The sequence below is a fragment of the Leiobunum rupestre genome, chromosome 1 (assembly GCF_980474605.1).
Source record: "Leiobunum rupestre chromosome 1, qqLeiRupe1.1.hap1, whole genome shotgun sequence".
NCBI lineage: Eukaryota > Metazoa > Arthropoda > Arachnida > Opiliones > Sclerosomatidae > Leiobunum > Leiobunum rupestre.
This window is the reverse complement of record NC_143384.1, coordinates 12736698-12808786: the sequence shown is the minus strand read 5'-3', so window position 1 is coordinate 12808786 and position 72089 is coordinate 12736698. Positions and strand designations below refer to the sequence as shown.

At 35.8% G+C, this 72089-nt stretch overlaps 5 protein-coding genes and 1 long non-coding RNA gene across 6 annotated transcripts; 5 read left to right on the top strand and 1 right to left on the bottom strand.

The window, feature by feature from the left end:
* Positions 1 to 13189: 13189 nt before the first annotated feature.
* Positions 13190 to 27430, top strand: LOC149961116 (cubilin-like). Its single transcript, XM_090157818.1, has 9 exons — positions 13190 to 13208; positions 13712 to 13921; positions 17542 to 17724; positions 18371 to 18552; positions 20868 to 21014; positions 22372 to 22574; positions 23801 to 24006; positions 27133 to 27342; positions 27426 to 27430. The coding sequence occupies exons 1-9, from the start codon at positions 13190 to 13192 to the stop codon at positions 27428 to 27430; spliced, it is 1365 nt and encodes a 454-aa protein (XP_090013944.1).
* A 1682-nt stretch (positions 27431 to 29112) lies between these two features.
* Positions 29113 to 30447, top strand: LOC149961115 (zinc finger MYM-type protein 1-like). The gene has a single exon (XM_090157760.1). The coding sequence runs from the start codon at positions 29113 to 29115 to the stop codon at positions 30445 to 30447; it is 1335 nt and encodes a 444-aa protein (XP_090013886.1).
* Positions 30448 to 30887: 440 nt separating this feature from the next.
* LOC149961114 (uncharacterized) lies at positions 30888 to 31610 on the top strand. Its single transcript, XM_090157701.1, has one exon. The coding sequence runs from the start codon at positions 30888 to 30890 to the stop codon at positions 31608 to 31610; it is 723 nt and encodes a 240-aa protein (XP_090013827.1).
* An 8956-nt stretch (positions 31611 to 40566) lies between these two features.
* Positions 40567 to 43087, top strand: LOC149961113 (CUB domain-containing protein 2-like). Its single transcript, XM_090157630.1, has 5 exons — positions 40567 to 40666; positions 41161 to 41267; positions 41412 to 41822; positions 42372 to 42543; positions 43050 to 43087. The coding sequence occupies exons 1-5, from the start codon at positions 40567 to 40569 to the stop codon at positions 43085 to 43087; spliced, it is 828 nt and encodes a 275-aa protein (XP_090013756.1).
* Positions 43088 to 45170: 2083 nt separating this feature from the next.
* On the top strand, positions 45171 to 58716 carry LOC149961111 (cubilin-like). Its single transcript, XM_090167690.1, has 10 exons — positions 45171 to 45277; positions 46436 to 46665; positions 46783 to 46948; positions 47756 to 47961; positions 49197 to 49353; positions 49429 to 49604; positions 50472 to 50649; positions 51554 to 51798; positions 54823 to 54937; positions 58619 to 58716. Exons 1-10 carry the CDS (start codon positions 45205 to 45207, stop codon positions 58711 to 58713), a joined length of 1641 nt encoding a protein of 546 aa, XP_090023816.1. The 5' UTR covers positions 45171 to 45204; the 3' UTR covers positions 58714 to 58716.
* On the bottom strand, positions 57613 to 58035 carry LOC149961112 (uncharacterized). Its single transcript, XR_016479792.1, has 3 exons — positions 58000 to 58035; positions 57778 to 57858; positions 57613 to 57704 (listed from the first exon to the last, which is right to left on the bottom strand). It is a non-coding gene; the product is annotated as an uncharacterized LOC149961112 (long non-coding RNA).
* Positions 58717 to 72089: the final 13373 nt, after the last annotated feature.

The window sequence follows — 72089 nt, the reverse complement described above, 5'->3', positions numbered from 1 at the left end:
GTCGGAGAAGATTTTGGAAATGAAGTATTTGAAAATGCCAAAGATACTCTTGCGATGTCAAATGAAAACTTGTGGTGCGTCGATTTTGCTCAATCTAAGCGCATGTCCGCTAGTGATTTCTTGCGAAACGAACATACTGAAACGATATCAAAATCAAGGTTGGAAACACGATGGGCAAATAATGTTTTAGTAGAAAATACTATAAATTGCTTAATTAAACGGTTTCAACTAAAGAATCATGTTCTTTTTATTCACGCTGATGCGTTCTCTAGATTATACGTGGCAATGAAATACTATAAGAAGCTTGACACTATTATTAACAAATATGGGTATTGTTACAACGTGCTTAAAGATGGCGATGTGACAAATAAAGATATTTTGGCAGTTTTAATGTCCGATGATTGTGAGTTTTCTAAGCAAACACACAGGTCTGGATCACACTGGCTCTAATTTTAAAGGAAATAAAATGACCCAGTGACTGCGGACCCTTCGTGATTTACTACATGCTGTCCATACTTAAAGCCAAGCGCACAGAACTACCAAAAGATTCCATTAGTGGGAGAAAATGGATTTTGTACGTTTTCTCACACCTCTCCGATGAAAAAATACAAACTATACCCCAAGTTCTTTGTTATAAAAACAAAGAAACTAGAAAAAAAGGAAAGTATTGAAAAGTGTAATTATTGGCTTGCTGAAGCGAGTAAACTAAATTTAGATTGTCGAAATAAAAAAAATGAAGATGAAACAAACAAGTTGTTGGAACAATACTCGTATAAATGGAGAAATACCCTTCTAGTCTCAATTAGAAAATAAAACTGGATTTGTAACCCCTATCTAACCATCTTCGGTTTTGTGACATTTTCGTGTGTTGTGCCCAAAAATTTCCTTTCAATATATATATTAAAATAAATTTCAAATTCATTTAATAATTACGTTCTTAAGTTTCAATTTAGATAATTATTAAATATTTACACACATCATATAACCTTGGAAAATAATTGGCATTCTGAAAACCTACAAAAAAAAACAATTTTGCTCACTTCCCCCGTAAGGTAGCTATCTCTCATAGCCCAGTGAGTAAAATCCAATTTCCCATTAAAATGATATTTCAATTTTAAAATCCAGTGACAAAAATTCGATTTTGCTCACTTCCCCCGCAAGTTAGCTATCTCTCATAGCCCAGTGAGTAAAATCCAATTTCCCATTAAAATGATATTTCAATTTTAAAATCCAGTGACAAAAATTCGATTTTGCTCACTTCCCCCGCAAGTTAGCTATCTCTCATAGCCCAGTGAGTAAAATCCAATTTCCCATTAAAATGATATTTCAATTTTAAAATCCAGTGACAAAAATTCGATTTTGCTCACTTCCCCCGCAAGTTAGCTATCTCTCATAGCCCAGTGAGTAAAATCCAATTTCCCATTAAAATGATATATCAACTTTAAACTCGAGTGAGAACAATTCAATTTTGCTCACTTCCCCCGTAAGGTAGCTATCTCTCATAGCCCAGTGAGTAAAATCCAATTTCCCATTAAAATGATATTTCAATTTTAAAATCCAGTGACAAAAATTCGATTTTGCTCACTTCCCCCGTAAGGTAGCTATCTCTCATAGCCCAGTGAGTAAAATCCAATTTCCCATTAAAATGATATTTCAATTTTAAAATCCAGTGACAAAAATTCGATTTTGCTCACTTCCCCCGTAAGGTAGCTATCTCTCATAGCCCAGTGAGTGAAGTTCAATTTTCCATGATACACCACCTTTAAAATTCAGTGAGAAAAATTGAATTTTGCTCACTGAAATTCCTTTGCCCCCTCTCGACGCACTTGTTTATTACTATATGAGCGAGCAAAGTGAGAAAAGTGAGCAAGTGAGAAAATTAGGATCACCCGCATTATCTACCATATATTTGCGTTATCTACCATATATTCGCGTTCCCTATCATATATTTGCCTTCCCTAGTACCCTATATTTGCATTATCTACCATTTATTTAGGTTCTCTACTATATATTTGCTACTGACCACGCTGAATTACTGAATTTATCTGATTTATTGAGGCAGATAAATTTGATCTACAACTCAAAGTTCTAATACCAATATTTTCAGCTATTTCGATTTGGAGGACAGTGACAATTGCAACGGAGACTACTTGGAGATACACGAACGAGACTCTTCTGGAAAATCACTCGGCAGATATTGCGGAACCAATGCCCCTACCAATATCAGTGCTGCCAACGTCATTTGGCTCAAGTTCCGTTCTGACGATTCGGGATCTGCGGGTGGCTTTCGAGCCAATTTCATTCTAAGTAATTTCATTTATTTTCTACTTCTACCTATAACATGACTTTTGTATTCGGTGCCTGTCTATAAAATTTCATAAAAAGTGTCTTTGTGACTAAAATTTAATTTTTTTTTAAATTTACAAAATTTGTCTCAATTGATAATGAATAATTTGGTTTTAGAAAAGGGATTGATGTATTTTTATGTGAACTCGACTAGTCATATGAGGATCTCTGAATGACACACCGTAAAAACTAATTTTCAAAAAAATAAAATTAAAATTGAGACGTATTTGTAGATAGCTCCAAAAAACCTTAACCTAGAGCACCTTATTTACATGGGCTTCTAAGTTAGGAAAAAAATCCCTTCGTGTTTTATAAACGGTTTTTTAATTTATTGAGAATGAAGCCTATTAAATTTTGAAGAAAGAATTGTGTTTGTGTCATTTGAAGGACACGGAATGGACTTGGTTGGAAACACGGGTGAAGTAGCCTCACCGACTTACCCTTTGAGGACATTGAACGGAGGCGTCTACAAATGGACCATCACGGTGGATCCTCTGCTCTATGTTTCAGTGACGTTTTTAGTGTTCGAAATTAACGACGGTCCCGGAACAGGAGAAAACTGCAAATTTTTCTTGGAGGTAATCCACTTTAATTTTTAACAGTAAAAAAGTGCTATACCACGATTTTAATATGGCTTCTGCAATCGACTAGCGATAGTGGCGCCACCAGGTTAAACAGAAATGCTTTTAATGAAAACCTTAAAACTGAAATTTTCCGCTCCAGATTAACTATCGGAAGTTAAGCTTATTGATAATTGGAAAATCGTATGCATACCCTACATTTTCGAAACGCTGACAAGACTTAATCATATTCTTAACCAACAACTATTTTCTTTTTTATTAATATCTTTGCTGAAAAATATTCTGACTTTGGCTTAAGCAGCACGAAGAACTGTGAGAGACTAACTGCGCCTTACTTTATTTGAAAATGAAATTAATTAAATTCTTGTTTTACACATTTTGTGGTACCGTGTAGCGCCACCGTTGCAAATCCACAGCCATATTTGATGGGTGGGATAAGTCTATTCTTCAGCTGATATTAGATGAAAGGTTACGGTGGTAAGTCCGAATAAGTCAATTTAATTTAAAACTAAATTTAGCAACTAGAAGAGTACTTTAATTGGAGATTTGAAAAAAAACTTCCAATTGACACAAACATTTGTAATAATAAATATTAGGATCCTGGTTTCTCTACGAAACGTTTGAAATAACCATGAAATCATATGAAATGGTTTCCTGTATCTATATGGAAATGCGACATGTTTGAAAAAAAAACCTGTGGCCATTTTAAAACATTGCATCATATACACGTAGATTGAATCTGTCAATCTCAACAAAGTCTTGTAAGAGTAGACTCTTAGCTTGGTTGCAGGCTCTTTCAAACGCTTTTCCCGTGTAGGCCGTGCCTTGATCTGTGATGATGCGTTTTGGTGCTCCAAAAATTTCAATTAATTCGTCCAAAAATTGTTTCGTAGGATTCATGCCAGCATTTCTGACAGGTTTCATGATCGTGAACTTCGTAAACGCGTCAATCGCTACAATTAAAAACGTGTTTCCTTTTACGCTGCGTACAAACGGTCCGAGGTGGTCGAGATGGAGCGTGTGAAAAGGTATACCGATCTTATCGATCGAGTGTAGCACGCCTGGTCGTTTACTGGAAGGCCGTTTGTGATATAGACATTCGAGGCAAGACGAAATGTATCGACGAACGTAACGTTTTAGAGCGGGAAACCAAAAGTTATCCCTAATCTTAGCACACGTTTTGTCTATACCAAAGTGACCAATGTCATCGTGACTGCTTTTCACTACTCGCCAACGAACGCTATCCGGTACTACCCAAAGAACTTTTGCCACTTGATTATCGTCGGCGAATTGAACTTTCTTAAAAAGCTTTCCGTCTCGTAGTTCATACTTTTTTTATTCGGTTTACCTGGTTTCATTTATTGTTCCTTAATCAGTTTGATCTTAGGATCCACGTTCTGAGCTGCGACGAGGAGATCTTCGCGCGTGACTTCCACATGAAAAATTTTGAGACCTTCCGTCGCGTCAGTTTCTTCTTTTTCGTACCAAGGCGCTCTGTTTAAGTCATCTACGTGTGCCATTTGTTTACCTGGACGATGCGTCACCGAGAACGTGAATTCTTGCAATCGTAGCCACCAACGGGCGATTCGTGGGACGAGGTGTTTCTTCGAGAGCGTACAACGCACAGAGTCACAATCTGTTACAACGGTGAATTCGATTCCAATTAAAGAAACTCTGAATTTTTCAAGACTCCAGACGACAGCTAAAGTTTCCAGTTCGCTGGACTGATAGCGTGCTTCTTCGTTGGTGGTTTTTCTGCTAGCATAGCAAATCGGATGCCACCATCCATTCCAAGCTCGTTGCGGAAGAATCGAAGCCAATCCAATTGAACTAGCGTCAGTATGTACTTCAGTCTCGGCGTTCACGTCGTACAACCCGAGTATGGGCTTCTCTGTAAGCTTTTGTTTAAGGTAGTTGAATGCGCCCTCTTGTTCAGAGCTCCAACTCCACTCGACGTCCTTCCGTAATAGCGTAGTGAGAGCCCTGAGAGGCTCCGCTTCCTAAGCGAATCCCTTAACAAAACGTCGAAAGTAGCTGGCGAGACCGAGAAAACGTCGTAGATCCTGGACATTTTTCGGTGTCGGAAAGTTTTTGACGCAATCAACTTTCCGCGATCCTGGTCTTATGCCATGCCGGTTAATTTCAAATCCGAGATAGTCGATGTCACTCATTAAAAAATCTTCAAGTTAAGAGTTAGTTTCGCATTTCGTAAAACATCCGAAACTTGACGCAGGTTGTCGAGTCCTTCGTTGTCGTCAACTGACGGAATAAATATGTCATCCATATAGGTCAGAGCTATGGAGTATCTCAATGATCCTGGAATACTCCGCACGCGTTGCAGAGGCGAAACGGCATTGTTATAAAGTGATAATGCCCGTCCGGGGTCACAAAAGTCGTTTTATCCTTAGAGTCTTCGTGAAGCGGAATTTGATAATAGCCTGACATCATATCTAAACTGGTAAACAGCTTGTTTCCGCTTAATTGCTCGAGCTGACTTTCTATCAACGGCAAAGGATAGGCATTTTTCTTAGTGATTTTGTTGAGAGCGCGGTAATCTACGCATAGACGCTCTTCTCCATTTTTCTATTTAACGATTATTATGGGGCTCGAATACGATGAATCGGATTCTTCTATAATTCCCGCTTTTAGAAGTTCACAAATCTGCTTTCGGACCCTGCCTCTCTCCGCGAAAGACAATCGATAGGGTCGGTAAGAAATGGGCTTGTTTGACGAAAGTTCTATTTCCATTTCCGCTTGATCTGTTCTACCGAGTTCCATCAAATCGTTGGAAAAACAATCCCGATAGGAGTTTAAAAGTTCGTGTCCGGACCAGTAGTGACGTCTTCCATGGGAAGTGGACTGCGCGCGGTAGGTTCCGAGTGCAACACTTCGACAGCTGACTCAGTTTCCTTGACACAAACTTGTCCTCGTGCGAACTTCTGACCTGCCTCTAAAATGCGGTCCTTATCAGACACGTTGATAACTGGTAGAGACGTTAATCCATCCTCAGCGACTGAACAGACTGTACGGGGTAAACCATATTCGTTTCCCGGTTTCAATCTCATACTAGTTTCTATATATATTTCCTGCGCGTAAGTTTTCGGTTCTAGCGTAATGAAGTCGAAAAATCCAATGTAATTCGGCGGAATAACAGTTGCTTACTAGCCCATAGATTCACTACTGGTTCTGGTAAGGTTGGAATGTCCAGGTTAAGTAGGTAAGCGTCGCCTTCTCGTTCGTCTGGGCGTTCCTCGAAAATACGTTAGTTGTTCTTTCGTTTAACAACTACGACATGAGATTGTTCAGTAAAAGGATGTCCAATTAGTATAGGAATATCTTGAGCTGAATCTGGCACCACGTGGACGTTAACTTCGTCAGTTGCCTGATCCACTCTTAGCTCAACCGCAGTGTTCAGCGATTTTTTTATCTAGGTACAAGATACAGATAGTAGATACATTTATCCTTTTATTTGAGTAAAAGTATCTAACAGTATATACATTTTTTATTTGAATATACATTTTCGCAGATGCCTATTGAAGTATCTTAAAGTAGATCCTTGTTTTATTTAGATACATATTTATAATAGTGACATCTACTATATCTGTTATTTTAGTTACCATACATAGTAAAATAATCTTAAAGTGTATACTAATGTATTTAAATTAACTGCTGTGCCTTCTAGTAATGCCGAAATAATTAAGTTACGAGATAAAATAAAACGCTGCGCTGCCTGACATGTAGCTCAGCGTGTCAGAATGCTCTTTTTGAAATATTAGGTAATTTACGAGTGCCTGACGACTAACTTATCTCGTAAACAAACTAATTTTCATTGGTCGTTCTTACATAACTGTGTTTTAAACCTAAACTGCAATTATATTACATGCCCGTTTTATTAAGTATGTATAATATACTAGTCTTTTGCAGTGGCGCACACCGATTCATTTCTGGAGGGGGCCCAAGGAGATAAAATATTTTTTGACTGCTTTAAAGGTAATCATAAGCAAAAAAAAACGTGTTATGAGAGATCGGTCCTCATTTTATTATTCGTCCTGGAGGGGGCCCGGGCTCCCTGCTCCCCCCTCGGGTAATTTCAATAAGTGTTTTTAAATAAAGAATACTAACCAAAAATATACTAAAAATATCTACTGCGTCTGTAGTAATGACCCAAGGGTAGCACGGTGGTGTTCAAAGAAAAGTATTCCGTCAGGCGCGACAAAATGTTTTCCACCAAAAGGTGCTGGCAGCCTAGGCACGGAAGGTCACAGCTAGTTCAAAATAGTTGCATTGAGCTAGAAAAAGTAAGTTGTGCACGTAGCGCAAATTTAAGCATACTACTGAGCGGCGATTTAAAGTTATTAATGGGACAGATATACATATCATACATAAATAAGGACAAACATTGCGAAATATATTATATATTTCTCAATTTTTGTCCTACTGTATGTATGTATGTATGTCCCATAAATAACTTTTAACCGCCGCTAGGTAGAATGCTGAAATTTGTGCCACATGCACGGTTTTCTTTTTCTAGCTCAACGCCACTTCAGTTGTCGCAATGGACCGAACAAAATAATAGTGGAATAAAGTATATTAATGCTTCCAAAACCGATTGGAGAAACCACAGTAATCAATTCTCAGAACGACTTTCCATCTCTTCGACAATCGTTGGCACTCGGTCACAACATAAATTGGTACCGCAGTCAACTACTGAACTTGATACGCATCTGTTAACCATGGATGAATTTAATACACGGGTTAAAGTGACTGCAGTTCAAGATAGCGAATCTATTATTTTATTCGATGATATTTACATCAGCCAACATGTTTCAGCTGTTTACGACAAAGAGTGGTTTGTGGCATTTGTTGAAGAATAAAACTATGGTGAAAATGATTATTTACTAAATTTCATGAAATATGCATAAGAAGGTTGCGTTTTTACGTGGCCAAACCAAATCGAAAAATGTTACGTGCCCAAGTTTAAAGGTCCCAAAATATATTTAGAAAAATATTTCAATAATATATATCTTTTAAATTTCGCCCAATATTCCTGATATAAAAATATAGCTTTAAAATTAAATTATTTTTCAAAAAACATAATGCGCTGGTTTATTCAAATATTAAAAACAAATTAAATTTGCATACTAATTAAAATCTTTTTAAAATGTCAGATATTAACTTTCTGTGGCAATTTTAAGAAGTTTTTATTAACAATCTTTAAATTCTATAGAATCTCAGATTTGGTTTTTCCGTCTGCAGGTAACAAAAATTGGGTTTTATAAATATTTAAAAGTTGCACCACATGACGAAATATACCCATATGGTTCAAGATTAAATTATTTTTAAAATCGAATGCATGGTTTTTTTTCAAATATTTACAAAATTAAAATTTTGCATATTTATATAAATTTATTAAAAGTGTTATAAATTTAAAAAATGGGCAAATTTGAAGTTTTTATTAAAAATCCAATAAATTCTATAGAATATAAAAATAACGTTTTTCGAGCAATATCACAGATTATGTTTTTCTGGCTGCCAGTGGAAACAAAACAAATATACGAAACGATACTTATACCGTTAGAAATATAAGGTCTAGAGGTAACGAAAAATGTGTTTTATACATATTTAAAAGTTGCACCACATGACGAAATACCCATTAGAATCAGACCCCCGAAATGTTTATATAATTTTTTTTTAATTTTTAAAAATCAACTAAAATGTGTAAATTGTTTTGGAGATTTTATCCAGATTCCGTACTATACACTTCATAATTAAGGAATATTTCAAGTTGATATGTTAAAAAAATAAAAAGTTATTAACACTTTAATCTTGGGGTATAGATTTCCCAAAAAACATGACTAAATTTCAGGGGTCTAGATTAATACTCTGTAACAACATAATTTTTTAAAATATTGCCCTAAAAATCGGTTAATGTTCCTCAATTGACGAAAGGAATAAGTCTACCAAATTTCATAAAAATCGCAGGAACCATGGTGGCATGATTGACTGAAACCATATGGAATGGCCCAGTTACCAGTCGGTAGTGATTTGTCGTTTAAGTTACAATTATCAACCGGTAAAAAAAACTCGCCATCCAGAAGATACGGAAGATTAGGTTTCCATAATGTACCATTTTCGACTGTCACTTGTCTTGGTTTGCTTTGGCCGGCTACACCTATTTCGTCAACAACAATAATTGATTCCGACATTTTTATAATATGACCTAAGTTACTTCGCGTATCAACTGGAGCATCGTCTTAAATGTATTGATTGTTGGTACAACTTAATCATGAGATACTAAGGTAACTTCGCAAAAACTATGACGTAATAATATCTACCCGTAAAATCTAAGAGTTACACAACAGATAATGAGTAAACCAACGTTTGCTCAAAAAGCCTGAGTCAGATTGAAATTCATAATGAAAAGTAAGTTACTGAAATTAAACAATCTAGAAAAATATTTTTATCTCTAAAAATATCTGGAACTAAAAAGATTGCAATTTATTTTTTTATCTAACTCTTTCTTTTAGGTTAGTTTAGATGGTACTCGAATTTTGGAGCTATTATTTTATGTAAAGAAAAAATATCTATACACGTATCTAAATACGTTTTATCTAGGATATTTGTATCTATCGCTGAACACTGCTCATGGCTACTCCTAAAACCTTGGTTTTCCCTGAACCATAGCCTCCAATGAACGAATCTCATTTAATCTTCTCGATTTGCAACTGTAATCGTTGCGCATCGCTGTTACGTAAAGCGACACACTTACTTCCCAAATCGACGTTGGATTGAATGGGAACTCCATTAATTTCTGCGTTCATAAAATATTTCGAATTTCCATTCAAATTGGTTATTTCGCTTTAACATTAAGGGCCTCTTTCGTTTGGTCTGGGGTCAATTTGGCAGAACAGTACTTTGTTTCGTGGCCAACTTTCTGACACGTCAAACACCGTGGTTTTCGTTGCGGTTTCTGGTAGTCTCTCGATATGTGTCCATAAGAGTTACAGTTATAGCAAAGGGGTTCTCCTTTTTCATTAACCCTAGGCTTCCTTCGCGAAGTAGAACTGGCTTTGTTCGCCGAGTCGCTTCCGAATGCCGATGGTTGCGTTTCGTGAGACTTGAATTCCTGAGATTGGCACTTTACGTTTCGTCCATGAAAGTCCTTGCTCGTTTCGTTGAAATATTTCGTTTTCATTCGTTTAGAAGTTTGCAGTCTTTCTTCTAACTGTCGCATAGCCTAAAGAAGTTCCGGAAGTGTATTTTAATCGCGCACACTCAAAGACTATATCATCTGATCATCGTTCAAACCAGTGACAATGTTCTCCACCTTGGCATCGTTGGATAGTCCGCAAAGCTTGGCCTTGGCTACCTTATCGTGATAATAGACTTTAATGGATTCTACTGGACGACGAATCCTCTGTTCCATCTCACGGTATAGTTTTTGCGAGCTTTTAACTGGTGGAAACCATTCTTCGAGTAACACCTTCCATTCATCCCTCGTATGGACTACGGTATCTTGACTTTCGTACCATACCTTCGCGGTACCCTTGAGCTTTGGTAGTGCCGTGTTGATTACAATTCGCTCAGACCATCCATAAGCTAAAGCTGCATCGTCGATTTTCCTAATCCACTGGTTGATGGTTTGATGTGGGGCGGCAATCGGATCGAAGTTGGGTATAAGGTGACTAGCGTCCTTGCCAATTGTAGCGGCGTTCACATTCAGGTGTCTTCCTGCAGAAGCCAACGCTTGCTCGACTGCGGCGCTTACCGCTAAATTCATGGCTTGTTCGAAATTCGTGAGAGGTATCATTCCTGGTGGTATCCGTGCTGCGTTAGACTCGTTATCTCTTTCGCCAGAGTCGTGTGTAAAAGGCATTTGTTCGTTAAGATTTATGGAACCAACTTGAAAAGATAAATCTTCGTTGAGCGTGTCGTGACTCTCTATTGGTTCCTGTGATTCGAAGTTTTCGTAGAAAGGTTCAAGATATTCGTTGGAGCCTTCGAGGTCCTCAGCTTCAGTGTCGTTGGGAACTGTGTTTCAATCTCGTCCTTTCGTTGAAACAATATTCCGACATAAATTGCACTTCGTGGGTCTAGAATTCTTTATTCTAGTGCTTCTTCTTACGTGGATGCAATTCTCCGATTTAACTTCTTGCATAAATTGTTGGAACCCGCCCCAATTTTTTGTTGCCCAGCTTAGCCCTTGTTCGTCTCGCGACGGCTTCGTTTTGAATTTTCCAAGCGCGCGACTTCTCGAAGATTCTTGAAGTTTTCTGTGTCCGATTGCTAAACCTGACGTCGTTCCAGCGGCGATTTTGGATAAAAATCCCACTTCTAATATGTAAGAGTAGACTCTTCGTTGTTCATGGTCGATGGCTGACGTTTATAATTACAGTAAACGACGCATTTTATTTAAATGGTTTAATGTTAACTACAATTTTAACAGCTAGAAAATAATACAAGTTGCCGCGACTTCGTCCTTTTGAAAAATCTCTCGCGCTCCACGTTACGCAGCTCGCGTTTTTACTCGCGTGTCATTAAAACCGAACTTTTCAATTAGTTCGGTAGATAGGTATAGGTTTAACATGTACAGTGAAAAGGGCACTAACAGTCTAAAATTGACACATGAAGTTTAATTTAAGGTCGTCGTACCGCTAGGAAACATTTTAAAAAAAACTCTGATTAAGGAAAAAGTGGCAGCTTTATTCGATTGGTTTCTGAAGGCTAGCCTTTAGATTTATTTTGTGCGTATTGATAGTGTGAAGAATAGACGCTAGCATAAATTCTTTTTATGTCTTATTCAACTTGTTAAAAAGTTCCACGCGCGTCTTGATATTTTAGCGTAAACGGGCTCGAACGATTTTGCGCGTGCCCCCTGAAGTATAAAAAAAAGCATTTTATCAAGTTGAATAAGACATGAATAATTTATGCTAGCGTCTATTTTTGGTCAAAAGTATTTTTAAGTGAAATTGGCGATAGTAAATTATAATACTTTTTTAACCGATTGATACAAACATTTAAAAAAGAGGAGTTTCTTAAAATTTTAAATATTATTAAACCTACCATCCACTATCTACGCCTTCATGATATTTGTTTGAGTTCATACGCGTCTGAACGAAAACCATTTAGGGCTTTAGAAAGATTTCATATTTTTCCAAAGATAATGAATTGTCGTTCATTTAACCTTAAACCTAGAAATGCTAAAACCTGAACCTAATATACTGTGAAATTCATATTCGGAGTACATTTGGATTTGGATCGCAGACTTTTACCAGTGAAATTTTCCCAATTTAAAAATTGACAACTTGTTTCCAAATAGTTTTCAAAACATTTTGCTAAATGAAATATTACACAGTGAATGACACTCAAATAAAGGAATTATATTTCAGATACTCGATGGGCCAAACGAGCAAGGCCCGACGCTTGGAAGGTTTTGCGGTTTGCGCGTTCCGGATCCCGTCGTGTCGTCTTCCAACGTAGTGACTTTGAAATTCCAAACAAGCACCTTTCAACGGGCTCGATGGCACCTTCGGTGGCAAGCCGTCAACTCCACTTTCATCGCGACAGTTCCTCCACCGACTGCCGCACCAGGTACATTTTGTCAAAATTAACGTTCTACATTTAAAAAATAAAATATTGAAAACTGTCACGAACAAGGTGACTACCCGAGGTGGTTATCACCGATTTCGTTTAAACTCGGGGGTCAGGTAGACCTTATATTAGAATGAAAATTGCCAAAGGGAAAAGTTGCAATGGGCTTTAGTTTTCCCATGGCATCCAAAATGTTTTTGATCTCTTACTTAAAAATTTGAAAAAATTAAATTTTCAAAACTTTCTCAAAAATATGATTTTCACTCATTTTGGGTTACATTGATCAAGGATTTTGGGTAAAATTGATAAATTTGGGTAACCGAGACAATCCAATGCTTTTTTAAATGCCATAGGAATAATAAAGCAAATTTCAACTTTTCCCTTTGGAAATTTTCAAACTACCATAAGGTCTACCTAACCCCCGAGTTTAAACAAAATCGGTGATAACCACCTCGAGTAGGCTACTTGTAAGTTGCACAGCCAGGATTTTCTGGGGTACATATTTAACTAAAATATATATTTAAAAAATATGGTCAAACAACTCTTTATATCTTACCTACACGAATGTTGCCGTGTGCCTTATAACATAGAGCATTAAGCGATTATATTTGGACTATTCAATGATGGTTTTTAAAGCAAACACATAACCTCACAAAAATGGTTTTAAGCATATGTTAAATTTTAAAAAAGGTGAAATCCAAATTGAAATAGAACTTATCATGTACCGCTTTGCTTAGAGAAGGTCCTCATCAGACTACGACTCGAGTAGCGCTATCGTCATGTTAATTTGCTTTAACCTAATGCTTTAAATTTTTTGAGAAGACTTAATCGAAGTTTAGTCTTTTGCTGCACTTGCTCTACCTATCGTGGAATGATAAAACTACATGTATATTGAGTAAAGTACGCTATTAAAATTAATAGAACAGTAATTAGAAAAAACAGAACACTTCACTAAAGTTAACACTGATGGATCTTTAGTATCATCTACTATCACATCTTATTTGTTTGAAATAAAATATATCGGCGTTGTTTTGTGTTTCCAAACGAGTATCTGATAGACGAAATTCAAAATAGAATATTTCAAAATTGAGATACAACGCATTAAAAGAAACATAATTTTGAACTTGGCCCAATTGTTAAATAAGCAAGACATTTTTTACTATTTGATTTGTAATGGTTGTATTTTGTTTAAGGATCTCAATGTGGTGAAGAAATATTCCTTAATCGAAGCACCAACGCTACTGTGACTTCACCTGGATATCCGCAGTCGTACTTTGGAAACAACAACTGCACCTGGATATTCACGACAGTTCCTGCTCGTCATGTCGCCTTGAAAATTAACATGACTCTTGCTAGCAGCTCACGAAATGCCCCATGTTCCGACTACATTTCGGTTTACGACGGTATGTGCTAAGTTTTAGATATTTTCTCGGCCGTGAGAATATTGCGATACAGTACTTTTTAAGAGCGCTGTCCTTAAATACGTAGTATTTTCCCCGGCGTTTTCCCTAAGAAGACATATTATCCAAAACTCTAGTCTGGGTTTCGGTCAACGGTTAAGGCTTTAAATAAATCAGAATCAATTAACGGTTTGTAACACCTACGCGGTCGGCTATTTCAGGACTTAAATCCCAATTGAAATCTGTTTGAATATCAGGTTTGACCAAAATATTTCTGGAAACTGGCCATGATATTTGGTTTTAAACGATTGTGTGACAATGGCTTTAAGTACAAACATAGACGGTGGGAGTAAGTTATTTTAATTTTTGTAGATTTAAATAAATGATCAATAAAGATCTTAAGCGAATACAATTAGAGGCAGCTACAATCTATAAGGCACTCATGAAAAAGTACGTTGCTTGAAGAGGGTCAATTTCGAAATGATTTCAGTACTCAGCTCCTTGATGCCTTTTCGCAGCAAAGGCTAGACCGGCTCCACTCTTTGGTTCAGTGAAGCCTATAATAGCACAGTGACGGACTGACGTTGCAACAATTGTCGCGTGTTTAGTTGTTGTAGATTTCCCGTTTCATTTGGTTCTTTTTCTGAGTATGTTTTTTCCAATCACCAATTTCGCAACGAGAAATTTTTTCAAGGGGTGAAGGTGCTGGTAGAAGGCTTTTAAACAATTCAGAAAAAAAATGGTAGATTCGAACTTTCCGGAGGCGAACCCTAGCACCGTCGGTTAGCAACTGCCATACGCAACCTATGTTCGACGAAAACTGTGTTAAGAGGTCGTTATTATTAACAGTCGGGTGAATAGGCGCTGCTTTAAAACAATCAGCGACTGTCTTGGCTCCTTCGTGTTTACGCTGCCCGAGCATTCATTGGAAAATCTCAATGTGAAGAAAAATAAAAGAATGTCATGTCTAAGCAGGGCCGTAGGAAGGTATTTTTTACCTCAGATCTAATATATTAATTACTTTTAAATTATTTCACTTTTTGGGTAACAATTTCCTCGTGAAATCATAATTTCAAAATTTTAGTTAATTTTTAAAAAAATATTTAAATCTTCCAGTTTCAATATTCAAGACACTGAATTTAATAAAACGTTTTTATTTTATTATTTTACTATTTTAAGATCAAAAAATTGCAATGCTGTTTTCATATAGGACTTTCTCAGTGTCCATGTTATCAACATGTTCTTTGTAGACTGTGAGAAGTCACAAGTGATTTAATCGAGCCCGAGTCATGGTACTACGTAAATATGTTAAAACTCTCCTCAATACTGAAAACGACCGTTCAGAAGTTGCTGGAATTACTAAAAGCAACTTTAACAATTTGGCAACTTGGGGGAAAAAGTAACCGCGTTTCTGGGTGTAAAGTTTTGAATTTAGTCACAATTTGTTTAATTGTTTCAGGTAATCGTTTTTCCCTGAAAAGACCAGTCAACATTTTCAGTTCGTTTTCCAAATTACTAGCGGAAAAGTCATAACTTTCCAATTGTTTCGCTATAGCTTCATCACCTTCGAGATAGATTGCAACTCAGACATAAGAACCTTCTCGAAAATGCTATACTTATCAAAACAGGGTTGCTTAAATCTTCTGGTTATTTCATTAATTAGTAAATCTAGAATTTCGAAGTAAATTGCACGCATTTTCTCTTTTGGCGAATTTGGTTTGTATGGATCGCTGGATTTTGCTGTCTGTTCTAATCGCTTGGGTCGTCGTCTAACTCTTGGTATAGGTATTGGGACCAAATTAAACATTTCCTCGCCTTTCTCCACTTTTTCCCAAATTTCGTTAAATTTATTTTCGGACCTCATGTTTTGCAAGTATTCCAGCGTTATCCTTACTGCTTCTGTCACTCCTGCTACAGTTTGAGTTGGGCCTTCCAACACCAAACTTAATTTTTCGGTTGGCGCAAATAAAAAAAACACTGACAAATCAAAATACCGAAGTAATTTACTGTTGTCTCCAATTGATCATGTAAGCCTTTTGCTGCAGGAGAAATATTTTCTTTTTCATTTGCAAATTTTTGAAGCATTTGAAGTACTGCAGAATATGTTTCTAATACGCTGTTGATGGAAGCTGTCCTTACTGACCACCTTGTTGGGCATAGAGTTTTAGGACACTTATTGCTTGGTAGAGTCTCGTCATCCGAAAGAATGTCAAAAAATTGGTGTTTTCGTTTTGGTGTTTTAATCATTAGCGCCGCGTCGTGTATCCATTGCATACAGTTCCGCATCAACGTAATTTCTTTCGTAGCATCTTGCAACGCTAAATTCAAACTATGATTGCTACAATGAACCTAAAGCTCGAGTGGTTGTAGCTCACTTATTATGGCTTGTACACCTTTAGCTCTACCTGACATGTTTGCAGCGCCATCGTAGCATTGGCCACGGAGATTTTCCAACTATATGTTAAATCTTAAAAGAACGTCCAAAATAATTTGGGTGAGAGCTTCACCAGATGTTGACTTGGTGTCGTAGAGGCCAAGGAAATATCCTTTTGGGTCAAGATCTTCTTTAACTATACGAATACTTATGGAAACCTGTTCGGTTCCAGCTACATCTTGCGTTTCGTCCACTCTAAGGCTAAACTCATCAACTTCTCTTATTTCACCGATTACTTTACGCAATATTGTATGAGTTATTTCTTGCAATATTTAATTTGTAATAATCGGACTAGTATAGGTCTTTGATCTTTTCAACCATGCTTTTAATTCAGTTACATCTTCGGCCCTTTGCAAAACAAGTTGAAAAAGTTTATATTTATTAAAATATTTATATTTATATTTATGAAAATATTTATATTTATGAAAATATTTATATTTATGTTTATAAAAATATTTATATTTATGTTTATAAAAATATTTATATTTATATTTATTAAAATATTTATATTTATATTTATGAAAATATTTATATTTATGTTTATAAAAATATTTATATTTATGTTTATAAAAATATTTATATTTATATTTATTAAAATATTTATATTTATATTTATATTTATTAAAATATTTAGATATGTAATTTTATTATATTTTTATATTTTTTATTATTATTTTAAATTTTTATTATAGTCTAGGTAATTTTTAAATATGTAAATTATAATATTTTAGAATGTCCAGAATTAGAAGAGGGCGGTCGGACAATTCGAAGCCGGTGGTTGACAATTAGAAGCCAGTGGTCGGAAATTAGAAGCCAGTGGTCGGAATTAAAACCCACTAGGTCGGAATTGGAAGCGGCTGTCCGGAATTAGAAGCGGGTACTAGCTTCAGGAAAAAGTTCATAGAAATATAAATATCAGTTGATTTTCACTCGAAATAGGTTTAAAAAATGCGCGAAAGTTCAAACTATGGAACACGCTATAAAGTATTCATTTCAAATCAATTATTGGGTTATGTTTCTATCGATTTTTAAAAATGTCCGGAATTACAAGCCACCACCCTACGTTCTAATATTTTATTGAAACAATAATAATTTCTCGTGTCTTTTTTTCCAAATGTTTTCAAACAAAATGAAGTGAATGTGGTAACATATTCATGATATTTCCGTGATTATTTTTCTTCTTCCGCAGCCGTTTCTCCCGGCGGGAAATGGGAACTCTCTCCGGAACGAGAAATGTGTGGCGCCGCGCCAGCACTCAATGTGACCTCGTTTTATTCTACTGGAACCAGTGTTAGGAAGATGGCTTACATCGTACCTCATCGCAACAGATATTACTACTACTCAACGAAGTTCCAAGCCTTTGCCTATGACGGTGAGTATCATTTCAATTTCGCCATCAACCATTAAATTCAAATTAGAAGTTCACCAAGATAGGAGTATTCACCCTTTGAAAGGACCGGCGTATGCAGATTCGAGGAGGTTCGTGGTGGTGAATCAAAAGGGATTAGTTAATGTTTCATTGGTTTCTGTCAATGAACTTAAATGTCGCTAACAAATGGACGAAAAATATGTCAATTAGGAATGATTATTACCGAACTGATTTTCCTAGCTATTGTTAATCTAGGTTTATTTCTTAGCACAGAGCCCCCTAGTGTCTTTATATGCTCATGGCGAAATTTTCTACTAGAAAGGATGATAAAACGCTTTTCAAATTGGACCTGGGCGAGAGTGACCGTGTCGAAAAAAGGTTCGGCCAGGAAGTTAGCAGACCATAGGAAGTGGCTTACTTTTTCTATTATGCTTCTTAATGCTTTCACATACGTTTTCCTGCGATAATTAAGCGTGATAGGAGGGGCCCTGGTAAAGGTGGGTATTAAAGAAATTCAATGAACTGATTTCACTTCAAACGCTACAATTTTTATGGCTTGTTCTTCAACGAAGGGAGAACAATACTCTTATATTGATGAGCTCCAGTCAAAATGAATTTCGGTGGAATCTAATATCGTATTTCAAACTAGAATGTGGAGGATACTTGACTGCGCCAAATGGAATGATCGATAGCATGGACGGCATTCGCAGCAACGGATCTGGCTCGTGTCATTGGATCATTCAGGTCCGCCGAGGAAGGACCATTCAAATACATTTCGACGAATTTAATGTTATCTCCGAATTGACTTCTTGTTCATCGACAAATTTGGAGGTAAAAATTCGTGTTTAATAGGCGCGTTCACTTTCTCATCGTATTTGTATCGCGTGGGTGAAAGCTAGATTGACTAGTAACAACGGTCCCTTAATAAATCTCTCGTTATGAGTCTTAAGGTAATATTTTGGAAATCAATTTAATAAATATAATACAAAATATTTAAACACCACATCATCAAGAAATCTGAAAAAAGTTATCGTTTTCTTTACATTTATACTTTAATTATGGCGACCAGAATTCACAATTTTTTCTTACATTATCATTGTTTTTCTATAAATTTTTTTAAATTTTTATTTAATCTTACCGTTTACTTAATGTACAAGACAATTCATATTTCGATATTCTATTTTATTTTGAAAATCTGGAAAATATAAAAATATTTTTATATTTATAATGTTATGTAATTGATGACACTACTAACTACAATGCGTTTTTGCTACCTTTCTTCATTGGCTGATCTCCACTTAAGCTCGAAAAATGTTTGAGCTAATTTCCCTTCGTTATCTTTATATTCTTATAATTAGCCTACAAATTTTCTATTGTTCCAATTCAATTTTTTATGGCATTTTGCCGGTCACCCCAAATTTATCTATTTTTCAAGGGTTTAAAAATTAGTGAAATATTAACGTTTTGTGTGTCGTTCTTTTACAAACTATATTTGAACAAGTTGGCAAGCTTGCCAAAATATACCTCTCCTCGGAAGAATTTGCCCTTGGGCGTATTCACTACTGGACACGGCACTCAACGATATTTCGCCATATTCATAGCGTCCTCCAGAAAAACCCAATCCCGTTCTATCCCAACCAGTAGAATATTTTTATTATAATTATAATAAATATTACAAATGTTATTGCCTTAAGCAAATTTCCAATATCAATAGAACAAAAACCAACTTTAGACCCAAAACGTTAATAAATTAACAAAGCAACAAAATGAGAAATAGAAAATACAAATTTTTAAATTATTAGAACGCTCACGAAACGAAACATATACTATTTTATAGCCAAAAACCAATCAATTGTATTATAGGTCTTAGACAACAAATGTATATGGAAAATAAAAGCTAAAGCGAAAACCAAAACTATAAATTAAAGCACTAACAACAAGATTAAGTCTTCATAATTTAATTCTATTCGTAAAAAAACCACATTAGGCCTTCATAATTTCATTCGTTAAAAAACCAGATTAGGCCTTCATAATTTCATTCGTAAAAAAACCAGATTAGGCCTTTATAATTTCATTCGTAAAAAAACCAGATTAGGCCTTCATAATTTCATTCGTAAAAAAAACAGATTAGGCCTTCATAATTTCATTCGTAAAAAAACCAGATTAGGCCTTCATAATTTCATTCGTAAAAAAAAACAGATTAGGCCTTCATAATTTTATTATTAAAAAAATTCAAGACTTTATTAACTATTATGCTTACGATAAGTGTCTTATTTGCAATATCGCTGAGGAGTTATCGTTGGTTCTATGGTAGAGCGCTCGATTGCCTGACTAAACGGCCCGGGTTCAAAACCTGGGTGGCGCATTTGTTTTTAATCAATAGAGAAATCGCTAAATTAGAAATTCTTCGATGCAATATTTTAAATCTTACACGAAATCTTGTTCTATATCAATTAAAACCAAATTTCATACTCTATTAAATACGCTTCCGATAAAGCTGAAGGTCTAATTTTCGATGAAGCGTAATGAGTGACGGTGGTTCTGTGGTAGACCGTCCGCCTGTCAATCAGGTGGTCTCGGGTTCGAAACCCGCCCGCAAATTGATATTAAGACGAATGCCGTGGACAATTGGTGGAAACGCTGCCATTGGACGTTGAGAGGTTGCCATAACACTCAGCACTCGGTCCGTCCCAAAAGTCAATAAGAAGGAGTTGGAAAAAACACACCGAAAAAAAGACCAAACAACCAACCAAACTCAACGCAATCGCAAATTTATCCGTTAACGCTTACCGTCACACGGTGGTTTTGCCAACCTTTAAACTGTTAAAACGGTTATTCGACTGCGTACGCAGTGAGCCAAGAAAATGCGTACGCAGTGATTACCCTTTGCCCCGAAAATGCGAACGCGTTCGCAGGCTAGACCCACGGACAGACCGACAGACAGACACGGTGGTTGTATAACCCCTCCTAGGGTACAAAGTCACCTCGGAGAGGTAAAAATCATGTTAATACTTCAGTTATAATATACATTAAAAATGGTTCCTAATTCTACATAATTAAATCTACGGAAATAATGCCTCGTTAAAGGTGTTTTTTTGATTTCGAGAAATGGAATTGATATTTCATTTTAAATGAAAATGTTGTAGATCCGAAATGGTGGACATCATGATTCGCCTCCTTTGGGAAGAGGGCAATTCTGTGGAGACCAAATCCCCGTGGTTCCTGAATCGTCGTCAAACAAAGTCCACATCTCACTTAAAAGAACATCTTTGAATATTATTTTCACGGTTCCGGTGAGTATAACTTCCGCTTTTTGTTGAAGCAAACCTGTTTAGCCAGCGACGTGAACTTCTCCCAGACGAAAATGAGGAAATGGTCGGTTTTCACGTTGGCGCAGTTAAACTTTAACCAGTTTCGTTGATATTTTAAACACACGTAGTAGAACTTACTCCAACTCTGGCATAACGAGGCCCGATTTTAAACGGAAACTTAGGACCATATCATAAAGAAACACTATCTTTCAGAGCGCATGATATAAAGCTTTATTCGTCAATTATGAGTAATCTCAATTGAAATATTTAAAAAACATTTAATTTTTTTAAATTTAAGATATATATCCGGAAATTAAACATTTAAAAGGTTTCTTTATTGTCACGCGAAGTGTTAGTCGACTTCAAAACCTTGCGTTAGTCACGTTTTTTATTTTGTTATTAATTCATGAATAACTTTCGAAGAATGCGTTCTTCTTCAACTAGTCTTTCTTTTCAGTTCTTTTAAAATTTATTGAAATCTGGTGTTTATTTAAATCCGGCCACCTGTTTAACGGTATTATAAGTTGTTAGATGACTTAGGCCTTGGGTAATAGGCTAGCTAATTATTATTATTATTATTATTACAAAGGTAAAATAGTTTTAATGAAATTGTAATTAAGTTAAATTTTATTTAATGTAATTGGATTCTACATACACATTTAGAGCTAACAATTACACTACATAGGGTAAAATATTACTTTTCCTATGACTTGAAACATTTTTTATGTCAGTTTAGTTAATTTTTTCATGTGGAAAAACATTTCATTGGAAGTCGCTACCGAATCAAGAAACGTGCATTATTTATAATGCTTTTGATGTCTTATTTTAATAACTCATATATATTTTTTCTTAACAAAGCCACAAGGCAACGATATTCAGACCCGGGCACCCGGTACTGCTTTGGCTGATGATAACAGAAATTAATTTCCTCAGAAAGCTGGTCTACTAAAACTAGCCGGCGGGACCGTAATTAAGAAAAGTCCGTTTCGATGATACTCGTGGTTCTAAACAATTATGTTGGTTCAATATTTGTTCAACGATATTGAGAGACGTAGCTAACCATTTCGGCCCATGGTCCATTGTGAAGTCCCAAAGCTAAAACTCAGAGTCTAAAATCCAACACGAAACAGAGAATCCGTTTGGCCAAGACTTTAGATAAATCTAAGGTTTCTAATTGGATCATACAATGACCCTCCTCTTAAGTCGGACAGGCCTTGCAAGGGGTATCACCACTTATATCAAACCGATGTAAAATAGCATTGGTATCAGTAATGATATTGGTTCATAAGTAGGAGTCTAGTCTATATTTGATCGTAAAAGAAACCATCTTCCATTGCAGATTTTTAAACTACGATACGAAGAACGTTCTGAGGGCTGCGGGGGAAGGCTGTTCCTTACGAGTGAGCAAAAGAAAGTAAATGTCTCTTCTCCAAATTATCCGAATGACCCATCTCACGACGTGGAATGCGAGTGGATTGTCTCCTCGCCTCTGGGGACTAGTATCAGAGTCGATTTGCAAAATATGTTTGTTGATAGCGAGAAGTAAGTCAATTTTTATCCATGACTTTTGAATAATTTTTAGGTTATTACAGAAGCAGTTTTCAGAACCAAAACGTAACTACGAGTTCTTAAGAGCTAGGGCTTCCAAAATAAATTAATCCCTTGCAATGAATCGGCTACGGAGCACGTGAAAATGAGTTTTACGGGAACGACGTTACTCTGATAAATTAGTTTTTTCACTTACCCAACTTATTGACACCATGCAAATTTTACATTGATTACTCACTGTAGCACCTACTTTTGTTAGTGTCTCGGAAAATCACTTATAATTTATTTCCAAATAATTTTCCATTTTATGATGGTGAAAGCGATTGTACAGAAAGAAAGTTTATATTTACTTTTCTTAACGTTATTTTGGCATTTCGTTTTCAATTTTACAAATATATATAATTCAAAACATTTATACCTAGACAAAATTTTACAAAACCACCTGGTTTTATACCAAATTATAACGTTCACTCAACTATCGCGATCATCGAAATATCGAAAGATAACTACAAATTACCAGGAAACAATAAATGTACACTTGGAATGTCTAAGGATGAATATGGTGGCTCTCATGAAAACGGGCTTGGCTTACAACGTAGATTTTCGATCGCGACTGGCGACTCGGCGCGTAGTAAAGATTAAGTCTTGTCTGGAATATAAGTTCACTTTAATACCTTCTGTGCTTTAACCATCTAAATGCGGAACTAATCAGTTTCGTTGCTAACATGAGAAATTCACAAGATATTAATTGAATTTTCTGGTAATTCTGTTTTCCGAGTAAGTGTCTTTCATTTTTTTTAAAGCTGTGCGTCTTTTGAGCGACGGCAGCCAGCCAGTTAATTCGAATAGAACGTGTAACATCTTCCATTCGACGTATTTAAAACCCCGCCCATTTCTCGATCCGCTTTTGAACCACGGGGTTCATGGATACTTAGACATTCCAAGTACTGAAAATAGTTGATAACACAATATAATGCAAATATACGTTTTTATTATTTGGCTTGTGAGAATCTGAAACATGACAGTTGCTTTATATTTTGCTTACAGTTTTCTAAATCGTTTCTGCCGTTGTCGAACTACGTATATAGTTTTGTTAAAGATAAAATATTTCCTGTACAAGAAAACACTACTTTTTGAAACATGAGCCAATTATGTTTCAATTTAGCACACAATCCGTAAAACGTCGACTTAATGTATTTTTAAATTAATGTGCTTTTCAGATGCCAAAGGTATTATACGGAAAGCAACGACACAACGAACTATTTGGATGTGTACGATGGCGGAACTTTAAACAGTCACAGAATCCAGCGAATTTGTTCGCACTTGGACCACTCCAGCATTCATTCTACCAGCAATATTATCCTCCTACGATTTGTCAGCACTATTGACGTGACACACGCTCATTTCACAGCTAATGTTGTTATCGGTGAGTGGTTAAAGTTAACAATTAGTGTATTACTCCGATAGCTGCAAACCTTGTTCTGAATTATATCTCTTGTCATCGTTTTTTAGGCTTGTCCTAATCTCATTTTTGCTGGTTTTTCTCAGCCTTTCCAATTTCAATGAAATTCAAATTTATACTCTTCTCAGGTTTATAATCAGGTGCACGTTTTAGAAATTTTAGCTTCAGAAATACAATTTTTGATCTCTCCCTGGACTTGCCTTAAAGCATCAATGTTATATTGTTGGCGTTCAAATTGGTCTTAACAATGATTATTTAATTTATCAATGGAATTGACTCTTTCGTCATAGGAAATATAAAATTGGTGGCGCCAAGTTAACGCCAGACACCATAAAATCACCTTACATTGAAATAGTCAGTACTTGAAAGCTTTTTTTTCTTTAAATCTTAACTTTCGGTGGGTACATTTTCATAGCTTCGGCTTATCTTAGGAATCTGACTAACTAATTTTATCACTTAAAGGTTTATTTCTCATAAATTGTTAAAACCTTTGCATCGTCTAAACGTCCTCTCTAAAGTCTTGACTATACTGTTAAATTAGTAGGCTCAGCTCTAGTACATGATTTAAATTAAACTAAGGCATCTGTAGGCACGGTGCCATGTCCCAAAGGGGCTAAAAATGTTTTATTTAAATTGCAGTGTGCTGCGGGAAGCCCATTTCAAAAAAGGCAATAATTCTAATTGTTTCTGTAAGCTGTTAAATTTATTTTACACCACTTAATAAGTGTAAGCTACTACACTTTCTCAATTGTCATAAGTGTTTCCGATTTTATTAGCAAAAAAGAGAAAATTCGTGATAAAGGTAGGGGCTAAACCACTACCGGACACCAACCTGGCTCCGGAATTATTTTTTTTTAAATTTGACTTTCGTCTGGAAAAATAAATAACTTAAATCTAACTTCTACGAACGTGCTATCATAAATAATAAGCTAAACTAAGATTTTTAAGCGGTTCCGAACTTAAGAGTATCTACAGCATTACACACTTCCAAGCTATTTCAAAATTAATAAAAAATTCAACACGCTTTAAGCGTTTTTGTTGGTACTGTCGTCTCAAAAATATTTGGAGGATATAATTGAAATTTAAATTGTTTAAAAGTTGTCAATTATTGTCATGAAATTAACAATTTTCGGTAAAAACGTAGTTCTCTTTTTGCCACCAACTTCTCTTAGCATTTAAAATTTTTTGTTATTTCCCGCTAATTTATTATAAATAAAGATTTATACTAAAAATAAACTAAATATTTCGTTAATGAGCTTATATCTCCGAAAGTGGTCACGAACGTTCGAATCACGGAATCTTAAGATTGACCAAAGCTTTAAATTATCAAACAAAGTGAATAAATAAGTAATTAATCTTATTTAATTTATTTTAAACTGATTAAAAATGGAAAGTATTTCATTGACCCGAGATGGCATTTAAGCAGGACGGCACTGCCCGTGGGGGAAATAATTTGAGTACACTCGTTAGGTAATCCCTCGGGTTATCCCAGGAGAAAATAGTAATCCCAGGAAATTTGTGTAATCTCATGTAATATCCGTAATTTGAAAATAATCTCATGTAATATCCGTAATTTGAAAATAATCTCAAGTAGTATACGTAATTCCAAAATAATCTCTAGTAATATCCGTAATTCCAAAATAATCTCAAGTAATATCCGTAATTCGAAAATAATCTCAAGTAATATCCGTAATTCCAAAATAATCTCAAGTAATATCCGTAAATCCAAAATAATCTCCACTGCCTTTTGGTGAAACCAATTCTGCCTTGAACAATCAAATGTGGCACGTATTCCCAATATTTTGAAGGAAATTGAAATATTGGGGGTAAATTAGGTACGTGACGATAAAAATAAACGTAATATCAGAAAGCTAAATGAATTTCACGTAATATCAGTAATAGTTAGTGTTGGGAGCTGTTCGCTCGCGTGGCATCAAGTTATTTTATTTAAATTGTATTACTATCATTACATCAATTTTCGTAAAGTCACTAAATTCTACCACAAACATAGTCTACTTGTATGTCCCTATCTAGTGGTGTGATGGGGTCACTGGAGCCTGTGGGGGGCTCCATACCCGGCTCTCAAGGTCATGTGATCGGGGCGCTGGGTCACTGGAACCTCATGGGTGTTCCACACTCGTCATTCTGTGACCTACTAAGGAGGGTAGTTTGCAGTGGAAGAGGAAGCCACTCTAGTCCTCAGCTGTGCGAGGGTGGGTCTCGGGCAGCCCATGGTGTCGCCTTTTGTTGGGCCGTGATGAGGGCGTTTGTTTGCTATATGTGAGGCGGTCAAAATCGCTGTCTCACTGGCCGAACGTTGTTTCGCAAAGCGCACTTTTGTCCAGGGCTGGTTGTTTAAGGTGGCCGCTGTAGTGCTTAAGGCGGAGCAGCGGGGTACAAATACATATACTTATGTATGTCCCCATGAATTTAGAAAGTACGTAAATCTTTTTATATGAAGCTAAAAATAACGCTGTCCAATTCCTCGAGAATAGCCTACGGTATCTTCACCGTTTACTAGCCACAGCTGGTCTGAGTTATCATTCGCTGCTCTGGGTCCATTGGAGAGCCACAATTACTGTTTAATCTCCCCTATAAAATTCTGAAAATGCCGCGGGCTGATGCTGTGAATGTTATAGTGAAATCTATATTTATGGGTGGATATGAATAGATTCGTAGGCAAAATGTATATTCATGGGTGGATTATATATAATATACGAGGGGACAAGCTTCCAATACATTGGTGTAGAACTAGCTTCGGTTGACCTTTGTTATTAAAAAAATTATCAGCTAGGCTAATACCCAAGGCACCACCATAGGCCTAAGTCATGCAGCGACTTGTAAAACCATTAATTCAGGTGGTCGGGTTACAATGCGTAGGAGGGTGGTGGCTGCAGAGCTACTTCTGGAGAGGTATCACATTTTCTCTAATTCTCCTTTCACTTAAGGATTCACTCTCTTAGTGATTCTAACGTATTCATGAATCGTATTTGTTTAATTAATTGGATGGTTTCGTCTAAAATGTTCACTCAAATTTGACACCTTTTTCATTTGGTTTTGAAACTGGAAATTATTATTATTTCACTGCAGCGAAATGTGGCGGAGTTTTGCGCAGAGTGAACGAACTGACAAGTCCAAATTATCCTGAGAATTACGAGAACAACTTGGACTGCGAGTGGATAATTAGTTCCCCCTACGAAAACAAGGGCGTACGCGGAGTTTTCTCAGAACTGAATCTTCCTTTCAACGAGAACTGTTCAGCGACTGACTACGTGGAAGTAAGGGAGGAGTCCGCCACAGGTAGGTCATCATCAAGTCACTCTGTATAGTCTAGTATATTCTGCTTTGTGTATTAATTCAACTTTTACATTGTTGTTATGAAGATTAGGAAATTAAAGTGAGTAACATAATTCTTAAAGTTTTTCTTTAGATGACGATGCTTCTGGTCTCGGCTTTCAATTTTTTTCTCGACTTCCATCCCTTTGCTTCCCGTATCTCCTCTTTTGAGTTCTTTGCGCCCGTCCCTACCTTTAAACTTTTTTATCAGGTTAGTGTGAAATTCGTAGAAGGGGGTTAGTGTGAAAGAAAGGGACTTCGTAGAAGAGGAGGTTTAGTTGGGATTTTAAAGTAGTTCAGGACATTTTGCTACGCGTGTTACGTGTGTTACGTTTTTGCTACGCGTGTTGTGTATTTGCTACGCGTGTTGCGTTTTTGCTACGTGTGTTGCGTTTTTGCTACGTGTGTTGCGTTTTTGCTACGCGTGTTGGGTTTTTACTACGCGTGTTGCGTTTTTACTACGCGTGTTGCGTTTTTGCTACGCGTGTTGCGTTTTTGCTACGCGTGTTGGGTTTTTACTACGCGTGTTGGGTTTTTGCTACGCGTGTTGCGTTTTTGCTACGTGTGTTGCGTTTTTGCTACGCGTGTTGGGTTTTTGCTACGCGTGTTGCGTTTTTGCTACGCGTGTTGCGTTTTTGCTACGCGTGTTGCGTTTTTGCTACGCGTGTTGCGTTTTTGCTACGCGTGTTGGGTTTTTACTACGCGTGTTGGGTTTTTACTACGCGTGCAGTGCCGGCCTTAGGCACGTGCCACACGTGCAACCGCACGTGGCCTCGCGCTAACCAGGGGCCTCGCGCGAGGTCTCTGGTCATCGTTAGTGGTCTTCTAGTTTTTCCTCTTCCCTCTTGCCGCTTGGCAGCCAAAATTATGGTTTCGTTTACCTCTAGTATCTCATTTTCTAAGCCGATAAAAGTACAACAAGCAATTTCAAAATTTTCAAAGTATAACAATAACCATCGCATAAATAATCAAATAACATACATAGTGATATTCAGTAGCCTAGCCGCCCACACGATTGACGAAACCGAATCGGTCGTGCATTTTTTGTTACAGCGAGATACATGACGACGGCATTATCGTCATATTAAGCATGGACTGTAGTTCAATGGGGTTTTTTTCAATAACGTTTTCTTCTTCATGTATCCTGCTTTATCACAAAAAGTAGTAAGGGAGTGCTCTTTATTTCTAAAACCATATTACACAATTTTTGTACTTTTGACTCCAACTTCGCGGCCTTCAATATATTTCAGGTCGAGCCCTAGCGCACCCGGGTTTATTGATACACACGCATATGAACTAAAAAGTGCTTTGAGTATTGTCAAAATAAAAATGTGTGTTTTCGTCGTATCGCGTATCCGCTATATCCGCCATTGTATATTCGTAACGATTTCTAATTAAAATTTACCCGGCTTAATCCCGTTTCAATTTAGAACAGTATTTACGCTTTTCCGAAAATCGTTCTGCTAGAAAAAATACCTTGCCATGACTCACTATTGATTCTTTCGGCTGAATAATTATAATACAATATAATATAATTATAATATTAGTATTAGTATTTTTATTGAAATACTTTAAGTATTACACAACGTGCCAGGTAAAAAAGGTGGCTTCGTCTTCAAGTTTTAAAATATTGGACGTAACGTAGTCTCCCATTAATTTCAAAACAGGATAATTCGAGTTACATGAAAAGTACTCATAATACAAACAGCAGTAATTTTTAACAATTAATTTACTATGAGTCATCGAGAACGTGATTCTGGTCGGACTTGGGAGTCCGGAGCATCAAAATTAAAGAAGCGTAAAAAGTTCGAAGATGATCTAAAAAAAACAAAACCCCTTAGTAATTATTTTGCCAAAAAGATCGATTCATCTGCTGCAGGGATTTCTGCAGAAAGCTCTAGTTCCTTTAACGAAGCAGAAATCGAACTATTTCCGTCAGACCATGATGAATCTGGATTATCTGGGCAACAAAATTCGTCATTAGTAGAGACAGTAGCCCCAAGGACGATGACGCTTTCGGTTTGGCCCAGTGACCCTGCTATGTGGCCGACTAATTTAAGGGATGACCAGAGGACTGAATTGGTGAAAACAGGACCCGTGCAAATCACTGATCATGATTTTCCGGAAGATACCAATGGTAGAAAATTTTCAAAGCAGCATTTTTATCGAAGAATTAGCAATGGTGAAAAGATATTACGTAGTTGGTTGCTATATTCAATTAGTAATGACTCTCTGTTCTGTTTCTGCTGCAAGTTGTTTTCCAACCGTGATATTAAACTTACAAGTACCGGATATAATGATTGGCGTCATTTATCTCAATCCTTATGTGAACATGACAGCGCTTCTGATCATATTCAGAGCTTACAGAAATGGAAAACTTTGGCTGTGGCATTAAATAAAGAGTCTACACTAGATGATCATCATCAACGAATTATAGACATTGAAAAACGACATTGGCGATCTGTTATGGAGCGTTTGTTTGCTATTGTCCAGACCTTGGCAGAGAGGTCATTGGCATTTCGGGGGCAGTCGGATAAATTATTTTCACCACATAACGGAAATTTTTTGGCGCTAGTAGAGTTGATCAGCAAGTTTGATCCGGTTATTTCAGAACACGTACGCCGTATACAAAACAAAGAAGCAATGGATCATTACTTGGGGAAAAGAATTCAGAATGAAATAATTGATTCGTTAGCTAACGCGATTCTAAAAAAGATCGTGTCAAACGTAAAAGATTCAAAATATATTGCAGTTATAATGGATTGTACGCCAGATTTGAGCCACAAAGAACAACTTTCCATATTCCTACGATGTGTGATAATTCAAAACGACTCTGTTGCAATTAAAGAACATTTTCTTGGCTATTTACATATTACCGACAGCACTGGACTGGGACTTGCTAACGTTTTCCTTGATTTTCTTAAAACTATGAGTTTGGACATTGAAAAAGGTCGTGGTCAATCCTATGACAACGGATCCAATATGCGAGGGCAGTACAAAGGCGTTCAAGCTAGGTTAAAGGAAATCAACAATCGTGCTTTTTTGTTCCTTGTGCTAACCATACATTAAATCTCATGGTTTGTGATGCAGCGAAATATTCTACACAGGCAATTTCATATTTTGGATTAGTACAACGTATTTTTACATTTTTTGCGGCGTCTACAGTTCGTTGGGAAATATTGCGTCAAAGCTGTGACGTTACACTAAAATACTTGTCGGAAACGAGATGGGAGAGCCGAATAAAAAGCATAAAAGTACTCAAAGAAAACCTGATTAACGTTCAAAAAGCACTTCAGGATGTTGCTGATAGTAGTAATGACAGTGTTGCTGTTTCTGAGGCAACAATTCTTGCTAAGGAAATTTCTTCATTTCAGTTTATTCTATCAACGATTATATGGTATAAAATATTGTTCGAAATTAATAAAGTTAGCAAGCTTGTTCAAAATCCATCAATGGTCGTAAGTTAAGTCACCAAATTAATTTCCGCAACAAAATTGTTTCTGCAAGATATGCGTTGTGATTCATCATTTGATTATATTATTGCAGAGGCTCAAGTCGTAGCATCCACACTAAACACAACTAATACATTTCCTGAAAAACGAATTCGCCGAAAACGTAGACAATTCGATTATGAGGCTGTAGACATGCCTCTTAGTGGAGAACAGCAATTTAAAATCGAATTTTTAAATGTTTTAATTGATGTGGCCGTTAAATCCCTTGAAGAACGTTTCCAACTTTTGAAAACATTTTGTGATATCTTTGGTTTCCTGTGCAGCACTAAGCAAATGGAACAATTTAAAGACGAAGAATTAAAAATATCCTGTGATAAGTTAGAGCTTGTTTTAACAGATTCTGCCACCAATGAAGCTGATATTACTGCGGATGAGTTATATTCAGAAATTAAAACTCTTATTAGAATGCGATCAGCCCAAAATTCAATGAAAGCTTTAGAACTTGTGCAATATATACATAAAAATTCGTTGACTGAAATTTTCCCAAATCTGATGGTAGCTCTTCGAATTATGCTAACACTGCCTGTTTCAGTTTCTAGTGCAGAAAGAAGCTTTTCTAAGCTTAAGCTGAACAAAACTTACCTTCGAACCACCATGACTCAAGAAACACTATCTGGATTAGCAATGATTTCAATTGAAAATGAAATAAGTCATTCCTTAGATTTTTCAACCTTAATTGACGATTTTACCGCCAGAAAAGTGAGAAAGATTGCATTTTAGTTGTATTTGTATACTTCAATATAAATAAAAATGTATACTGATAAAAAGTGTTAATAATTAATAGAATAAAACGTCATTTAACGAAACAATTTAAAAAATGCGCCAAAAATATTGGCCAAAACTAAGGCCTCGCAAGGTGACTTTGCACGTGGCCTCGCAAAGCGTAAGGCCGGCACTGTACGCGTGTTGGGTTTTTGCTACGCGTGTTGGGTTTTTGCTACGCGTGTTGCGTTTTTGCTACGCGTGTTGCGTTTTTGCTACGTGTGTTGTGTTTTTGCTACAGCGATTACCTTTCTTACGTACAAATCAGATCTAATTCATTAAAACTAAGACCCCGGGCGAAGCCGGGCATTAAAGCTAGTTTTAAATTAAACATTAACTAAAATACGGACTTCCAATTTCGCGCTCTGTTCCGAGGCATCATCAGGTCCGTTGTCTGTGTTAATTAATGTTAAGAATTATATCAAGTATTGTACGCAAATAAATTAGTTTTAGTTAAATTTTACTCATTGTTGCTGGATTTAAAATATCATACTCAGATTAGATAATTGTCTATAGCGACAGGGAATTTTGTATTAGTGTCAGGGTCTACAGGATGTTGGAGGGTAATCGGTAAGGGCATTTTTCTAAAACTATTTAAGTTTTAGTTTTAAGCTCTCGCTTTTCCATAGACTAACGAGCCATACTTAACTTAAATTATGAAATGATAAGAATGATTTTAAATACAGAAGACCCGGCTCTAAATACTAAATGAAAAATGTTCTTTGAACAAAACATAAAAACTTGCCAATAACATGTTTTGTTGTATCTAGTAGGTGTTAAATGTCTAATTGCTTGATTGAATAAAAATATCTTTGGCATATTTAACAATATTATGCTTATCACGTAATTTAGAAATGCCTCCTCAAAAACTATTTTAGGAAGTACTAACAAATTTTGAAAGTAGATTTGAGAAGACGCTCAACAACTTTCTCATTCAAACGTTTCTTCTGACACCTATCGGTGAAAAAATTATTTATAACAAACAATGAAATATTTTCCAATTTGTCTGCAATTTATAAATTAACAATTTCCCTTGCCTCTTTATTAAATAATTTTTTTTAAAGCCCAAGCCGATCACTCTGAGACACCCTATATTTAAACTATATTTCCAGTTGTTTCAATGATTGATCTTATTTTTCTATTCATACAGGAAAATTGGTCGGGAGATACTGTGGACAACTGAACGATAGTCACGAAATTGAATTCAATGTGGATCTGCCCGCTATTTACATTAAATTCCATTCTAACGGGAATGAGACTAGACTTGGATTTAAGTTGTCAATAAACTATCCAACACGTAAGTTTTTAAACTTATTTATATTAACTTATTATATGGGATATTAATCGTTTCTAGAATTATTTCAATCTCTGACAAACTTTGAAGTCACCAAGCATGATGTTCCAACAGCTTTCCTTTTTTTAAAAAATGTTAAAATGTTATATTTTACTTTCGTTAATTGAGTTTAATAATAACACTAATTATTTGTTGCCATAGTTGGTAATCCTGGTCGAAATGTGAACGTTTGTTAGTATCAGTCGCGTAAACTTAATCAATATTGAATATCTAGGAATAGAAGAATATTTATAAATTTCATTTTAATTACGTCCAAAAGATTTTAATGCTAAAATGCCTTTTTCTGAAATATTTATTTTATTTAATGAAGGGTTTTTGAAGTATGAGACATTAAACAATTTCAGAAAATGATAAAGGAGAGTTGACACGGTGGAAGTGATTGGATATAGCATGGGTGAAGTATTATCTACGTCATGCTGCCAAGAGCCTATTGGTTGGTACTTAAGATAAATATTTAAACTGGATCGCTTAAGATTACATATTATGGGCACCAGTCTTGTCCTTTAAAAGAAAAAAGTATATTTAATGTTATGGGGCTTATCATATTAATCATATCTTCTGAACCTAAAAATATTTTATTAGAAATAAGTTTTAAAAAATCACAGCTGGGTATTTTTTCAATGTCTGATATTTCAAAAACCAATGATGGAAACATCACGTAAAATAACCTTTAACAAAATTAGAAAACTAATATGGCAAGGTTAACACAGTGTGACCGTTTTTCACGCAATAAACCATTATTTTTTTTTAAATCCACTCTCTGCCACTTCTCGAGAGGTAATTAAAAACTTACATTTGAAAAGTGTTGACATTCCACTGCATAGCTTACGTTAAATATACCTTGTCAATGATATCAATTCGTTTTGCTGTACTTGTTTCAAATTAAACATGACATTTATAAACCTATATTCTATATTCTAAACGGTTTTCTTCCAACTTTAGTCTGCTACAACCACCTGAACGCACCATCTGGTATCTTCAGCAGTCCAAACTTCCCAGCAGCCTATCCTTATGTCAAAAAGTGCTTTTTTAGAATTTATTCGTCACGGAACAAAAGAATTTCAATAACTTTCAACCACTTCAATTTTCCAAGAAATGCCGTCACTGGAGAATGCCAAAAATACCTCCAAGCAAGTTATCATAATTATTTTAATATCTTTTGTAGGAATTATAGGAGGTTATTTTACGTTTGTTTTCACTTATAGGCCGAAAATTAACTGGAGGGGGCCACCTCCTCCTGTTGATATGAAAAATAAGTAATATATAGGGGGCCCCACAATTTAGGAACAGGATGCCTACAATTGAGAAAAATCTCCTGGCTCCGCCCATTCAAACGAAAGTCTTAAACTATTACTAATTATAACTTACTATGCTTTTATGAAGAGTAGCGATACACGAGAAAATTTTCAATTGCTATACCAACATAATGATTTCAAACAACTTAATGGGATAAATAAGCAATAGTTAAAATCCTAATAATTGGTCTTTTGAATTTTTAAGTGAATTTATAGATGTTCAAAGGTTGAGATTAACGTGCAACCGCAACGTAAAAGCTACGTTAATTACATTATATCTTCGATGTAGCACACGCAAATGCCCTTAGTATTAATTTTAAATTTTTTGCATCAAAAAGTTTATCTGTCTGGAGCTGAATCGAACCACCAACCAAATGAATTCAATTTTCCCTACAAATAAGCAAATAATTTATAAAAATTACCATATCAATAGATAATCTCAGACCTGATTTAAATGTTAAGTTAATATCGTGAAAAGGTCGAAAATCCATAGTAAAATGGTTGCAAAAAAGCAGGCTTTACAAATTTAAGGTTAAGATAAAACTTACGAACTACTCGGACCAATAGGTCTTTAAGATTAAAATTAAAACTTGACACTCGGACCAAATAGAGCCTCGAGGCAAAAACAAATTAAAATGGAATTCAATTAGACACTCGGACCAAATAGAGCCTCGAGGCAAAAACAAATTAAAATGGAATTCAATTAACTAGAATTTCCAGCTGTTGACCGTTTTTGCCCTAGTTGGAGGTTATCAGTACAAAGCACAAAAGCAAAGCACAAAAGCATTAACGACCAAATTTTTGATTTACAGATTTTGGTTTAATTTCACCTTATTTTGTACGTTAAATTCAATTTTGAATGAATTTTCGAATTTAAAATTTTTGTTCTTAGAGAAATGACTTGTTGCAAAACGCATTATTTTAGTTTTTTCAATATTGTCAAACCAAAAACGCATTAATGTGTCTATTTTCTTTAAAAATCAAATCAAAACGCATTTGTTTTTCGCGTTTTAAGACATGGTTTTAATGATATTTCTGAAATACCGTTTGGCCTGTAAATTGTTTAGTACCAGAATATAATTTGAGTTGAAAAATCCAAGTCTACTATATAAACTTGAAAGAAGTAAGTTGGGGTATCTTAAGGCAAAGAAAGTTTGAATTTCGCGGGTTTTCTCCATATTTTGGTTTTGGTCGTTAATGCTTTTGTGCTTTGCACGGCAGTACTGCGCAGGGAATCAGGCTGGTGACTATAACACCAAAAAGAGAAGCTATCCCAAAACACGTTGAGTAGAAACGGAAACCCATTTTAACTGCATTATGGTCCATAGGTGTGTTTTATTAACTTTAACTTATCGTACCTTTCATTATCTTTAGCTTTTTGGTTATTTTAATTCTATTTTAATTCGTTTTTGACTCGAGGCTCTATTTGGTCCGTGTTTCACGTTTTAATTTTAATCTTAAAGACCTATTGGTCCGAGTATTTTGTAAGTTCTATATTTGCTTTAAATTGGTTAGCATTTACCTATTTTGCTCCCTTTTTATAATGAAATTTTCTACCTTTTCGCGTAATTAAACCTGATATAAATAGTTTTCTTTGAAATGATACGGCACATAAATTGAGAAAACAACATTAACCGCAGGTCCTACTGTACACTGAACCTCCAAAGCATCGGTTTATCGAAAGGTAATGGCGTGGGATGGTAACCAAATCTGTAGTGTATATTGTGATTTCTATCCGTCACCTTTCAGCCATATATATGCATTATGTGCTTATACTTATGTCTAGCCATCAGTTATTAATTTATTGTGTCCTGTGTATCTGAAAATGAAGAAACAGATTATATTGGAAATTTTACTCGAAAATGCGTCACTCAATCTGTGCATGTATAAAAACAGGAAAACCTTTTTTGCGTCTACTGTCTTTTAAACACGACCGTTCCTTGTGATACCGCTAGGTAAAGAACCTAACTGGCAAGGAAAACGTGGTATATGCATAAGTTCCAGAATTCAGCGTCAATGGGGAAGTGTCGGCTATAGTTACAGTTCTCAGTGAGATGGTTAGTTTAGTCCCTCTTATTGTCTTAGAATTCTGCCGTTCTTCTAATGGGCTTAGGATTTTTCAAGTTAGCGTAATTTGCATTTATTCAAAAGTGTGGGTTTTCGTTAAGTTAAAATGAATATTGACTCACTGTACTCTAGTACCGCAAATGATCTAAAGACGGCTTTAACATAAAGTAAATTTAAAATGCCACATGGGAGGGGCGTAACATTTGGACTCCACCCCGGACGCCCATAAGTCCTTATCTAATTTTTTAGACCGTTTTCCTTGCTCAAGCTCTGCAATTGCGAACTCTGCTCTGCAATTATCGTCTTATATAAACCACAAGCGAGTGTACCACCAGAGATAAATTCTAATTTAAATCTAACTTCTGAGTTGTGTAACTGTTGAGCCTAGTAGTTTTTTGGTAATTGCGACACTTAATTTATCGTTCTATTTTCCAAAACTCTTCTGTACAAATGTTTTAAGCGCCTTTTGCTCCGTGGTATTGACAGGATAATCTTTAATTTTACCTAAAATGTATTTAAAAATAAGTTTTCTTCTTTACTAAATAAGTCATTAAATAAAAAACAATAAAGCCCAAGAAGTTGTCTTTAAAAAAATTCTATAATTCATTATTGCAATATTTGAAGCTAAGTGAGCTACACCTAAATCTTGGTTAATTGCTTTAAAGACTTTCTTGAATGATTGGTGCATGTGATGCAACCAAAGCGGAAAAGTTTAAATTTACCCTTATCGTAAAAACGATGGCTCTATCGATTTAAAACCGCATATTATTGAATCCGGATCCAGAGAACAGTTTACAATGCTCCAATCGAGGTTTGATTATAACACGCTTTATTCCTAAAAAAATAGAAACCAAACTTGAATTTATAGTTTATAGTATTTTTCTTATTATTCCAGAAAGGTTGCTTCCCGAAATGTATTTACCTGAAAACCTGAAAGTTAAAAAATTTTTACAGGAATTACATACTTTTCACTGTAATACGTTTATTAAAATCTATTATGAATTCAGACTCCATTCCAGTGGCAAAACCACAGTCTTTTTAACACAAATATTCTAGAAGATATCAACATTTTATCAAGCACATAGCCTGACACGGCACTATAATTTTTCAAATATTTATGACTATATTTTAGCTAGCTTTCATTGTCCAAACCTTTTTGGTCAATCAGTTAACCGTTACAATAAAATGTGCAAGACCATGTGTGCTAACACTATTTCTCTAAAATTTATATTGAGTACTCTGTTGGGTATTTTGATTTTTCTTTTCTCAATTAAAGCCTAAACGAAACTTTTCCTTTTTAATATCTTAAAATTTATCCTTGTGTTTTGATGGTAATTAACTCTTCAAGATTTTTAAAAAATTTTATAATTTGTGCAATATCTTTAAAATTTTCTATGACAAATAAAACTGTACATTTTGTTTTAGGTGACTTACGGATCTCTGTATAGGAACGTAACTGATATTCCTCTGTGTGGAAGTTCTCTTTCAAACATCGAGTCTATTAATGAAGCCATTGTGATAGTTTTGGTAACCACATCGGGGCTGGCGGCTGGCGAAGGATTCCAAGCCTCGTACACAACCACCCTAGATTCTCGTAAGTCATTGAATTACGCGAATTTAATTTCTAGTGGCCGGTGAGAAATAAATGTGCCTGTGTTTCCCAATTTCAAATGGAAGGAATGAGGTGGATGATGCACTATTCGCGGCCGAAAACTATCGCTACGCCTAGATATGACGCTTTTAGTTTTTGTTTATAGTTGGACGAAATTTGGACTTTACAAATAATAAGACTTGTATTTTAATATAGTTTTGGCTTCATTTTCTTTTATTTGGATTATCTGCCCCTTCATCTTTATTAGTTTTTTAAACTTCTATTAGTTGAAATTTCATTTTGGACCACTTGTCTTTGTCTAAGGTTTAGATCGTTATTTAAAGGTAACTATTTCTTAATAAAACACAAGTTGTAGAATGGTCTGCTTCAGAAAGCAAGGTTTTTTTCTGTTGAACACCACAAACATATCACGGCGTCACTTATGTTAATTTTCGAAATTAGGTAACGAAAATAATGTGCACCCTCACAAAAAGCTACTGCCCCCTTATCGCAATTTTTCTGGCCGCGGGCATCATTGTGGCAGATGCTAGATCATAGGCGCTTCCTCGGAGAGACTAGTGCCGTTACGCCACCTAGACGCGGTTTCGAAAGCGTATAGTGCATTTGAGTGTCTCTGAGTGTGGTGGGTCATTTGATGTGTTGTACACTACCGTACATATTGTTTCGCAGGCGTCAGAAACTCTAATTTAGACTATATAAATCTCTTAAGCGCTTTCAACATAAATTTAACGTAACTTTGTACCTCATAACTTTTGAACTTTTCTCAAAATCGATAATCCGTTGAACATTATACCGGTAAAATTGTTACTTATAACTAGCTAACTTTGAACAGAATATTTTCAAAAATTTAGCAAAATATTTTCCAAGTATAAACAGAAACCAAATAATTTATAATAAAAGGCGTCTAATAAGCAGCATCCAATCTCAAAAATTTTGATCAAAGTGCCATCAACTATCAACGATACATTTCCTCGAGTTGTTGAATATATTGACCAAGTTTTGATCACTCTTTTAAAATTGAGAAGTCAATCTAAAATTTCGGCACAATACATTCATAACGAAATGGTCAAAAGAGACAAGAGCTTATCCAAATTTCAATAGTGGTCATTCATCTGAACTATGTTAAAATATCCGTTACATCATGCGACTTCACATTCTTGTATTACATGAAAAATAGCCAAACCGAATTGCTTTATTACTTTTCCAGGTGTTTTTATTAATTTTCAAGATTTTAACAAGTTCTTTCCAACTTGTATAACATATCTTTCGATTTCAATTAGAAACTTGCGCACCTGACACGCCAACCTGTGCAACGTTGATCAGTAGCCAGAAAACTGGGCATGTCATTTCACGATGTTTGAATATTTGGCCAATAGCGTGTAAACATATAAGGCCATCATTTTCAACTTTTTCAGTAGCAAGGAAAATTGGAAAATAATTTTATGATCCGTAGCGACCACACCTCATATGTGATTTTCTAATCAACATACCAACCCAGAAGGATTTCGTATGATTTGGGGCAGAACCATGTGAATGTTCCACGGTACTTTCGCAACTTCAGTCAGTAGTGTAAAATTTTGGCATATAATTTTATGATCTGTGCAGTTTTGATAAGAAGCGAGTAAGATTGTGAGCTTTAGCCGTACTCATTGAGTATTGTTAACTTTCAATGTATAGAATGTATTTTTTATGTTGATCGTGATTCTTCGTTATCAAATCTCAAACTTTTAATAAGATGATTTATTTTAAAAACCATCTGCAGGCTACGCTAGGGACGCTCCCCGTTAGAATTTGTTAGGGTAACGAGGAATTTTACAACAATACCAAGAGTAAATCAATATAAGGATTACTAATTGTTTAAAAATGAAAGTAATTGTATATGCAGGATTAATTGAATTATTGAGAATTAAAGAATGAAATATGTAACAATAAAATAAAGAGGATATAAGAAAACACTATTTTCAGTTAGGAAATTTAACTCACCAAATACATTTTTTTTAGTGTGTGGGAGCGAAAAATTAACTGAAGAAAGTGGATACATTTCATCATTAGTCCTTGAACCAAGAGAAGCATATTCTATTTACACTAACTGTCAACATGATGTTGAGACCCCCGACAGAAGAAGCAATGTGACGTTTGCCTTTAAATTCCTTGAGCTTGACCATGGAAACCATTCTGAGTGTGTAAATTCGACTCTAGAAATTTATCCCTACTACGATTACAGTGGTGAGTATATCTGGTTGTTTTTATCATTTATCCCTACTACGATTACAGTAGATAGTATATCTGGTTGTTTTTATCATTTATCCCTACTACGATTACAGTAGATAGTATATCTGGTTGTTTTTATCATTTATCCCTACTACGATTACAGTAGATAGTATATCTGGTTGTTTTTATCATTTATCCCTACTACGATTACAGTTGTGAGTATATCTGGTTGTTTTTATCATTTTATGCTTCAGAAAATAAAACTTAATAGCATACCAACGAAAGTGTTTCAAATTACTAAAGCTAAGAAAAGTTTTATAATTGTAAACTGTTTTTTATCGAATCATTTCAGATCAGCATCATCAGATATGCAGAATGCCACCAACAGAGTTATTAGTAACGGCTTTCAATGTGGTAGTGATTGATAGCATTCACCATGGCACACTTCGCTACAACATCAGCTACAAAACATACGGTAATTTATTTAAAAAGAAAAGTGTTGCCAACGAGTCCTTGTGACTTAGTTATTTAAATTAAATTTATTTTTTCCGAAAATGGACATTTCATTTTTATCACACTGGGTCATTAGAATAAAATAACCTGTAGTTGGAGACCTCTCGCAAACCGATGTCTACGAAAATATTAATTTGCATTTGAAATTTGCTCCAAAAGAAAGGATCTAACTGAAACTGTTTTTTATATGTTTGGCGTAATTACCATTGATTTATCTACTGTTTGATAGCTTATATTCTGAATATTTTATTTCTAATTAAAGTCGTACTCTGGTAATGAAGTCGGAATTGAAAATGTTAAAATATCTCCAAAATAATATGTGTAACGGCTTGAAATATCGCCAGACTACTACTGAAATATAATTAGCCCTAATTAGACATTTTGCCTCGTTGGCCACAATGTTCATAAATTAATTCAGAGCTTAGAGCATATACAGTTATTTTTGTTTTTAATTAGACTGCGGAGGAACGCTCGATGTTCCTAGTACAATTTTCTATAATAACTTTCCAAACAACACTAGATGCGTTTGGTTGGTAAGAGCCAGTAACAGAGATCAAATTGAGGTAACGATACAGAACTTGATATTTAACCTTCCAAACATATCGTAACCCTTTTCCTGGAAAACAGAATTACTTAATAATAATCCTTCTATCGACATGCGAAACAAAGACCATAATAATATTTATCTAATACTCTTTCAAAACTAGATTACCTTCAACGGGACCCCGGAGTTAGGATCCACATGCGAGCACAACAATTTGACAATTAGAAACGGTGTCGAAGTTCGGTCACCGGTTTTCGGGAAATACTGCACCGGACAAAACTCGAATCTGACATTGCATTCCATGTCCAACGGCGTAAAAGTAGTTTTCTTCGCTGATGGAACGGCGTCAGGTCGAGGGTTCAACATCTCTTTTGCGAAAATCAGTCGTGGCTGTGGGGGATATTACCAAGGCAACCGAGAAATCATACAATCTCCGAAATACCCTCAACCGTACGAGAATAACATTCAGTGCGAATGGATCATCGACATGAACCCATCCTACAGGGTTAACGTTTCATTCCGTGGACGATTTGATGTCGAATTGACAGAGAATTGCACGAAGGATTATCTATTGGTATGATATTGTTTTACCATTCAAATCACGATGGGTACAGCCATCTTGCTAAGACATATCATTATTTACGGATTTTTGGCTAGCCATCGTTATGTTGGCCCGCGTGGCATGGAAGACATTGCAACCCGCCTACCTGATTTCAAATTACAAAAGTCTCTAGATGACTTAAGCTTAAAGTCATACCATGAATATTAGACCAAGCTGATTAATTTTATTATCGTTATATTCAAATATATAGTTAGAAACAAAAGCTTTAAAAGAAAATGGAATTCTAACATTTTTACGATTACTAGAAGACGCTCTGTAATTGAGTAATCGGCCATTATAATATCGTCATATTGTTTTTTCATTATAGTTAACTCGATTAGGTGCAAAGCTGATTATGTATCTCACAATTTTCATAAAAAAGGCAAAAATTAAATTTAATGAAATTTAATTTCTACTAAATTTTGATTTTATCTAAAATAATTTAGCTGATATAATAATTTTGGCCGTAATTTTCAATCGAAAAATTTGAATCTTAATTAGTATTTATTATGTATACTTCAGATTGAAGAAGAAACCCTAGATGATGACCAGATCAAACACTGGAAACCATTGACGCGGCTTTGCGGACATGAAACTCCGAAACCAGTTGTCGGAAATTCACACAGATTACGAATCACGTTCACGACGGATGCAAATATCGTTGGAGACGGTTTTACGTTAACTTATAACAGAGGTATGCAAAAAAATTAAAATTAATTAAAGTTTGTGCACGTTGAAATTGCTATGAATTTTTCGAACGGTAAATTTCCGTCCTTTTCAAAAGCTCACCTTAAAAAAATTTAATGATTAGAAGTTCCATTTAAATCAAGGAATACCTCTGCGTATTTTTGCATATCAGAGTGACTGAGAAAAATCATATCACCTCGGGCAGGAATCGAACCTACGACCTTTGGGTTACCGTCGCAACGCCACTACCATTGGACAACCGAGGCCACGAATAATCAGACCTAGGACATCCAATTTAAGAATGATTCGATCTGGTTCACATTATTGACGGTATACATTTAACCCGTTGTTGACGTCCAATAGTAGTGGCGTTGGAACGGCAACCCAAAGGTCGTAGGTTCGATTCCTACCCGAGGTGATATGATTTTTCTCAGTCATTCTGGTATTTAACAATACGCAGAGGTAATCCTTGATTTAAATGTAACTCCTAATTGTGTTAATTCCTGATATTAGGAAAAATTAGAAAAATGCCAATTTCCTACAAACAATGAAAATAGCTTTAGCATTCTTACAATTGTGTCAGGCAACTTTTAAATGTTTACCATGAAATGTACTTCAAGTTTAAAGGTTTAAATTGTTCCTTTAATCTAAGAATTGTTTTGTTGCAACTAAAAGTAAAACGCTATTGAAGAATTTTATGTTTTTATAAATCATCTTCCTCTTTGATAGCTTGCGGTGGTGCATACACAGATGCTTCCGGGACATTCACTTCACCCAACTATCCCGAAAACTACGGTTCGTACTTGGAGTGCTCTTACCTGATTGGGCGCCCTGGTGATTACGTATCTCTTGCTTTCGAGGAAGACTTCCGTATTGAATGTAAGATATTATTCGAGATTATTATTGGGCACTGAATAAATAAATAATATTGTTACCCTTTTCAGATAATGAAAATTGTATTTACGACAACGTGAAAGTATTCTCCGGAAATACCAGTAGCAGCAGTCCACTGGCAGTTTACTGTAGTAAAGAGGACGAAGTTCCTCGTTTGCGGTCTTTCAGGCACCAAGGACAACTTCTGGTTGTTTTGAAGACAGATAGCAACACCGAAGCCCGTGGATTTTTGGCGCGTTATGCAATATCCAGTAAATATTTAATTAACCTGAATATTTTAATGTGATCGAATTGGGTAATTTGGGAAAAGCTTATTTGGGAAATAAAATATCCGGATGATAATTAGCCCCCACTCTAAAAAACGTATTACAAATATATTTTTACTGACAACACTCATTTTTCTAGTTTTTAATGCTTTTCTGTGTATTTAATCTCGCAATGTATTGTAAGGAATATCAGAAGTTACTGAACTAACCTTTCCTTTAAAAACTCTTTTCCGAAAAAAAAATTAATATTAACCTTTATTTTTTTAATTATAACCTTTATTTGACGAAACCAAAAATTCGGACATATCAATGCTTTCTAAAACCAACGGTGCGTTAAAAGCTAGAAATGTTCACCAAAAGTCATAATCAATACTCCACAAACCTTTTCATATAGCCCACGAAGGCCTAATATTCCATATCCACTTAGGTATTAAGTTTACTTCTAAGCTTTAAGGATTCAAAAATGTTAAATTTATAATTTTCTGCCCCGTCGATTGCCAAATTTAGAAAAGGGTTCACAAACGATCTGTAGGATTTAAGCATTTTCACGTAACCTACTGGATCTTTGACAAGCACGTTTGAGGTTCTATTTTTATAACTTCGCTTTTGGGCTAAATCCTACTCTGATACTTAAAAAAAAACATAAGTTTGAGATTTTTTTACTGCAGGAGTATTTTTTTTTCAATTTCAAACGATGTCACTACAACTTAAATTTAAACGGATAATTATTTACTATCATTCGTTTGATATTAAGATTTCCGTGATCGGGGTCTTTCCAAAATCGGGATTTCGAGCTTCAATCGCGTAAAACTATTATACTAACTCGTTCAACCATTTTCAATTATTAACTGAAATTCGTAAATCGTTTGTTGTACCATCAACAAATTTTTAATTCTATGCTTTGCACTTAAATGGAAAGAACGTTGAAGTACTGAAAAACTGACAAGCTTAAAGTTGTGAACAAGAACTTCCTTTCGTAGCGAAATATCGAGCGATAAATATACCTTTCTATTTCTAATACAAACAATCGCGAGAAATCAATCGGGTACGACAATTAATCATTTTTACTTAGTGAGTTCGGAAATAAATTGCTTTTTTAACCGTTAAAATCTGGTATTTTCTTTCAAAGGGAGCTTCTCAAATATACAACCAGAACCTCAAGCGAAATTCTGCTGGCTTGAAGAATTTGTATTCTTCCAATTCGGTATTGATTTATTTCTGTCTTTCTTTCAGATTGCGGAGGCAATTTAACAGATCTAAATGGAGTCATTTCATCGCCGTTTTATCCGAACCTGTACAATGCGGGCATGCGATGCGTTTGGTATATCACTGTGGCACCGGACAGAGCAATAGACCTAACGGTCGTAGATATTAAACTGGAAGGTTCCACCAATTACTGCAATGATTATTTGTCGGTGTTTGATGGAAACAGTACCTCTTTCAACAAAAGAATCGGTTCTTTTTGCTACGATAAAAAAAATACAATCGTAAAATCAAGTTTAAACCAAATGGTTGTGTTGTTCTACTCAGATAGCAGCGTTCAAAGGAATGGTTTCCGAGCTATATACAGAACGACTTACGGTAATGTTACCTTAATTCTCAAATTAACGTACAATTCAGCGCCCCGAACGCTTGATACTGATTGTACGTCATATCTTAAAAATGAGAGCGGTGCAGTGAAAACTAACTGGAGTGCATAGTATTGCAGTGAAAACTAACTGCAGTGCACAGTAGTGCATTGAGGGTGCAATCGGTTGGGACAGTTATACTGTCAATATCAGATGTGGGGGGCTCCCGTTAACCTTGCCCTTACGTTATTGTAATATTGGACGCCCCGAACGCTTGATATCTCCAAAGGAGGGCGGTGCAGTGAAAACTAACTGCGGTGCACAGTAGTGCATTGATGGTGCAATCGAATAGGCGCGTGAATTACCAAATTCGGATACGAGATAGCTGTCGTTAAGTTAGCTCCCCCCCTAAAAAATATCTGATTATTTTAACTGTTACCCTTCATATTTCCTTAACGAGTGCGTTGCAATGATACATATCTGTGGTGCATGGCAGTGCGTCGTTGGTGCATTCGTTTAGTCACGTTTTAATTATCGAAATCGAATGTGGGGGGGGGCTGTCGTTAACTTCCCCCCAGCCCAATATTTTATTTCTTTAAAGCTTAAAAAGAGCAATTTCAATTATATCTCCTAAATGAGAAATCTATGTGATGCATGGTAGTGCATCGTTGGTGCTATCTTTTAGGCGTGTTTCTATCGATGTCGAATATAACGGCACGTTTTTGAGGGTGCAATAAAATGTTTTGCCAGTGCACTTTAGTGCAATCGATTAGGCATGTTATTATTATCGATATCGAATATAGGAGGCGGTCGTTAACTTATCCCCCAGTTTGATTTTTGAATTTCCCGCCTTGCCCCGATGGCGCATAAAATATTTTGGGTGGTGTACTACAGCGCACGATGGGTGCCATAAGGTGCACAAACTAATTTGAAAATTGTATTCTTGGGGCGGGGAGGGCGCTATCATAATGGAGCCAAATTGGCTAATCGTTGGTCACAACCAAAAGATGAAATTCAAATGTTATCGGTTCAAATCTTGGGCAGTCTAAAGCAATATTAAATACCATATATGTAAACGCTATAACCTTTTACCGATTTTTTATATTCTTAAAACTTTGGGCAAATAAATGCAGATTTACCTTAATCTTAAATTATATCAAACCCATTTTAGGAGAAAGAGCTGGCTGTGGCGGATTGCGACAAACTGCGACAGGAACTCTCAATTCTCTTGATACTGATTCCGATGGTCAATACGAAGAGGGACTTAACTGTGTCTGGAGGATTGAAGGTGAACCAAACAAGGTGTTGAAGTTAACATTTCAAAACAATTTCGACATTGAAAAAGTTTCCGGATTAAATAATCGTAATGAATCCGAACCATGTATGGCAGATTTCCTCGAGGTAACTCTCCACCATTCTATCCAAACTTCTCGATTTAATTTATAACCACATTTCATTAATTTTCTTGTACAAGGAGCCTATTATATTCCATATTAATTATATAAAATTGAATTGCAGCTTAGAGATGGTCTTTCGGGAAGCTCTCCATTAGTTGGGATATTTTGTGGTTCCGTGAGTCCAGATGAAATAATAATTTCATCGAATCGACTGTGGGTTCATTTCTTTTCCGACTTTTCTGGTGTTCAAGGAAAGGGATTTAGTTTCACGTACACCTCGGAAGCACGTAAGTTTTTATTTTTCGTCTTTCGTTATCTTATATATTTAGAACAAGCTAAAGCACCCGGGCTCCGGCCTGTCGTGCAACTAGTTGACCAGTTTGATTTGGCTAGACGCTAAAGAAAAATTGGCGGACAGAAAAAAACCAGAATAGAATAAGCGTTTGCCCTCTCCCCACAGTTTACTGACAGCGTAGGATATACTGAACAAACGCTGTGGAGACGGGCTCCATAAAAAACGTATATGTAAATGAAATATATTTTATTGTAGAAAGACAGCCAGAACTGGCAGCGAAAGAGATTTTAGGCAGAGAACCGTCGTGGCACTCCGAAACCACCCAAACCTCCTTTAATCAGCTACAAACTCAAACCATCGATACCCCCTTAAAACAGCTCCAAACTCAAACCATCCATACCACCTTAAAACCGCTCCAAAGTTAAACCATCCATACCACCTACCAACTATATTCCTCGGGCTGTCCCGGTGCTGAAATTTTATCTAATCGCTTAAAAATTGACGCCGTTACAACAAAAAAACAGGTGCAAGAAGCAGAAACCACCTTAAAATCCTCCCTCGAGCTATCGCAATATTGGGGAATCACCTTTAAAAACTTTCTCGGGCTTTCGCGATGCTGTTGCGCGAGTTTCATCAAAGTTGGTTAAGAATTGAGGTCATGAATAGCGAACAACAGATAAACACAAACCATTTTTTTTTTATTTATGTAGACTAGGTTAGTATTTTTGTAGGTTTCAAATTAATTTGTAAGGTCACGATTCGTGAACTTCTGATAATAACTTTTTCCTTTATACCTTAGCTTTATGCGGTGGATTACTCAATGTTACGACCACAGCCCAAACTTTGACCACTCCAAACTATCCAGAAAACTACCCGAGAAATCTTCGATGCCAATGGGAGTTCGTCTGGAACAGAACGTTAATCGACCGAGTGCATATGCGGATTGAGCAGTTTAATCTTCCTTGCGAAAACCACGCCTATCTGGAGGTGAACCTCCTCGGAATGGTGAGTTTACAAACGTCTTAAATGAAATTAGAATATTCGTTAAATATTTCAACAGAAACTGAAAAATTTCAAATTCAAAATTCAAAAAATATTCTAACAAATATTTAAACAATTATGATTTATAAATTCGTTAAATATTCGAACAAAAATAGTAAAAATTTCAATTTTAAAATTCGATAAATATTCCAACGAAAAATTCAAATTTATCTTACAGACTTAAGTCCTTTAACAACGGTGTTTGCCACTTGAAATCTCAAAAAGGCGAACACATTTCCACTTAAGTAATATTGTCGTATCCAGGAATCCTTTATTGAGATTCAAGGCATATTCTACAATTTTTTTTCCCAATAAAGGAAAAATAAATAAATATAATAAAGTAATCTGCAAACAGACAACAGCGATAATGTTGTTTTCCATTTAAATATTAGATATATATTCTAAAAAAATGAGAAAACTTTCAAATAATTTTTTTTATAAATATTTCAATAAAAATAGGAGGTTTAAATTTATAAACTTTTTAGTTCTCAGCTTAATCTCAGATATCTTCACGATTTAAAGGTCAACTTACAATTTTCGTGGTTAGAACTAGAAGATTTTAATAAGAGAAAATAATTATTTATCCTATAAAATCGTGAATTCGTTAATCAAAAATTACTCTTTAATAAAACAGCAGTTTTAAATTCCAAAACTCACTAGGTGACGACATAACTATTTTTTTGTTGTCGCGTGTTAACGCCTCGCGTCTTTAATATTTTTTTAAACATTTTCAAATTGTCGGTTAGTCTTAATTAAGTTTTTCGTATTCAAGGCCTATCGGCCGAAGTACCGCATATTTTCCCCCCATAAATTAGCTTAGTTTTCTAACCCACTTCTTGGTCTCTTTACTTGTTCGCGTTTTTACTCTTATTTAGTCTTTGGTCAAGCAGTCCCGAGGTACACTTCCTTTAAGAAATGCGTCACTGACTGTCATATAATAATTGATATTTGGGGTAAATGATTGAATGAAACTTTTTATTACGGTTATTTTAAATTCATAATTTTATTTGAAAAATATATAAGCATAATTATCAAAAATATATAAGCATAATTATCAAAATAAAATGTTTCGGGTTGTCACCAATGTATAGCATTTATATTTAAAAATTATATTCCCTGGCGGTTTAAAGGGCATACAGTCGCTTAATTGCACCAAATTTTATATCTTTCACAAAAGCAAAATAATTGAATTTTTGTAGCCAAACCAAATTTACTTTTCACGGGAACCGTTGTTGTATCGTTTTTGTGGAGATCACTTCTACAACGACACCTACGCTTCCGGGAGTCTCAAACTTTCCTTACACACCGGATCCGGAACACCAGGAAGAGGATTTTCAATTACTTACAAAGCCGCTGGTAACAATTATTTCAAAAGAAATTACAAAATGATTTAAATCTTTGACAAATATAAACCTTTTTTTCAAATTTTAGAATGCAGTCGAAATTTCACCGACGATTTCGGGTCAATATTTAGTCCGTCCTCATCCGCTGCCATTGATTGCAACTACACTGTAACCGCCAGAACTGGAAGAACTATTTCACTTTATTTCGACTCAATTCAATTAAGTAGAAGTGGTGCTATTGCCTGTGCAGATAGGTTTTTAAGGGTAAAACGTATTTTTTTCCCACTATAACTAAAAATAAACCAACAAAACAACTCTTCTTGGCCTTCAACCTTCACTCGCGACTAATAGTCACGGTTTCCAATTTGCATTGGTCTAAATTGATAATTTAGCGAGGTGATCACTATTTTGAGGGTAAAGATCGCGCTTATCAAGCTGGATATCACCCCTCCGGTTTTTAGGATGAGACTTTTGGACATTTTCGAAATAAACCTGGCGAAGGTTGCGAACAACACTTAAGATTGCCGAGTCGGCACCTCGGCACTAAAGTTTCTAACCTAAAACACAAATAATAAATACACTCCAATTCTACCAAAAAACAACGGGACAGTCATGAACAACCGCTATGTTTAGCCTCATTTATTACCACCCAAAATTTTCTTTATGAAACATCGTTTTAATAATTCGAACACATTCCGCGTCAGTCATTAAAATACCACAAAATGGTGTGACATAATCGAATTTTCCACGCTACAGAAATGGGATTAACTGGATCAGTTATAATGAGACACAGAAGGGAATTACGTTCCTGAATTTCAACTCGAATTTTTCGGATGATTTTTTAGGTAAAATAAGGGACTCCATCCCATTTTTAGCCTCATCCTCTCTATACATAGAGGGGAAAGAGGCTGTTATTTTCGATGCTGATGTTGGGGGTGGTGGTGTTGTAAGTTAATCCAGAGCCACGCTAGCTATATGGCGATGTAAAGAATCCGAATTTTAAAATTATTTTCGAGCCTAGATAATATATTTCAATTTAAACTTTTTAGGTTTATTTTATAGATTCCGTGTATTTTGTTATATTATTCCCCTTGGGATAGAGTTTAAACAGTGAACAATTGTTTCTTTCAGGTATACGATGGGTCATCGGTGAATGCGTCCAATTTGCTAGTTCAAGAATGCGGTGGGTTTTCTTATCCTCCAACAGTTCACTCCGCTGCCGAAAGCCTCTTCATTCATTTCAAGAGACCAGCCGGCACGCTGGATCAAATCGATACCTTCTCCATTTCTTATACTTCCACAGATAAAGGTATTGTTAATTTATAATGCCGCATTGCCATTCAATCTTTATGTTTAAAATAGAAATGATTTAATTTAGTTTTATAATGTTTAAATTATCCCGACTAGAGAAGCCGACGAGGCTTTTAAGTTAAATTCGAGCATTAATAACAGCTGAGTTGCCCTTCATTCGGTAATTTGGAATATTTATTTGTTAATTAGTTTTTCTGATATCGGTAGTTCTACGAGGAACGCCAAAAGTGTATAGCGGATGGCTTTAGAATTAAGTAATCGCTGTAACAAGCCGCGATGAGTGAAATCGCGACCTCGCACTTGAAAAGCTATTGCATTTGCGTGGCTCCTAGTTATCGATATTAGGGTTAAATGCGCTAACGTGGTAGTAAACAGAAAATTTCTTAAATTATATATCTAATATTTATTACTTAATAATCGTATTTTTCATCAATTAATTTGAATATTTAAAATATTTGTTATATTTTTAATTAAATTCTAAATATTGTGTCTTCGAGCTATTACTACCGTAGGTTTGAGGCCATTGTGCTTAAATTGATAACTGTAAACAGCCAGCGAGTAGGATCTTATGGTTTTCAATCTTGGAAATTTTTATATCCTATACATAATTAATGCGTAAATGCTTAGCGCTTTTTACGCCTTTTGAGAGTAGGAAAACTCAACAAACCTCATTCAAACCAATAGTTTTATTACAGAATTATCTTCAGGGACGGCGTCAGGGGTAGGCCGAAGTTTGCTTTCTTCTAGGGGTCCATGGCCCACAACGTGAGGGGTCCTCCTCAAGTCGATTTATACAAAATTTAATTTTCAAGTCAATATTCAGGGATCCCACAATTGAGGAACATGGGGCCCACAATTCAGTAAAATATCCCTTTATTTATACATTTTTGTTTGCTTCCCAGGTCAAGGATGTGGAGGAAAGCTTCGTGCTCCTCGCGGTTCATTCACGAGTCCATTTTACCCCAGCGCTTACAACAAAACGGCGACTTGCATTTGGGAAATATCCGTCGCCAGCGGGAAGAATTTAAGACTTAACGTATATGATTTCCGGCTGTCATCCGAAAGCGGATGCGAATCCAATTACATCGAAATATACAACGGAAATACGGAAATTGAAACGGCTAAATACGCTCGGTTTTGCGGAAACGTAAGTTACGCGCAGTTTAAGGTATTATATCAGATAATCTAACAGACTTAAGTCCTTTAACACCGCCACTTGAAATCTCAAAAAGGCGAACACATTTCCTCTTTAGTAATGTGGTCATATCCAAGAATCCCTTATTGAGATACACGGCATGGTCTACAATGTTGTTTTTTCTATAAATGACTGGACAGTCCACTTACATTATCAGTGCTTACCAGACATTATTTAGTATTCTCCAAATAGACAAATTCGAAAAGTTGATTTGTAGTAATAACAATCAGCTAGGCTAATAACCAAGGCTCATACATGAAGCTAAGATATTCTCTAAGAGATTTCAATTACCTAACAATGCCAACCGATTCTAGTCTTTCTAAATATTCAACGTAAATTAACATGGGAAAATTACAAAACTTTAAAACAAAATGAAAATAAAATAATCAAATTTACATTTTTGGATTGCTTTGCACAAATAAGAGGGAATTCGAGCTAAATTTTATAAATACGTCGTAATTTTAAGTGTAACTTATGCTGTGATAACTGCCTAAATATTTTCGCCGATGAATATTAAAATTCTTACATTAAATTATCTGAACGATTAGATTTCGAATATAATAATAAATCATGGTGTGATAAGTTCGGTAATCTGTACCCGATTAATCTGAGATTTTCTGCGAGTGATTGAGTATTATACATAACAATTTAGAGAAATTCAAATGTATACAACATAATATGAATTGCACAACATAATTTAAATTTTCCCAATATTATAGCAATTAACCCAATATTATTCCAATACACAAAATGTCATTTGAATTTCTCCAAATGTATATGAATGTAGACAATGCAATTTGAACTTAATTAATATTATTTCAATTTAACCAAATTATATGAATTTACCCTAAAGAAATTTCCCAATTTAATATTAATTTAACCATAATTTCAGCTAACCAAATAATATAAGATCTTACACAATATTATTTGAATTGGCCGAAATTTATTCAATTTACCCATGTTTTATTAAATTGCCCATAATTTACTAATAACAAAAATAAATCGGAATTTATTGTATCAAGAGATACATTTATACTCGTTTTTTTTGGCAAAAAGGCGCAGAATTTCTTTTAGAAAAAATGGAATTGATTTATTCGGTCAGATAATGAAACGTAGAAAATTTCAGAATAGTTTACGAATAATTACGGAACATGAGATATTTTTATTTTCGCTATTTTGCAAAATGGCTTCGGATTTCTTTTAAAATAAAAAGAACTTATTTATTCAATCATTTAATTAAACAAAAATTTCAGATTAATCGACGGATAATTAGGGAACGTTTATGACCGTGATAAATTTTGACGTCCACCATTTTTATTTAAATTAATAGGACTTATTATCTTTCAAAGATATTGTAAATTATAAAATTTCAAATTATTTGGTGAATTATGAGATATTGATATACGCCATTTTGCAAAATGGCGTCAGATATCTATCGAAATATGAGGAGCTTATTAATTCAGTCAGATAATGTAACGTAGACCCTTAGAATTTGTCACTTACCCCTGTTTTTCACGTAGAATTTTTCTCATTTTAGTTTGTCAGAAACATTTTTGGTAGCCATGGCAAAACGGAAGCTCAGCGTAACTTTTCTCTTTAGTTTTTTTCACGTAACATCCTAGTCTACCAATCCCTGAACTTTGAACAAAATTGGTTAGAGCCACCATAAAAATTTCTAATCCTATGTGGTATCTCTATATGACGTGTAAAAATTAACCTTGGATTTCTCTTTCATAAAACAAATAGGCTAAACATAAAGGGGTGTCCCAGAATACTAGCCCACACATTAAGTTTTTGAGGGTGTTGCGCGTGAGTTTCTCAAAACAAATTGTTAATTTTCATTATCCCAGTAATGACAATAATGTCGGTTCACAGATTTCTTGTTTTATCTAATTTTCAAGTAGGCCTTCTTCTACATGATTAAATTTGTACAAAGTATTAAATAAAATCTTTATATGTTGCGCATAAATTATGATATCCATTGCCTAAAATCTAAAGGAAAATGACCCAATTAATATTTATTTTAATTTTGAACCGCTTGACTGTTGGAATCGAATGTTGTACTTTTATTCCCAAAATGCGACTATCAATATTGCCACTAGAAACGTTTAAAATTGGTGTCGCTGCGGTGAAACTGCAAAACTCAATTTTAATTCCCTAGCTTAAGAATTTGTGTATCAAACTTTTCCCAATAGGCCTTTCAATGAAACCTGTTCAGCACTCGCCAAGGAGTATTAACATTCCGCGTCTGGACTAACAGATTCCTTTTTGTATAGTCTTTGTCACTTGTGGTCGCTTGAAGCCTGAAATAAGGAAATATTTTAACGCTGTAAACGTTAGGCCTAAGTTGGAATTCGGGATCATAGATAAAGATAATAAGTCGGGATTTCATTATTCTAAAATGCCTAGAAAAACTACGTGGGTTAAAGGAAACAATTGTTGCATTCCGGATTGTGAAAGTAATACGTTGAGTTCTAATGGGATCAGTTTTTCTTGTTTTTAATTTTCCTTCAATATATTCGGAGATTTGAGCATTAACTGTACTATTGCTGCTTATCTTCTCTATTTAACTGAAAACTAGAAATTATTAAGTTATTTACATTAGATTTATTCCATTTAATTAAAATTTTAACTAACCCAACGTTAAATATCTTAACGAAGGAGCACAGAGAACGGTAACGCGTGTGCCGAGGCTAACAGTTTAAAGCGAAATCTTGGATTGAAGTTGGCTGTTTCAAAGAGGGTTGGCTGTACAACTACCCGATAAAATCTGGTAGCCGTGTAACAGAAATTAAATCAACTAGTTCCGGTTTTACGCGGCGGGCGGGATGGAAGGGGGACGTAACTTTTATTCAAAGACGTATTGCAATAAAAAAAAGTTTTCGAAACAATAGCTTCTTTTAAGACATAATGTATATTTCTTTTTTTGCATTATCCAAAAAGTTACTTTGTTGATTAAGAATTTTTTTTTCGTAGGAAAGACCTGGTTATATTTTCATGAATACTAATCAGGCCCTGTTGAAGCTTGTGACCAATGAAAATAACACAGACTCAGGATTCATAGCCCGTTTCTTTCAAGATACGAGACGAGGTAAAGTTATTTTATGTAATCTAAACAAACTTATTTAAATGTTTTTTTTACGAATGTGTCTTCTTATCGAAATTCGCGATATAAGATATAATTTTCCGATGTGCCAAAGAGTCCGGCATCCATAGTCACTTTAAACAGCCTTATATACTATGAAAAAATGTATGGTACAAATTAAAATTTGTGAAAAAAAATTGAACGGCTGTGAAACTGGAGCCTTTCTAAATTCAGTCACTTTTTAGTTCCGCATCGATAGATAGATAGATAGATAGATAGATAGATAGATATATATATATATATATATTGTCGTTAAGTGATTGTTGTTCTTGTTTGTTTGGCGTGGGAAAGCAACGACACGGTAGATGGAGCTGCGAAAAATAATTTATATTTATATAATTAGTATTATTGGCGACACCGGGTTTCGAACCCAGATAGTTGCTGTCCGCGTAATCTGCAAAACCGACGCCTTTACCAACTAAGTTACGCCGTCCTCTCCGAATTTCATGCTTGAACTTTTAGCCTTATAGCGGCATCCACTCTTTAAATTAGGGTGGCCAGTTATGTATTAAACGATTAGAAATCACGTAGCCTCAACAGCTTTTGTATTAGTTTGCCTACCTGTGTCTTCTAAGGGTGTATAGGTTTGTCCACTCTAATACACTGATGTGGAACTAATATTACGGCCTGGGCCGTCTTGTTAAAGGCAGCTAGAGCAGTTATTCGTATCCCCAAAACATTTCGTTGAATAAATAGATTATTGTCAAACTTTCTGATTTGGGTACAAAATAGCATAGATTTCAATAATCTCAATGACCTTTGTCTAAGGTCATTTCTTTTAAATAACCTGAACGGAATCTTTACCTTGACAATTTTTTTAAGATTTTTTCGTGATCGTGGGGCTGTTTGATTAAAGATTTTAGGATACAAGTTTTTTAATCGAAGCTTTAATTTTATGTTATACATAATTTATACAAATGAAAAACATTTGGTTTTATTTTTGTAAATTCAAAAAATAAACCTAGTAAGTGATTGATTTTAGGTCATAATTGCAAAGACCGTTACCAAAGCTGGGGAACGAGCAAGCCCTTAGCCCATCATGTCACGCGAACTAACAGCTCCCTACACTCCCTATTACCAGAGATACTGACAATATAGAGATATGAAACTCCGCCTGAAAAGCGACCCCCGGAATTTTAAAAAAATCCTGAGCGGAGCGACGCCTAACGGCCGGGAGAAAGCGTATTTTTCGAAATCCCAAACAGCGGATTTCAGACGCAAAAATTTATATACGCGTTTTGGCTTAGAAATTATCATCTTGAGGGTTTGTATCAATAAAGAAATATGCCTGGAAGTAATTGTTCTGTAAAATTTTGTAACAGTTCCAAAGTAAAGCAAAGGATCTCCTTGTTTAAGTTTCCAAAAGAGAAAGAACGGTGGGAAAAATTAATTAATAGCTTTTGTTAGGCCTACCTTTAATATGTGGTTTTTCAATAAACTTAGCTCTGAGAAATGGCTGATAATGTCGGAAGAAGCTATCTTTATTTGAAAGATGCGATACAGTTACATCATAATAAAATATGCGCCCTACATTGAGGATTCTTGTTTTATGAATAGTAAAACCAAAAACAGACTGACATCAAACGCTATTCCAACAATATTTTCAAATGAATTTAAGCCAACAAGTAAAAATTGAGTTTTAAGTATTGTTTATTTATAAGTTAATTTAAATGAAACATATTTCCTAAGGGAATGATAATTTAGCTAGTTGCTCAAACGTAAAGGTTCCGGAGAACTTAGTAGAAAATGATATCAAGGACTATCATAAAACAACTGGTACGATGAAATTTATACATTGGTAAAGGGGTCATAAGTTAAAACTCAATTTTCTAATAGAATCTAGTAAACTGTCTGTAGAAATGGTGGAAGAGCATAGGAACCAGGGGGGGGGGGCAAGGATTGCAATGCACCTCCCTAGAATTTTACTGGGAGGGGCAACTAATGTTATTCCCCCCTCTCAGTTAAAATCTTCGCAAGGCTCAAATTATCATTTTAAAAGCATAGAAAGCTTATAGAACCTCAACTGTGTTTAAATTTCAGTCTTTTCCCGCCAATGTATATAGTAGAAAAATGTACAAATGCATTCGGAAAAGCTACACTCCATTAAATATTAAAAACCATTCTCCAGACCCCTTTTGGTTTCACTTTGCCCCCTCCACCTTCTAGAACGTTCCTACGCCCCTGAAGAGCGCAACAATATTATCAGTTGCAGCAAGTTCCAGCGAAACTATATCTACAGAACAGGATTGTAAACAGTTTCATTCAAAACAACTATTAAATTTTAACATTATTTTCTTTATCAGTGGAAATTCCTACAATTGAAATTCAGCAGGCTACTAAACCTAATATCGAGACAAATTCCTTCTTAACATTGACTTATATAAGACCCATATAATAATTCCAGATGATTATGATGAAAGTCTTCCATCAGCAAATAATTATTATCCCAGGGCATGTTCGGAGGAAGACTTTCAAATTTGTAAAAGTTCACTTGAAAGCCAAGGGTCTGGAAAACAAAATAAACTATCTTACATTTCAGGATATGTCTTATCTCGTTGCAATAAAAACCACAATTGTGAATAATGCAAAACCAAACTTGTAGATGAAAAACAAACACTCAACCAGTCAAATATATTAGCATCATTTAAGTCTCGTGATACATCAACATTCAGTGGCTTGACAATACCAACTGAAAGATTCCAGAGCAACGTATCTGAGATCAAGGACAAGTTTGATAAACTTTTCCCAATGGTAATACAAATGAATAAAGTCAAAGAGAGGATTACCAGAATTATTTCAAGAACAATCGATCAATCTTGGTTTATTTCAAAAGATGAGATGCATCAGCATGTTCCATGTGTTGATTACTTGAAAGAAATAATAAATTTTTTTGTACAACTTTCCATTCGTAGTACATTGGAAAAACATAATTTAAACCACAAGTATGACAAAGCCCAGAAACATCTAGATCGCAAATTACTTAAGGTTCAACATTAACAAATACTTACCAAACATTTTAGTCGTTAACCATTTCGATAACATATACTGGGATTAATAATATTCCAATTATTTATCCCAGAAATACCCTTGGATTAATGATCATTAATTTAACCTCTGGCCCTGATTCAAGTAACAAAGGTCTAAAATAACATAAAAAATAGTTAATATATGAACTTTCTTAAAATAATTAAATATAATTAATTAAAAACTTACTTTTTATCTTATCTTAATAAATTGTATTGAAAATCCTCTAAGCAATCGTATTTCTTTATTAAAGCTGCACATATGATTCATTGAATTTCATTCAAAACGTAAACCTACTACAAATAAACACGGGAAGAAAAAGCTTTCTCCCGGTTGATAGATGGCGCCGACGTTGACGAAAAAGAAAGGGGTCGCAGCGATGTATAGGTAGTTTCATATCTCTATATTGTCAGTATATCTGCTATTACCGTTATTCTCTACAAGTGAACATAGATTACGCTAGCATATTTTGTTATTAATTGTATTTAAATACTACGGAAAAAGTCAATAGGTAACTTTTTAAAGCTTAAAAAATGAAAAATGATTCTGAAGGGTTTGTTTTAATTATTTAAAAAATTAATAACTATTTTTTTGTGTTTTCAGAAATCGATAAAGCATCTGGTCTGCATATGTTAACACCAATGCCAACTCCAGTACCCACAGCCGGCGAATCCTTAGATTCTGATAATCCTAACTAAACTAAGCTAACGTTTCTTTATTTTCATTACGCTACCATAAAATGGTTTTAATTTTTGTTTTCATATATTATAAATATCATATCAATAAAGTAATTGATACCAAAAGTTTTAAAAAGTGATTGAAATGTTATTTTTAATCAGTTTCTCCACGGGGGAACAAGTTTCTAATGATATCACCATTTATTGATAATAAAACCCCTGGGCCTTACAATTTTATACGTTTTCATTTGGCAAATATTTTTTGATTTATTTGAGAACCTTTGATATTGATTCTACGCCAGGGCACGAAGAAACATGGTAATAAGGAGAGTTGTGGTAAACAGGGGTACAGCTTACCCTCGATTTTCACCTCCCCCACCCTTCCGAAGGGGTGAAAGTGTGAAAATAATTTACCGAATGCCAAGAGCTTACCTTAAGCACGAAAAAAGGTTTAGAATAGTCAGGCTAAGCCACTTTCTTTAAAACGACAAACGAACGTAGAAACTATACTCCTCTACAAGTTTCTCCTACACGGTTTCAAGACGATAGCTTAGCCTGTCTATTCTGAGGGGTTTTCGTAACGCCCGTTTTTAACATTTTGCCTACACGTGTAAAAACTATACATACAAACCCTTTTATGCAGTAAGCGTTAGTTGATAAGTGTTTTTTACGATAAGCAGTGTTAACTTGGAAAAGTGATAGCTCGCAAAGCGTTTCGTTGATAAACGTGATTTGGCACCAAAGCCGGGGCATGCCAACCACGGTGGCAGCGGGGGCGGCATGCCCTCGCTTCTTTTTCCCAGGGCAGACTTTTCGCAGAAGTGTAGTTCACTCAGGATACTTGTTTGCCAACCTGACAAGTTGACAGAACATGTCGCACCCCTATGTTTTGTTTTCTATATCTCGTAATTTTTTGGACGCAGCTTGTTAAACAAGATATGTGCTTATAATATTCATTTTGCCCCGTTCTCGTTAAAATGTTGGCACTTTCCTAGGCAACAACGAATTGGCTTTAGCGTATGATTTTCAAACCAATTTAAAAATTAAATATTTTTTTATAAGATTCATTTGCTTAATATTTATGATAACTTTCAGTGAGCTTTTTGTACTTCGTTTAAAAGCTTTTGCAAAAATTTTATTGAAAATCATAAATAAACGTAAAATTTAAGTGATGTTTACAAAAAAAGAATTTAAGAACAATAGATAAAGGGTCCGAAACAAAACTCAATAACTTTGGTTTTTATCTTCATCGTAATTGCAATGTCATATATGTCAGTTCGATTTGAAACTACTAAGCCAGATGACAGGGGCGAAAATTCCCAATAAGGAAATAATTCTAGGTAATCTGGAATATTGTTAATCGCTTTATTAGAAAGTCCTCTTTAATAGAGGACGTTGGCTGCCATCTTGAAAAAATGGCGCTGGGTTTTGCCGATATCATGGGTTGATTATTTCCTATGATATTTCGGAGATAGAGTCACGATAAACTTGACCCACCCACACCATTATGTTGAGAATGCTTTTTTACCTGCAATAAAAACGATATTTAACGTATCATTAAGTTGGTCTGACATCTTATTCGTGCAAAAGTATTATTTAGGACAGTGTCCGCCCAGCCTATGGCCACATTGGACCCTGGAAAGGTTGATATGGTCCGCTGAAGGATTGGGCCTTGGCCTTGTCATATACGGTCTTCTGACAATATTGGACCCTGGCCTTGTCGGTATCGGTCTTCTGACAAGATTGGACCCTGGCTTTGTCAGTAACGGTCCGCTGACAAGATTGGGTCCTGGCCTTGTCAGATACGGTCCGCTGACAATATTAGGCCCTGGCCTTGTCAGATATGGTCCACTGACAAGATTGGACCCTGGCCTTGTCAGATACGGTCCACTGACAAGATTGGGCCCTGGCCTTGTTAGATACGGTCCGCTGACAAGATTGGACCCTGGCCTTGTCAGATACGGTCCGCTGACAAGATTGGACCCTGGCCTTGTCAGATACGGTCAGGCTCCAAACAAACACAACAAATGCATAATACCAAAAAACGTTCATTAACTATTTCATTTCAAAGGGAGACGCGTGGCCTTATTTAAAAGGGGTGTGTCGTTCGTGTTCCCGAAATTTAGCCTTGATTTACACTGCAGGACAGCCGGCGTACAGCCGGGGCGTGAGGCCTTCTCGGTATCGTCACACCACAACCGAGAGAGAGGGTCAGAGAAAATACATTCAGAGTAGCTACACTTGCCCTCTCTTCGCACGGCCAACCTGCACCGACAAACCCCGTCCGTTGCAACGTTTTGATTTTTCGTGCCCGCTAGAGCTTTGAGCAACGAAGCGCCTTTGTTAATTATGAACACAAAAGCTCCGATACAAAAGCGAAATCCATTTTTTGTGACTTGTTCTCCACTGTGCCAGGTGTAGTTAATTTTGTCAACGAAATCCATGTTGTGCATGGTGGGTATCTGCTTCTCGGAGTGACATGGAAACAAAACGAGATTTTTCCGCGAAACTTTCGAAACCTGTTACCCGTGTTAAAAAACAATTCACTAAAAACAGTGCTAGATCGTTTTTGACGGGCATCCCGACATCCCAGCAGAATAAAGTACAAAATCAGCTGAGCGACTTCGACGATTGAAGCATGGACAGTAAATTAAGAGGACAGGTTTTCGATACCCTTCCACAGCGCATTTTATTTCTCCCCGCGTATCAATCAGCTCGAGAGACTCCGAGGGAGTCTTGCAAGGTCGTTTGCACCACGTGATACTAAAATTTCAAAATGGCAATCTAATGCGGTTGATATTGTTACGTAATTTTTTGCGCGTTATATTTAAGTAATTTTTAATTTTGGTTTCTTAATTCAATAAAAACTATCAACGGATATTTAGTATATCATATTTAATCTATAAAATCGTGAAAAATACCTTTTGTCGTAAAAATTTACTTTGTGTTTATCTTTTTTCTTTTTTCGAACAGTATCGTCCACTCTTAGCGATACTTGTTTTTTTTTCTTTTCAAATAACCTTGGACGACTCCCTTAGTGTGATTGGTTTACAGGGGCTAAAAACCAGCCTTTTTACCGATCCCCTAAAATCTACTATCCATGATTGGAGAGAGATGCCGTTGCGAATGTACAGTTCGACGAGACAATGACCGCTACTATGGCCCAAGAAAAAATTATTATCTAACACTAAAAAAGTCGACTTATTAACATGCTTCGTGGAATACTAGAATTTAAGAGTTTTGTAACAATGCAAGCTGATGAAGATGCCGATTTGCTTATTGTTAAAAATGCAATTGAGTTATCGCAAAACAACAGCTTTTCAATTATAGTAAGCGTAGATATTGACATTTTAGTCCAGCTGAGCGCTTTAGCGTCATCTCGACCAAACATATATTGGTTGAAACCAAGTGAAGAAAAAAATAAACCAAAAGATGTATTGCGCCACCAGTAGAAATTTTCAAATACCCGTAAAAAATAATATATTGGATGGGATACCACTTCTTCGTATTTATCGGCAAGGTAAAATTATTTTCCCAAAGAAATTGAGCAAAGATGAAAAGTTACAAAAAACGGCGAATGTTTTCCAAACTCCCGAGACACATTCTGATGATATCGGCAAGGTGGGGAAACTTTTTATTACAGCTCTTTATGGAGGCAAAAGCTATGTAATTACACTGAACGAACTCAGGTTTCAAATCTTTACCAAAAAATGATTTCAATCTCGCAACGTTTCCTCCAACTCCGGAAGGTGCACCTCAACATTCTCTAAGAACGTAGCGTCAAGTTCAAAAGTGCTATGGAACAAACAAACTTCCGCCAGATTGGGGTTTGGATAAAATATCAATATGGTTTGCTTACATTTACCTCTACAAAAAATACGGCTGCACAGAAACTTCTCAAAACTATTTCGTGCACATATTCAAAAGGCTTTATGGCGGCTTGTGGTGGTAGGAAAGTTGGCATTTATAGCTGAGGACGATCGTGTACAAACATAAGAGATGTTGATGAAAACGATAATAACGATGAAGCTATCGATGTTCAACTGAAAAAAAAAGGAAATGGAAAATAACATTCACTCTTTATTATATTATATTTATATTACAGTAATCTATAAACACTAAAGAAGTCTCCGGTGTGGCCCACCTGTCATAGGCTGGGCTGCCACGGTCCTAAATAGTACTTTTGCACGAATAAGGTGCCAGGCCTCCGAAATGATACGTGAAGCATCGTTTTAATGCGGGTAAAAAGCATTGTCAACATAGTGGTGTGCGTGGGTCAAGTTTTACGTGACTTTACCTCCGAAAGGGTCACTTTTATCGAAAAGGTCATTTTTAAAATCAACTAGGCACCACCTTAGGCCTAAGTCATCAAGCGACTTCTGAAGCAATTAATTCAGAAGGCCGTAGGAGATTGGTGGCAAGCCCTTCAAGCCACGCGAGCCAACAGCCCCCTACACTAACTATTACCGTTAACCTCAACAAGTTTTTATGGAAGGGGAAACTGAAGAGCTCGGGGAAAAACCTTTGAAACAGTGGGGAGATGAAAACTCAATGCAGAATGAGTGGTTTCGGGTTTTCACCCAGTTCCACAAGTCGGGATCGAACCCGGCTCCTCTTGCTGCTAGGCGAAAGTGCTAACCACTCCGCCACCCACTTGAAGAGACTATTAAAGGGAATAATCTAATCGTTAAAAGTATATCAACAATGTTCATAGAGTATATGATATCGGCATTTTTTCTGGATCGAATAATAAAGCGAATAAAAAGATTTCAGATTTCCAAGAATTATTTCATAATTGAACTACCTGCCGCCTGGCCTATATTAGAAATGTTACATTAATCAAGCAAGACCAAGCTTTTTCATAGAGGCGCGGTCTGGCTTGACTACTGTCCCCCGAGTGTTGTCGCCCGAAATTATTTTGATTTTATATTCTGGATGAATATAGAATTTGCGGCTGCACCTTCAAATAACCCGTAGCGATGTTAGCGTTGTTGGTTGGATATTGCGGGGAAAGATCGGCCTGGGCGCTGTCGCTCCTGACGAGGGTACGCTATTTGTGTACAAATCACTTCAAGGAATCAAGTACAGGCCCTGATTCCTTGATTCCGAATCACAGGAATCTAGGCGGGAATCATAAATTTTTCATAATCAAAAAATCGTTTTCGATTCATGGAATCTTAAGCAAATCAAAGAATCATACCTGGAATCTGGAATCACTCCAAAATCATGGAAACACGGAATCACTTAATCAGTGCGAAATCAAAGAATCATAGTTGAATCGCGGAATCAACGTGGAATCGCGGAATCTATATGGAATCACAAATCTTTGAAATAAACTCTAAGATTCCTTGATTCCAAATCTTGTACACATTTTCCTTCAGTGACGGACCCCTCGGTACAAATTTCCGGGAGGTCCGCTGCTCGTCGCCGTCGGGGTGGGTATCGGGCGAAAGATATCATTATCAGCTAGGCTAACACCCAAGGCTCCACCTTAGGCCTAAGCAATCAAGTTACTTTGCGTAGGAGGGTGGTGGCTAGCCCTTCATGCCACGCGCGTCCAACAGCTCCCTACACTAACTATTACCGGTAGCCTCCACAAGTTTTTATGGCAGGGGAAACCAGTGGTAAGAGTACTTACAAACTCAACGCTGAAGGAGTTGTTCCGAGTTTTACCCAGTGCCACAAGCTGGGATCGAACCGGCTCCTCTTGCTTCATGGTGAAAGTGGTAACCACTCCGCGACCCCATAGCTCCTATAGAGATAATACTCTTAGCGCGTTGACCATCGTAGATCCTCCCTCTCCTCCGTTAACATTTGGCGGGGGGGGAGTGGCTGAGACCCCCGCGCGAAGTAGATGAAGATGGGATGCGTTTCCTCCGAGGTGCAGGTCACTTCCATTTTGGGTGCGTCTTAATCATAGTAAAATTATTAAATCAAGATAAGAAAATCTAATCACGATTTAATATTCTAATCATGATGTAATCTGTTTAATCATTTGAATCATGATTTAATCAATATATTCGGTCAATTCGAGAGTTTATAATTAAAATCCAAACTAAAGTACGATAATTTATTATTAACTTTTAATATTTATGGTTATAGCGTAATTGAGTTCGATTGAAATGATTAAGAAATAATATATTATTCTAAACATCCGAAAACATTTTTAACAAGGTATCACAATTTTGTAACGTGAGTTATAACAGCTTAGCAATTAAGGTAACCTTGTAATGGGAACTACTTTTTTCATATTAAATTATTCTAATCCGCTCGCTCTAATCACGCACAATTATAATCATTCCAATCACCAATATAATCATTCTTATTTTGTTCTAATTTAAAATGCCGATTTCACGAATTAATCGTTTCAATCAGGATTTAAAAATCCTAATCATTTAATCATTAAATCATGATTAAATCAGATTTATTCATTCTGATTAAATCAACATTATCATGATTAAATTGAATTTAATCAAAATAATCACGATGAAATCGGATTTAATCTTTCGTGGGGTGCGTCGTTAATCAAGGAAGTGAGCTACCACTCGGTTCCCTCCCGATGACAAAGGAACATGCGCTCCTTGAAAAACAGTCCCGCTCAAGGAAGAACGGGTTGGTGGAATTATAGTTACCGTGGAAAAAATGGCACTGGTCGCTGTCACCGTAGTGACGATGCTCGTCGTATAAATGTCGCTTGTGGTCGTCGTAAAATAGCCACTCGATCTAGGGCTATTGGCTGGCACTATAAAATGCCGCCAATTTGGATTTGAACCGCTTCTAAAGCTCAAGAACCCCTCTGACGCTATTGGCATAGGTGTTTGGGCCGAAACTTATAATTCAAATTCGCTATCAATTTTTCGAAAATTTTAGTCCGTACTCTGAAGCTCACTGATCAGCGTTGCCATACGTACCATAATTTTGCATCATATTATAAATGGTACTATTTTGATATTTACATTATTTCTACTACTAAAATAATAAGAATTTCATATTAACTATACGTAAAATCGTCGCGTGAAAGCAAACTCCACGTAAATTTATACTAATTAAAAGTATAGTTAAAGTTACGTAGTTTTTGCTTTCAGGCGATGAAATATTAAACCCAGGATCAAGTGTTGCCAGGAATCTCAAAAATCGTTCTAGTTAGTTATTCCGATTTCTATGGTCGATATTGACTACATCAACTCCACATAAAGAAACGTCACGAGAACCGTTATCTGCATGTTATGCAACAAACACTTTAAATTAAAATTAATTAATACTATTGTATATTGGTACCATAATTTCCATTGTTGTTGTACTATAATATTTAACCATTTGTACAATAATTTGTTCAGAAAAATCTGGCAACGCTTTCGCTGATGATGTCCTCCAGTTTTGGTTTTTCCAAGTTCGTGAGATGGTGCTCGATTTTGTTCATTAAAGGGAATAGAACCTCCAACGCGTTCTTTATGGAAGACCCCATCAATTTCCTTTATTCCCTTCACAATCAGCGATTATCAGCGCCGCAGGTGTGAAAAGCCATGGGAGGCAGCGGACAATATTTAACCCTCGGAGGGCGACGGAAATACCAGAGGTTATATCCCCTTTAAGGACGTTGTTGGTCTTCTCGTCGTGATTTGCCTTGCTTCAAGGTGTCTACTTTCGGTGCCTCCTTTTCACCTTTCTCCGCTGGATCGTTTCCACCGGCCATTGCCTTTATCTCGATGACATCCGCGACTAATTAGGATTGTCCCTTTCCCGAGTTTCGGCACCAATGTTTTCACTCGTATTGTGGGAGAGCTTTAGACTGAAATTTTGCAAATGGCAAGCGACATCAAAAAATTACACCGGTTTAAATTAAATAGACGCTTCAGTAAAACATCTTCAAGAAAATTGCCAAGAAGTAATAATTCCGAGAGCCAGGACCTGCATGGAACTACTTATAAAGTGCTTGTTGAAATAATGGTAACTTTTAGCCTCTACGGTATGCAACAAGTGTTGTTTCCTTTTAATCACAGTTTTTTGTCGATATATTAAGGCTTATTAAAAGCACGGCGTTCTGTTTATTGGTGAAAATTTCCATTATTTCTACAAATATTATATTAACAGTAACTTGCAGGTCCAGGCTCTGGGAAATATTACTTCTTGGTGAGTTAGGAAAGATGTTTTATTTAAGGGCCTATTTAACTCTAATTTGGAAATAACTACTTTATAGCAAAAACGGGATGGTAGTCCATCGTTCAGTAATGCGAAGCGATAGGATGTGGCCGCTCTCGTACGCGTTACTTTTCTGAAGTTCACTCTTCTCGAACAAGAGAAGGGTCAATCGTTAGGGGGCTTTTGGCCCCTTATTGCAAAATGCGTCGAAATGCTGACATGTCCGGTAAAAGCATCATCTTCACAAAGAAATCTGTCCTATCGAATGTTGTCCTAAACAACTCAGTAATTGTTAGCCTTTTTAACTTTTGTTATTCTAATTAGTGGATGTTTAGATTATTGCTTATCCCGTTAATTTAAAAAAAAAAGTTTAATTACAGTGTATTTTCAATTAATAACAACATTTAATTCATTTTGTTAAATTTAGATATTACTTTTAAGGACATTAATAATTATTTTCTAGTTTAAAATATATATATATATATATCTATATATATATATCTATATATATATATATCTATATATATATATATATCTATATATATATATCTATATATATATATATCTATATATATATATATATCTATATATATATATATATATCTATATATATATATATATCTATATATATATATATATATATCTATATATATATATATCTATATATATATATATCTATATATATATATCTATATATATATATCTATATATATATATAGATATATATATATATATATATATATATATATATATATATATATATCTATATATATATATATCTATATATATATATATAAAATATGCTACCGGTCTCCATCCTAATTGGCTGGAGAAGAAAGCCCGCCAAGAAATCTTTGCGGACTCACTGTGGTGCAATAGTAAGTGTCACCGGTATCCTTACCCCGCTCCTAACCATTCGGGTCAGAGGTCGCCACTTTCGGAGAATTCCAAAGGTGGACGACGCGAGCGCGGATGAGTCATCCCTACCTTCCCCAGCACGTTGGCCTAAAACAACGATAGAACTCTCTGAAGTAAAGGGAAAGGCTGTTAGGGACAAAGCCTACACTTGCGGATGCAAATGCGGGCTTAACAAAATTGAGTTCAAAATTACAAATAATTACAAAATTGCTTAGTCCTTTAGGCTATTTTGAACAATAGCCCCGCCACCTAGTTTCCACTTTTTAGTTACACCATACCAACGTACTTATTAAGGGGAATCTAATGGTGCAAAAGTTATAAGCCGCCAATAATTAATTTTAAAGATATTCTAATTTAAAGATGTACGAACCGAACGGTTCGGGGCGTAGAATTCACTCCGCGGCGAAGAGAGCTCGCCGTCGCGCCGCTTTTTCCCGGTCGAAAATCAGCCTTTCTTTATTTATTGGGAATGGTAATGGAGCCAGTAGGACTGCAATATTCGCGAAATATGCTGATGGCGCCAGTAGGACCACAATATTTTCGAAATATGCTGCTGTAGTAGACGTGGGGTATAAGGATTAAAATGACGGTGCCCGAAACAAAGCTTTTGATAAAAGATTAAAATGACGGCGGGCTACTATATAGGTAGGAAAGAAACACCGACGTCAATCTGCCAGAATTCTAAAAGTTGAAAAAGAGAATATTAACGGTGCGGTGGAATACCCGACGAAACAGAATTAACCTATGGTTGTAACTAAGGCGTAAGACATTAGAACCTGCTTTTAAACTTAAATAATATTACGGAAAAATTACCCAACCCACTAAAAACTTTGTTTACTATTTATAATAACCAAAAAAGCCACAGTTATATAAAAATATGTAGAAAAACATAAATTACAAAAAAAACTAAAACAGATGGCGATACCAGTGTCTTATATTTCTCGACCGCGGTTTTTGAAGTATACATTAATTGACTCAAATTTGACATACGAAATGTGATTGAAATATTGTAATTTTAATAAAATTAACGTCGATGACACTACAATACGTGTTTAATCAAATATGAATAGGAAAAGTGATTGAAATTAATATTATTTGAATATTATAAGGGTAACGATCAATTAATTTGGGTGGGGGTGATTATAGCAGACCGAATATTACCGTTTAACAAATTTAAAGATAGGTAGATAAAAACTAAACATATTTAATCTATTAACCAGAATTCATAATGATAGTCAGTCTAATTTTACAAATGTAAAAATGCAACTCTTATACAGGGTGTCTCAATTTGCTCGATCAGGCCATTTTTCTCAAAATGTATTTATGCTAGGCTTCTGAAATTTTCAGGGTTTGTTTGTTAGGTATGGAAGGCTTTGGTTACTAAATTTCAGAAAAATCGAACGATTTTGTGTGCCGTTTTGGAAAATTTATTTTTTCACCGGTAGGTGTCACGCAAAATGTTTCAATAGAAACGTTGTAGGGCATAGTCGAAAGTGTAAAAATAATTTTGGTTCGGTTGAAAAAGACCTATTTTTCACTGAGTTTGGAGATCGGGGAAAAAACAAGTTGTACTAGCAGGCAAAAGCCTTTAACGAATTGTAGGTTAAAGGCTATTGCCTGCTAGTACAGCAGGCAATAGCCTTTAACGTAAACAATCGTACATAATCACAACACACATGTACATTTATTTTAGGGAACTTATGCTTTCAGCTATGTAGTTATTGTTAAAGAAAATTGTTACGTTCAACACCTAAGTAGACAAAGTAGACAAAGACCGCGTTTTCCATTTCGACGTTTTCGACGTGGTTACGCGTGAGATCATCAAAAAAAGATTTGTAGACGAAAAATTACGCTTATTTTTCTTTTGTTGTTTTTAACGTGAAATATCAATTGTCCGAGTAGTATTTAAAGCGTTTACATTTCAAAGTTAAAACTTTATCTCAGCTTGGCCGATTGTTGTCCAGTATGCCTCTTTACACTCGAGATCAGCGCGCTCATATGCTAGAATTATTTTACGGAGAAGGTCGTCGTAATGCTACTCTAGTAAGTCAGTTATTTAGACGAAGATTTCCCAATTGCAGACCAAGTCATACGACGGTTCTTAGAGTGGTCCGCGACTTCGACAACTGGGGTAATATCAATCCGAGGTTTCGTGGTCGTGGTCTCTAGGACATCGACATGGAAAACACCATACTTGCCTACTTCGTCGCCTATCCTCGAGCGAGCGTCAGGACTGCCAGCTTTGACTTAGGGTTGGATCGAAACTACGTTTGGAGAACACTCAAAAGACACCATTTTCATCCTTATCGAGCGACACTTCACCAAGGACTGCATGACGGTGATAGACAGCGCCGACTCGACTTCTGCAATTGGTTTTGCCTCATGGCTGACGAACACCAGGATTTTCTCGATCAACTACTGATGTCCGACGAATGTTCATTCGGAAGAGATGGGCCTTTCAACCGTCAAAACCAACATATGTGGGACTACGAGAATCCACACTGGTGATTTCCTCACCGCCACCAAGTGCAGTTTCGCTTAAATGTTTGGGCTGGTCTGTTAGGTGACAGAATTATTGGCCCGTTCTTCCTGCCAAATCGTCTGAACGGTCAAAACTACTTGGAGTTCCTTCAAAATGAAATATCCAACGTGTTGGACGACATTCCTCTGGCCGAGTACAGACGCATCTGGTTCCAGAAAGATGGGGCACCACCTCACCAATATCGTGACGTGGTTGCATATCTAAACGACGAGTTTCCTGGAAGATGGATCGGAAGAACTGGTCCTGTTCGTTGGCCTGCAAGATCCCCTGATCTAACACCACTCGACTTTTTCCTTGGGGATTCGTAAAAGACTACGTATACCAAACACCTGTGACGAGCGTTGAAGATTTACGACAAAGAATCATCGAAGCATGTCGCCGGGTGACTCCAGAAATGGTTCGGGGAGCATTTCGCAATATGCAACATCGTGTATATTTGTGCATTGCATCAGAAGGTGGCATTTTTGAAAACATTTTGTAGAAGTCATTAAAAAACATTTGTCACTTGGGCTAATTATTATTTGTTTATTTTTCGAAATCTTATAACTGAAATGCATGTTACCTACAATTCGTTAAAGGCTTTTGCCTGCTAGTACAACTTGTTTTTCCCCCGACCTCCAAACTCAGTGAAAAATAGGTCTTTTTCAACCGAAGCAAAATTATTTTTACACTTTCGACTATGCCCTACAACTTTTCTATTGAAACATTTTGCGTGACACCTACCGGTGAAAAAATAAATTTTCCAAAACGGCACAAAATCGTTCAATATTTCTGAAATTTAGTAACCAAAGCCTTCCATACCTAACTATTAAACCCTGAAAATTTCAGAACCCTAGCATAAATACAGTTTGAGAAAATTGGCCTGATCGAGCAAATTGAGACACCCTGTATAAACGAAATGTTTAAGGCGGGCCACGTCTGACATTTTAATTTGGATTAATTAAATTATGACGCGGTCAATCTAATTTAAATTAACGTCAATGATACTTCAATACGTGTTCCATCGATTGCTATAAAATTTAGAAATGCACCTCCTACAGCAGAAGGAATATAAAGGTTCGTACCAACCCTAAAATATCGGGATAACGGCGTTTAAGGCGGACCGCGTCCGTCATTTTAATTTGGATGAATTAAATTATGACGCGGTCAATTTTATTTAAATTAACATCAATGATACTTCAATACGTTTTCCATCGATTGCTTTAACATTTAGAAATGCACCTCCTACAGCAGAAGGAATATAAAGGTTCGTACCAACCCTAAAATATCGGGATAACGGCGTTTAAGGCGGACCGCGTCCGTCATTTTAATTTGGATGAATTAAATTATGACGCGGTCAATTTTATTTAAATTAACATCAATGATACTTCAATACGTTTTCCATCGATTGCTTTAACATTTAGAAATGCACCTCCTACAGCAGAAGGAATATTAAGGTTCGTACCAACCCTAAAATATCGGGATAACGGCGTTTAAGGCGGACCGCGTCCGTCATTTTAATTTGGATGAATTAAATTATGACGCGGTCAATTTTATTTAAATTAACATCAATGATACTTCAATACGTTTTCCATCGATTGCTTTAACATTTAGAAATGCACCTCCTACAGCAGAAGGAATATTAAGGTTCGTACCAACCCTAAAATATCGGGATAACGGCGTTTAAGGCGGACCGCGTCCGTCATTTTAATTTGGATGAATTAAATTATGACGCGGTCAATTTTATTTAAATTAACATCAATGATACTTAAATACGTTTTCCATCGATTGCTTTAACATTTAGAAATGCACCTCCTAC

Coding starts and splice junctions, on each gene's coding strand:
- LOC149961116 (XM_090157818.1), top strand. Junction 13,922..17,541: donor CTACATTTCGGTTTACGACG/GTATGTGCTAAG, acceptor CTTCTTCCGCAG/CCGTTTCTCCCGGCGGGAAA. Junction 22,575..23,800: donor ATGTTTGTTGATAGCGAGAA/GTAAGTCAATTT, acceptor TGTGCTTTTCAG/ATGCCAAAGGTATTATACGG.
- LOC149961115 (XM_090157760.1), top strand. CDS start 29,113: ATGAGTCATCGAGAACGTGATTCTGGTCGGACTTGGGAGTCCGGAGCA.
- LOC149961114 (XM_090157701.1), top strand. CDS start 30,888: ATGCGTTGTGATTCATCATTTGATTATATTATTGCAGAGGCTCAAGTC.
- LOC149961113 (XM_090157630.1), top strand. CDS start 40,567: ATGCCACCAACAGAGTTATTAGTAACGGCTTTCAATGTGGTAGTGATT. Junction 40,667..41,160: donor CATCAGCTACAAAACATACG/GTAATTTATTTA, acceptor GTTTTTAATTAG/ACTGCGGAGGAACGCTCGAT. Junction 42,544..43,049: donor TACGTTAACTTATAACAGAG/GTATGCAAAAAA, acceptor TCCTGATATTAG/GAAAAATTAGAAAAATGCCA.
- LOC149961111 (XM_090167690.1), top strand. CDS start 45,205: ATGGTTGTGTTGTTCTACTCAGATAGCAGCGTTCAAAGGAATGGTTTC. Junction 47,962..49,196: donor AGGTGAACCTCCTCGGAATG/GTGAGTTTACAA, acceptor GAATTTTTGTAG/CCAAACCAAATTTACTTTTC. Junction 49,354..49,428: donor AATTACTTACAAAGCCGCTG/GTAACAATTATT, acceptor TTCAAATTTTAG/AATGCAGTCGAAATTTCACC.